This window comes from Tasmannia lanceolata, unplaced genomic scaffold (genome assembly GCF_043159265.1).
Source record: "Tasmannia lanceolata isolate RefF3 unplaced genomic scaffold, GAP_Taslan_0.1 ptg000018l, whole genome shotgun sequence".
In the NCBI taxonomy this organism is placed as follows: Eukaryota; Viridiplantae; Streptophyta; class Magnoliopsida; order Canellales; family Winteraceae; genus Tasmannia; species Tasmannia lanceolata.
The window spans coordinates 60,303,487-60,363,470 of record NW_027518695.1 but is presented as its reverse complement, the minus strand read 5'-3'; the positions used below and the strand labels follow the sequence as shown (position 1 = coordinate 60,363,470).

Here is a 59,984-nt window from a genome sequence, read left to right as displayed (position 1 = left end):
AAAGATTGCAACTTGATGCTACTAAATACCCCTCTTCAAGACTTATATGCATGAAGTGAAATTAAACGACCCTTGCAGCACACTTTTCCAACAATGAACAATCATCTCTAACCCAAAATCAAAAGTTGTCGAATTCACATAAGTCCCTTCCAAATTTGTTTGGCATAGGACACTTGTTTGTCAATGAAGCGGAATGAATTAGCCACATATATTGAAGAATTGAAGAAAATGTTAAGAGCACTGTATATTTCTTTACATAAAACCAAAGGCGGCCCCCAATGAATTTATAAATAGAAAATTTCTAAATCGATGAGAGAGAGAGAGAGAGAGAGAGAGAGAGAGAGAGAGTTTAGAAAAGATCTCCTGTGTAGCAAATACCATGGCATATGGGGGAAGCGAATTTGCCATTTTCGCCAGACCGTAGAACAATACCGAAACAAATTAGCAAAACTTAATGGGATAGGAAACAAATGGGTGAAAAGGGTAATAAATAACGAAAAACTCCTAGAAAAGGAAGGTGGTTTTGGGCAATTTAATTGGGCTGTTACACTGTCGTATGGGAAATTAAAAGAGTAACTAAAATATTTGTTTTTAAAGGCGTAAAAGAAGAGGAAAATCCCGTAATTATAGCAGTATTAGAATCCGCCGGATGTGGAAATGTTATCGTCAAGGAAACCCAAACGTTTACTCCTTCTAATGTGAGTTGGAGGGCGCTTGGGGAATGCAGCCACCTAAGAAATTTACTGATGGGCTACAAAAATTCAGCTTTTGCACAGCACAACCCTAGAGTCTCACAGTAATCTAATATAATCTCATCTAATAGTGCTAATGGTGGTTTGGAATACGAAGAGGAGTTGTAAGTGGGTCGTTTCGTTTTTTAGATAATATTACATACTGGTTTTAAGTCTTTTTTAAAAACGGTTATGTATAGATTTTATGAAACTTGTGGGACCAACTGTGTGATGCACAGTTAGCATGGTTCAAAATTTCGACCAAAATCCGAATTTTGGGACCGAAATTTCGGATTTCGGTGGAGACAGACACCGAAACGGTCATTTATTCAGGTCGAAATTTCAGAATTTCGGTTTTTCCAAAATTTGACCCAAAAAAACTTTTTTTTTTAATATTAATAATATTTTGCCAAAATTACGGAAATTTCGGCCGAAATTTAATATTAAATAAAATATTAGTTTCGGGTTTGGTACCAGATTTCGACCGAAATTTCAAATTTTCGACCAAATTTCGAAATTTCAAGGTCCGAAACCGGTACCGAAACCGAAATTTTAAACCTCGACAGTTATAAGAAACAAATATTAGTAGTAAATAGAAAGGAAACTACCTGATGGAACCAAAGCCTGTTTATTTCAATATAAAATGGGAGTAAAACAATTTTTTTGCCCATTTGGAAGGGAAAAACATTTCCAACAATGAATTTATGACTCTTAACTTATAGAAAAAATTCAAAGTAGGAAACAGATGAACATTAGAAGAAAGATATACTCTATCGTATAGACTTCTATTTTCCTCGAGAAAATCTTTATCCTACAAATAACTAATAGGGTTTTTCCTACATTAGCACAGTAGAATGTTGACAAAAAATATTACTCCAGAAAGAAAACAAATATTTAGTTGAAAGCATAGTGAAAATAAAATTGCTAGCCAATAATATAAGCTTATTTTCCCCATCAGAGATGTCAAGCTTATGTATCAAAATCTCAAGTAACAATCGTAAAACTTCATCTAGAATATCTTGTGAAAAGCAAAAACAGAAACATTGCAAATGAACATATAATAACAAAGCAACAAAATGTAATTCAACAAATCATGAGCCTATAGCTCAATAGCTGTCATAATCCCTGATTTACACAATTACTTAGAAGTAAAAAATGTTGATAGGTTGAAAATTTTATAGAAGTAAAAAAAAATGAAAGATGGACTAGAAAAATAAAGCAACCCTGTAAAAAATTGCAAGTATCCTTCCACAGCCTTGCGTGTTTCTGGCCTGTATTTTTAGGTCACGATCTTATTGGATGTGATGATTTCAAGTATTCAGTGAAACATGTCGATAGGTTGAAAATCTAATAGTGGTTTTAAAAAAAATGAAAGAAGGACTAAAAAATAAAGTAGCCATGTAAAAAATTGCAAGTATCCTTCCACAACCTTGCGGCCCTGCAAAAGAAGAAAAATAAATAATGATTAGATTGGTGAAAAAAAACCAGAAGATGGCACGAAGAAGATATCAGATATGGAGTTCGAACAATCGAACCCATTGATTGGGTTTCTCCATTTCAGAGAAAAAAATGGAACAAAAAGGAAAACAGCGTCATGTTTCAATCCTTATGACTATTGACCTCTAAGCCTCTAATTTACCTGTCTTTTTATACACATATACTCAACCATCTATACCCATTGATGGAGAGAGAGTAAGGTTTTGCTTTTAGATTGAGGAAATGAAGCCTGTGTCCTTTGAAGTCAGCAGTGGCAAATCCGAGGCCAGGGATCCACGACTCGAAAATCTCCGGCGAATCTGTTGAAAGGTGAGTATTTGGAGATGGGGCCGTTGAAAGAGAAGAAGAAAATGTCTAAATATGTAAAGAGACAGACAGCAAGTTTTGTGCAAATGGAAAATGAGAAGGGAAATTGGAATTCAAAAAAGGGGAAATGGAAGGAGTCTATGCAATACTGGCAAATAAGCAAAAAATGGAAGATTTGGAAACGTTATGCGGTTTTTGGAATCACCAAATTCACACCCCATTTACAAAATATTATGCCGTTACGACCGACTTTTATTTACTTCTGATTTGGGAGAAGGAACTGTGATTCTATAGTTGACGTTTAGGGAAGATCATCGTTGCCTAAAATATTGGAAAAACGTACTTGCAGTTAATTTTTATAAATAAATGATCTTTACATATATAGATGAAAAGTTAAACGGGATGGAGAGAGGCTGACATGTGGCACCACCACCGCTTAAGGATTCCGCTTTATATATATACTAATGGGACCAACCGTGCAATGCACGGGATTTATATCCAAAAGAAAATGTGAGAAATTGAAAGTTCACAAGTTTTCATTTAGTGTTAAGTATGTAAGGGTATAATTATAATCATTTTATAAAATATATTTAAAAATTGTATTAAAAAACTGTATGATAATTATAATTTTATTAAAGTTAAATTGACGAAAAATGGATTTATTTTCTTTTGAGTAAAATGGATTCTTTACATGGCCATTGATCCACCTAACCCAGTGAAATATAATTTCGAAGCACAAGCTCCTCTTATTCCAGAAAGGTAGCCATGATTTCTCACAACCAATGAAGGGCTTACATGAATCAGAGAAGGTAAATGGAAGAGGGAAATATCCCATTCTCGTTCTTTCTCTATTTGAATTGGAAATGTAATTAACATGAAATGGAGATCATAATTCCACCCTCTTTCATAGAAGGGAAGACCAAAGGAATGTAGCAGATATCACCTTTTCAAAAAAATGATGTGGTGGCTACTTGAAAAATGAAAATTTATATCATCTCCAAAAACTAAATCTTCAATTTCACTGCATAGAAAATAAACAAAATGGTTGTTCTCCTTCTAATCAAAGAGTAAGCTATTCTCGACAACATTCAATAGAAAATACTGCTGTTAATGAAAAAAATAAGGAAAAAAGAAAGTGACGAAAGAAAATAGAGAATTTCCAACAACCTTATGGAAATGGGAAATGACTCTTCTATTTAGCGAAAATGGCTGCTTTCCTTCTACAATTTCGGCGATAAATCAGCTCTGCTCTAAAATCCTTTTTTCCTCCAATTTTGGGCATCCGATTAAAGACATTCATAGCAATGTCAAAAAAAAAAAAAAAAAAAACAAATTGCTTGCCGGATTGTGTGAGCCTTTGTAGATTATGTTGTAGTAATTAGGTCAAGCAAGAGGTTGCTTGAAGCATTACACCCAAGGTATCTAATTTGGAATACCAAGTTTGTTGCCTCCAGCCCCTATATATAGAGATACACTAGGGTTATAAGAGGTTAATGGGCTCCAGCCCAAATGGGCCGACTACACCTGATCCATTACCTATTGGGCTTATATTAGAACATACATGGGTTATATTATATACCTAACAATCTCCTCCTATGTTCTACATATAGCACAATCCAATAGATAGATAATGTGATGTCCAAACAAAATTATTGAATCATCCATATCACCATATCAATAAAGATTTGTAATCCAACTGAAAACAAAATTACTTTAAAGAATAACCAAGAGTTTTAGAGATAATCTAAACTCAAACATAAGCAGTTTCATATGTAGGTGAACTATTTAATCAACGGAAAAGAAAATAATAGTTCCCACTGCGCTATAAGGATTCACTCATCAAGTGAGTCATCCTCATCAAGATCCAAATTTAGGCAATCTCCTCCAATTTCGCCAATTCCTGTAAATTATCAAATATGAATTTTATTAAAAAATGAATCCAATCATTTGTGTATTTTATTAAAAGTATCTAGTTCTACCAGAAGAACTTAGTACAATTTCATAATGGCTGAAAAACAAATATCAATATTAATAAGCATCAATGTCAAGTTTCAATCAAGAACAAGACCTAAATAATTTCTTTTACAAAGAATCATTCCATGTTTCCATTTGGAATGTTACAGGCATCATATCCAAATTGAGTTAAGCTGTATCATCAAATTTGGAATGAAACAACCTTTCCCAAGAAGGACATGTCATCAAATGTGGAATGACATAAAGATAACTGTTAACATCATTGAAACATATCAAGTGCTTATCTTGGCCAAGATAGGGAGATTCGAAAAATTCAAAATAATATAAATGTAGGTTAAGACACGTCTACACAGTCTTTAACCCCATCTCCCCCGCAGTTTTGAATATTCGATCTTTGTTCAATCCCTTCGTAAGAGCATCGGCCATATTATCCTTTGATCTCACATCAACCAAAGTGATAATACCCTGTTCTAGAAGATAATTCAGCGTGGCATGTTTCAGCCTAACATGTCTCCTCTTACCATTAAATAATGAGTTTTTCACAATCGTAATTGTAGCTTGATTATCACAGAACAAACTTAAAGAGTTAATCTTTAAATGGGTCAATGGAATGTCCAAGAGCAAATCTCTTATCCACTCTGCTTCATCTCCTGTAGAAGCTAAAGCATAAAGTTTCGATTCCATAGATGACAGAGCAATACAAGTCTGTCTCTTTGACTTCCATGCAACAGCGGCTCCACCCAGTGTAAAAACATAACCACTGGTAGATTTACTGTTTCCTAATTCTGAGCCTCATGATGCATCAGAATACCCTTCCAGGATAGGAGGATGGCCATTATAACATAGAGCATATCCTTGAGTACCCTTAAGGTATCTCATCAGCCTCATAAGGGCATCCCAGTGCTCATGGCCAGGATTACTAGTGAAACGACTCAGCATGCCAACTGTAAAGGCTATGTCTAGCCTAGTGCAACTCATAGCATACATGAGACTACCAATCAGTTTAGAATAATCTAACTGATTCACATTGTCTCCTTCATTAGAGATCAGCTTCTTGGTATAATCAAATGGTGTCTCAATCGGTTTACACTCACTGTATCCCCATGTAGAAAGTAGTTTTTCAATATAATGGGCTTGGCTAAGAGTAATCCCTTGCCTTTCAAAACTTACTTTCATACCAAGAATGGTGTCAACCACACTAAGATTTTTCATGTCGAATTCTTGAGCCAAAGTAGTTTTCACATCACTCACTACAGAGAGATCGGAACCAAGAATCAACATATCGTCTACATACAAGCAAATAATCGCAACCTTATTCGACACAGAACGAAAGTAAAGGCATTTATCTGAGTAACTGGTCTGAAAACCAAAGCTCTTGACTACCTTGTCAAATTTTTTATGCCACAATTTAGGTGCTTGTTTAAGACCATACAAAGATTTGTGTAACTTACAAACTTTGTTCTCGAAACCCTCTATGACAAACCCTTCAGGTTGGTTCATGTAGATTTCATCTGTGAGGTCTCCATTAAGGAAAGTCATTTTTACATCCATTTGATGCACAACATACTTCTCAATAGAAGCCAAAGCAAGAAGAATTCTTATCGTTGCCAAATGACAGACCGGTGAGTAAACATCAAAGTAGTCTATCCCACTGACTTGAGTATAGCCCTTAGCTACTAAACATGCTTTATACCGAGCTATGAATCCGTCAGGATTAAGTTTCTTCTTCAAAATCCACTTACAGCCCACAGTCTTAGCCCCTTTTGGCAAATCGACTAGCTGCCAAGTTTGATTTTGTAACAGAGAGCTCATTTCATCATCAATGGCTTCTGCCCACAATAAAGAGTCTCTAGATCTCATCGCTTCCTTATAGGTTGATGGATCATTCTCTACATGGTAGGTCACAAAGTCCTCACCAAAGTTCTTGGGTACTCTATCTCTTGTAGAAACTCTTAAAGATTCTGATGTAGAAATCAGTTTAGGACAGGTGTCAGAAATATTCTGTTCAAACTCTACATGCGATTCTGTAACCATCTCAGTATCGCCAGGTAGGTTCATACCATGATCTCTGAGAAATTTATTCTCAAAGAATACTGCATCTCTAGATTCGATAACCAAATTGGTAGAGAGATCCAAAAACCGATCAGCAGCAGTATCTTCTGCACCACCTAGATAAACACAAGTGTTGGTTCTAGGTCCTACCTTAGGTCTCCTAGGGTCTTGTATCCTCACATAAGCAATACAGCCCCAAGTCTTAAGAGTGTCATATCTACAAGGATGTTTATGCCATAACTCATAAGGAGTAGAGGTCAACTTAGAGTGTAGTACTCTATTCAGGATGTGATTTGCAGTTAAAGCTGCTTCTCCCCAATAGCTAGTAGGCATGCCAGTTGTCAATAACATAGAGTTTAACATTTCAGTTAACGTCCGGTTCTTACGTTTAGCTATGCCATTAGATTGAGGTGAGTAAGGAGCAGTAGTTTCAAGTATGATGCCCTGAGAGGCACAGAATTCCTTGAACTCTGTCAAAGTGTATTCTCCTCCTCTATCACTCCTAAATCGCTTAATTTTCAAGTTCAATTGATTTTCAACATGATTCTTGAAAATTTTAAATTTATCAAAAGCTTCATCTTTCGATTTTAAGAGATAAATATGACAATATCTAGAAAAATCGTCTATAAAAGTGATTAAATACTTCCGACCACCTCGAGTAGTGAAACTTTTAAAGTCACAGAGGTCAGAATGTATTAACTCAAGAAGTTGTGTGCTCTTAGAAACCGAACGGAAAGGTTTTCTAGTGATCTTGGTTTGTGCACACACTTCACATCTGTCAAATCTAATCGATGTATCTAAAGGTATATTATAAGTTGTAGCAAGTTTGACCATTTTTTTATAGTTCACATGTCCCAATCTAGTGTGTAACAACTTAGGATCAATCAAAGTGGAACTAACCTGACTAACAGTTTCATTTGCTAAACTCAATCTATACATACCATCGATTAAGAAAGCACAGCCAAAATAATAAGAGTTAACAGTTAAAGTTACTCTACCACCCAAAAAAGAGGAACACATGCTAGCATTGTCTAAAAGACTAATAGAAATTAAATTCTTTTGAATAGCAGGAACTACTTTAACATTTTTTAAAGTTAGTATTTTACCTGAAGAAAGGACCAGGTACGCAGTTCCAGTGTGAGTCACTTTTGCCTCAGCTCCACTAGCCACTGTAACAGTCTCTTTCACGCCAACAGCATCCGTAAGTAGTTTCTTCGAGTTTCAAACATGGCAGGTGGCTCCTGTATCTAACCACCAGGCTGAAGAAGTACTGGCCTTACCATTGCCTAACATGGCAATAAAGCTCTTAGGCGCAGCACCTCCTACCATCATATGAGCTTCCTTTTGTGGTGTGTCAGATTTAGCCTTCTTAGGTTGTTTACATTCTGCAGCAAAGTGACCCCATTTCCCACAGTTGTGGCACTTGCCCTTCTTTTTCAGAAAGATAGTCTTTTTGGCCTCCAACTTGAGATGTTCACTTTTAGGTGACTTGGATTTCTGAGGAAATTTCTTGGGATATGTTACCGCATTAGCAGCAGACTGTTGCTGTCTAACCATCTCTAAGTTATTCCTAGCTCGATTCTCACTAGCTCGATTCTCATCTTCGATTCGAATGAATCGTTTGAGATCATCCAGTCCCACTTGCACCTTTTTCCGATACATCTCAGTTTTGAAAGAATGCCATGCAGATGGTAATTTATATATAATTGCACCCACAAGAAACGAATCACAGACAACTATTTTTTCATTATTCAACTTAGATCTCAAATTCTCTAGATCAGTTACTTGAGGAGTGATTTCCTTGTTTTCTTGAAACTTGAAATTCATGAATTTGTCCACAAGATGGGTCTTGGACAATTCCTCCTCCTTCTTGAATTGAGCATCTAAGTTGTCCCATATGGCTTTAGCAGTGTTAAATTTACTATAGGTTTCTGCAAGACGATCTGAAAGACAATTCAACAAGTAGTCTTTGCAGAAATCCTCATCTCTAAGCCATTGAGATTCATCAACTTCTTCATCCGTCTCAGCAAAGGTACTCAAAACAGTGTAAAAACAATTCATGTATTTTAGACTGAATTAAGTCTTTCGCTTCCATGAGGTAAACTCAGATCCTCCAAATGATTGAAGTTTGACCATCTCAAACGGAAGAGAACTCTTTTCCATTGTAATTTTTGATAATAGTAAAAATTAGAAAGAGTGCACCTGATTTGCGAAACGCGAGAACCCAATCCAAGTCGAATCCAAGAATCAGATTCGAGAACCGAATCCAAAGAACCAGTCACAAAAACCGTGAGAACCGGTGAAATTGGCGAACAAGAACCGGTACGAAAAAACCGGTTGTGAGAACGAAACCCAATCTACTCCCAATAATCAGCAATATGGAACCCCAAAGGATTTGGCCAAAAAAGATTGTCGTCCACCAAGAGGACCCAACAAGAGTTCGGCAATGAAATCTCTGTATGAGTATTTCGATTACAATCGCCCAAATTTCAGAGATGAAATTTCAGAGATGAAAAATGAGCTTATTCCGATAAACTCGATCCAATCACTGATCTTAAAAAGGAGCACTATCGAGAGAGCAAGAGAGATGGTGGTCGAATCCAAACCTTCCTCTGCTACCACTGCCGTGAGAAACCCAAAAAAAGAAAAAAGAAAAAAACGAGATGGGTTACGACGAGGGTTTAGATCTTTTTCAACAAGTTGATCCCAAAGAGGGTTCGGCCAGCAAGGTTTTAAACCCCCACAATCGCCAAAAGAATCCTAGTAACAGCAACTTCGATCTTGTATTTGGAGAAGTGGGCAAAACACTTTCAGATCGTCTTTTTGTTGCAACCACTCAAGAACGTTTCCACCTCAGATTGAAAGAACGTGGGAAACTGAGGATCGCCTTGTCTTTCACCCAAGTGATTTCTGTGTTGGATGAAAACAAAGGATCGCCTTGACTTTCACCTCAGATTGAAGGAACGTGGGTTTAGAAACAGGAATCGGTCCTTTTTCCTCTGGTTGATTCCAACGATAGTCCAGATGTGAAAACCCACTTCAAAATTATCGATGGAATAAAACCAGTTCAAGAAATGACGATTCTGTGGGAGAATAATCCATGCCCAAAATCCCACGCCCAAAACCGATTGAGGTTTTGAAAACGAATTTGAAAAGCACGCCCAAATCGATTTTTCGAGATTTCTTTGTGAGAGGCAGACGATCCAAAGATAGCCACCACCGTTTTCTTCAAAGATAGCGACCACCGTTTTCTACCAATCAAGAGGGAGGCAGAACTATCCAAAATCAATTCCAAGAGAGGAGAACAAAAAACCAAAAACGAATTTAGGGTTTGATGCTTCAAGATTGTTGGAGTAATTAGGTCAAGCAAGAGGTTGCTTGAAGCATTACACCCAAGGTATCTAATTTGGAATACCAAGTTTGTTGCCTCCAGCCCCTATATATAGAGATACACTAGGGTTATAAGAGGTTAATGGGCTCCAGCCCAAATGGGCCCACTACACCTGATCCATTACCTATTGGGCTTATATTAGAACATACATGGGTTATATTATATACCCAACAAATTATTTGCAAAATTGTTTGCCGGATTTGGGCCAGAGAATGAAAGGGGGGGATGGGAAGAAGAAAGCAGGGTAAGATGGGGAAAATAAAGGAGAGTGAGATGGGAAGGGCTAGCGAATACTGCTCTTCGTTTGCCGTTGGATCTGGTTGGGGAGGTGGCGATGGGAAGACGTTCCAAAAACAGAGGTTGGTGGAGAGGGCTTGAAAGCTTCGTCAAGCTCAAGGAGACCCTTAATCATCCCCAGAGAAATGAAAGCTATACAGGACGGATGTGAGAGAGAGAGAGAGAGGTGCTTGGATATGAATATGTGTTCATTTTTTAAATTAAATGGGCGAGAAAAACTAAAACAAAATTATGTCATGCATAGCGGAAATTAAGTGCATTAGTGGAAACGTCCGTTACAATTGGAAACGTTTGAGTGTGGAATTGGTAAGGGCTAAGGTTTTTAATAAATGCCAATAAATTCTGGAATCGGGATACACGAATCACAATTCATAAGTTTTTGAAATAAGAGTAAGGGCGCGTTTGGAATAAATTGCCAAAATTTCCTTTCAATTTCTAACATGCAACCTAGGAAATTCTGATGCCACGTTGGAAATAGGGTGCCAAGTAGATTCGAGGGAGGAAGGGGAGGGCTGCCACATCAGCAGTGAATAGTAAACCCCCTTTCCTCTTTATTATATATATATATATATATATATATATATATATATATATATATATATATATATATGAGCATGCATTTACTGCGCTCGAGCACAGAAAAAGGGTGGGGCCACATTTTGGGTGGGATCCGAAGCATTCATTTGATGGGCCCTTTCATGAGTAGTGTGGCCACCAAAAATCAGCTCCATTGAATCACCTTAGGGTGTCCATTTGTGGGGTAAAAAATGGACAGATTTGTGGACAAACAGTATCTGTCCATTTTTTGCCCCACAAATCGACACCCTAAGGTGATCTAATGGAGCTGATTTTTGGTAGGCCCCCTCATCCATGATGAATGCCTACGATCACCCCCCCCCCCCCCCCCACCAAATAAAAGGAGAGCCACCTTTATTCTCGTCACTCAATGTTGCAAAAGGTCCAAGTAGAAATTTCAAGAGTTCTTACTTGCAAATTTGACAGGGGGGTTTCCGCGAAGTTAGCTTAGAGAAAAAAAATGAATACATGGAAGGTAAGGAATCAAAATAAGGAGAACGCATCCAAGATATTACTTTACCCACGTTGAATTGCCTCAATACTATCTGCAGTAGAAAACTAATAATTTTATCAGGCATTCATGATCCATCGCTTCAGCAAGAAACTAATGTTCTATAAACTGTAAAATAACTATCTAAATCAAATGCTCCATGAGAAAAGGTGAAAAATAAGATGAAAATAAAAAGAGAGTTAAAAAAAAAAGACCCGATGCCCATATGAAGGAACCTACCTCTTTTGGATGATGGTAAGAGCATGAGGGAGAAGGGTGTTGTTATGAGGAGAAAGATAAGGCGGGCAAAAAAATTATAAAGTTCGTATAGAGGAAAATAAGGGATTGGGTTGTCGTTGAGGAAGATTAAGTGGGAGATGGGAGGGAATAGGAAACGGTGTATGATGATGGACATTATGCAATTAATGGGAATCCTTCCAACGCTTCTAATTTGGTTTGGATTCAAGGGGTAATTAACAAATTTTACGAGGGATAAGTTTCTCAATTAAATTCTATTTAAAACCATTATTGAAAAAACGGAAAAAATCACCTAATTATAGCAGTATTAAAATCTGCCAGGGAATTCGGAACGTCGAGAAGGAAATCTACGTAGATATAGATTGCTTAATTTAAGGGATTGAAGGAAATCTACTTAATTTAAGGGATTTTGCAAATGGAAAGAGGGGGAAGAGAAAACGTAAATGGATGCTTAATTTATGGAAATAAATTAGGGATGAATCGTGATCTTTCGAAAAGGTGTTTTATAATATCCGGTGAAAATGCGTGCCACGTAGGAAAATAAGTTGACACGTAGATTTGAGGGAGGAAGGGGAGGGCTGCCACGTAAGCGGTGAACAGTATGGGGAAACATTTTATGCGCGATACCTCAGATAAGTTATCTGAGTGAGAGCTCAAAAAAACATATGGGCCCATATTGTTTGGATGATCCAAAGCATTCATTTGGATCGTCCAAAGATAGATAGAGTGTGCACAAAAAATTTGCTCCACAGGATTATCCTAACCCTTCAATTTGTGAAGGTTAAAGTGGATGGGTATAAACCTCCACAAATCTGTCCATTTTTAACCTCCAAAAATCGAAGGATTAGGATGATCCTATGGAGCTGATATTTTGGGCACACCCTATCTATGTAAGGGCCTATCAAATGAATGCTTTGGATCATCCAAACAATGTGGGCCCACATGATATTTTGAGCTCTTGCTCAGATAACTTATCTGAGGTATCGCGCAGAAAACGTTTCCCCTATATGTGTGTGTGTGTGCGTGTGTGAGTGTGTAGGACTAGTGGTACCATCCATGCGATGCTCGGTTTTTTAAATTGAATAAAAAGGGTGATATATAAATAAAACAACAAATTGAAGGAAAAAAGGAAAGATAATGTATATATATCATTTTCACAGAGTTGCCTTAATTGAAGGGGTGTGGATATTTCAACATATTTTTTGGGACTGATTTTAGGGAGTTTTTTTTGGGAAGAAAGAGAGAGAGGGGAGTGGATGGTTTCTACATATATTTTTGGGGCTGATTTTTAGGGGTGAAGTGATTTTTTAGGATCGATTTAGAAAATAGGGACGTGACTAAAAATCAATATGGTATCGAGAAGGGGCGAATTTATAATCTTCCTATTTTTATTGGTCGAATCTAAATGTAGAAAATGACATACAGAGGTAGTAAATTCAAAACCCAATTGGGAAAACAAAAAACATATATTAGATATGGTATAAAGTGCCCAAAAAAACATCAGTAATTTTGTGCCAGCAGATAATTATGACAAAATGGTGTAAATGACGTTGATTGTGCAGGAAGGAACTGAATGCAGAAAAAGTCCATCTAAAACACAGATGGATAAAATACAAAATAAACATAGCACAATAAAAGAGTACCTGTGTCTGATAATAATGGTGGATCCGAAGCGAAAGAAATGAGAAGGAGCAGATATGGGATTGACGAAGGGTAGAGGCAAGGAAGATGGTGTGGAGGACTCTAGATTTGAATATTGAAGTTGAAATAGAAAGATGCAATGCTGAAATGTATTTAATTTGGTGGAGGAGAGGAGGCATTTATGAAAAGACATGATGTTTGAGAGATAGAGATAGAAATGCAAAGAGAGGGAGAGAGTGATGAAGGAGTATGGATATTTCGAGGGTTTTTTTTTTTTTTTTTGAGAGTTATATATATATATATATATATATATATATATAGAGGGGTGTGTTTTTGGCTGATTTTTAGGGATTCAAACGATTTAGAAGGGCCTAACAAAGGGTGTGTTTTTGGTTGATTTGTAGGGATCTATAAAGGACCTAATTTTTAGGGGTGCGAACTGCGAACGCAATCTTTAAAAAAATTAACACATACGGAGAACGGGCGTATGGGAAAAATACAGAGAAGACATGATTGGAATGGTGTCCAGTTAAGGAGAGCTTTCAAAGATTAAGTGAAACGTAGAACCTAATTTTTAGGGGTGTATTTTTAGCGTTAAAGAAGGGCTGATTTGGCATCTCTTCAGGAGGATGGGTGCTTTTGGAAAACAAACTGTGAAACGGTACATTGTGACATCCATTATTATCCGTTGTTAAGGAGATTAGAGGCTGAGTTGGCACAAGATGAGATGTCCACATCAGCAAAAATGGTTGAAAGTCAATCATCTTTAATATAATAGATATATAACGTTTTCTGCGCGATACCTTAGATAAGTTATCTGATCAAGAGCTCAAAAAAACATATGTGCCCACATTGTTTGGATGATCCAAAGCATTCATTTGGATAGTCCAAAGATAGATAGAGAGTGCACAAAAAAATCTCCTCCACAGAATTATCCTAACCCTTCGATTTGTGGAGGTTAAAGTGGATGGGTATAAACCTCCACAAATCTGTCCATTTTTAACCTCAAAAAATCTAAGGGTTAGGATGGTCCTATGGAGCTGATTTTTTGGGCACACCCTATCTATGTAAGGGCCTATCAAATGAATGCTTTGGACCATCCAAACAATGTGGGCCCACATGATATTTTGAGCTCTTGCTCAGATAACTTATCTGAGGTATCGCGCAGAAAACGTTTCCCTATATATATATATATATATATATACGAGTGGGACAACCCACGGGATGCACAGAGGGAAAAGTTATTTTAGATCGAAAATAATGAAAATTGAATGAATGGAGAACAAAATATATGAGTTATGTATTTTGAAGTTTATAAGCAGGACATTTGGGAAAAGTCTTTCTTTTCATAACTTTCAAATAAATTCTTGTAATATAAACAGGGAATTAAGGATGCCTAAAATCTGATCAAGATCAAATGTGTCGCCGATGACATGGAATACTTCTGAAACTTGGGTTGCACCTTAAACGCAAAATGCATGTCCCCATCGGTAAGTTGGTTCCAATGATGTGGTCCCTAAGACCCGGACATCAATTCTTGCCAGAGAAGTTGGTTAGCACCATTGTATTAAGTCTTAAGTTGGTTCCAATGATGTGGTTCCTAAGACCCAGACATCAATTCTTGCCAGAGAAGTTGGTTAGCACCATTGTATTAAGCCTTAACACCGCCGCCCCAGAGGTTTCTTATTAAGTTCAACCGCTGCCAGAAACTCAGCTTCACTCTCCTCGTCTATCACTTTCTCCCGCAAATGTTAAAAAAAAAAAGAACCAAAGGACCAAATGATTTCTGGTCTAAAAGATCACCAAAATTCATGAAACATCACCTAACTTCAACAAAAACTGTGGTTGATGCCCCTAATCCCATCCCATCCCATCAGATGATTCCAGGTCCCCTATTAAACAACCAAAGCTATCTTACATAAGCTTAAAACATCAAACATAATGGTTGCATCCTTTTTTTTCTACGATAGTTTGAAGTTTACTTTTACTAAAATGCATGCTCAGCATGAATCACAGGAGAGAGAGAGAGAGAGAGAGAGAGAGAGAGAGAGAGAGAGAGAGAGTAGGGCTCTGTTTCTTTACTATCTTTTTGCGCTCATTCCTGCAAAAAAATGTCTTAAAATCTCAATTTATTATACCATTGAAGTAGGGCTTTACCTGTTCAATCATTAATTATCTGTTACTCATTACATTAGTATGAACCATTATCAGATGACGACGCAACTAAAACATAAGCCTTTTTGCTTGTACTTCGGTTGAAGGAGAGGAGGGAGATGAGAAGGCCACGACCACTATCGTTTCATTATATAAGGCCACACCCACTACACTCTTTACTCTCTCTAAGTAAAGAATTGGAAAACCAGCAAAACCCCAAAGAAAAACGGGAGAGTTCAAGTCTTGGAAATCTATTTGAAAAATTGCCTTCAACAAATTTACATTCAACAAACGATGATAATTTGGTAAGTTATAGGCTAGAAGAAACCGATCCAATTATATATTGGACAAATTTGCGGGCGCTGGTCTAGAAAGCAAAGCAATGGGCATTAAAAGAAGGAAAAATATACATTAACCATAAAAAGAAGGAGAAATATAAATAGGAAGCCCAATAGAGAGAGCAACCCAGACTAAACACCAAATACTTATCACAAATAATCATTGGATAAATAAAAGCATCAGTCTCTCGGGTCTTTTTGCTTGCCATTAAGAAACCATCTTCAACTCAAATAGTAACTCTGCATAGCGAATCAGCCGACAAATCAAAATCAGGGAAAAATCACAAAAAAAGGATTAAGAGCGAATCAGCCAACAAATCAAAATCAGGGGAAAAATCATAAAAAAAGGGATTGAGAGCAAGAGCTAGAGTTCAGCTTTGAAACCATAAAAAAAGTGATTGAGATCAAGAGAGAATACATAGGACTGTGAAATGGGTGTGTTTATCACCCATGTTCTGGTCGTTCTTGCGCGGCCGGTTTTCTAGCTGCCATAAAATGAAAGAAAGATGGACATAGTAATTGGGAATAGATATCAAATGGAAGAAAGATTAAGAAATTACCTTTTTGTGATGTTCTTCAAACCCGAAATGCTAAAGAAATGCTATCTTCTCCTAGAAAAATTCTTGGAATATTAATAGAAAGAAAAAGGAACATTTCTATCTCTGTTTGATGAAGAAAACGAAATTGAAAACCAAAATCAGAGTCTTAAATAAATACCTCAAATAGCTAGGGTTTCAAGCCATCTGGACAGGCTGATGACCGACGATTCGTAGATAGCAGAGAATACGTAAAACACTTTAACATGAGGGATATAAGAGAGGTTTCTGCTGGATCGTCACAAAAGATCAAAAACAAAGATTCTACTTTGATGTTGTAGATAAACAGAGACAAAAACAGATCTACCGAAATAAAAAGAACGAACTTAAAGAAACAGACCAAAGATGGGCAAGAAGATAGGAGTAAATCCGTTAATTCTAGCTTACTTAGAATTCTCAGGGAAAGTGGGAACGTTAGCGTCGAAAGTTGTGAAGAGAAATAATTATAGGCTTTTGGAAAACGAAAAGAGAGAATAGAAGGTGGGGACGCTGAGATGGGGATACCAACCGAAATCGAGAGAGAGAGAGAGAGAGAGAGAGAGAGAGAGAGAGAGAGAGAGAGAGAGAGACTCGTGAGAAAATATCCAAAATCTCGAGCCGAGATTTTAGGCCTATCGCGTGCAATATTTGTTTCGACTCTATTTTCTCTCACTCTCTACAGGGGAGGCTGACACGTAGGCATGAACAGTAACTTGACCTTTCCTCGTTATTATAATAGATTTCCTCCTTATTATATATATAGACACACACACACACACACTAGGGATCCCAACTTTGTATATATATTCTAGGGATCCCATATTCTATCTTCCTTATACGTGTCTCTCTTCCTCGCTTCTATATAAAAGGAAACGGAGAGAAACCATTCCTCGCTTCTATATTAAGGGAAACGGAGAGAAACCAGAGGCGATCTCTGCACCAAGGACCAGATCTGAAACCCACTCTGTCTCGAATAAGGCTTCCTTGGAGGGTAATTCTTTCTCTCTCTCTCTCTCTCTCTATTTCTTTAATGTTTCTCAATACATGTTTGTGGCCCACTTATTTGGGTTTTTATTGTGTATATTTAGGAATTTTGGTCATTTCATATAACTCGAGAAGTCGTTCTCCTTAGGTTGTAGGTCCTCTTCCTCTCCTTTCCTCTGTTTAGTTACTTTTATCTTCTTTCCCCCTCATTTTGCACAACTTTTCTCGGTTTGGTTTGCTTTCTTTTTTCTTCTTTTTTTTTTCCCAGGTTGCCAGAGTATTGGTCCCGTTGCCAATGGAAATTAGAAGGTGAAGAACACAAACATTACTCCATGCAGCCCTTTGCTCTTGCCAATCTGCTCTAGTCAAACTAATTCATGTTGATTCTCTTAGCCTTCATCCCAAAGTCCAATTTTCAGATCGAACTACCTCCATATATATATAGTTACAGAGCAATGAAATGGAAAACCAAACGTCCTGGTAGGCTCTCGGATCAGGGCCCACCGGCTGGCGACTCTGCTAGGGAGTTCTTGAAACATTGCCTAACTCTGTTAAAAATGCCATTATTATTAATTTTGAAGAAATTTGGGCCAAAATCAAGTTAAATGGGAACTTATCGTTAGAAAACCAGGGGCCCAAAATAAGTGCGTAAATAAAACAAGGGCTCACACACCACTTGCATCCCTGCATATATATTCCTGTTTTGTGGTTATTTCTGCTGTGGTTTGTTGTGGATGTGATATCAGATGACCTATTCAAGATGCTATGAGTAGGAGCCGTGAGGGCTATACCCGCCTTCTAGCGCTACCGCACTAGTAGTATACTCAACAGTTGGACACTTCGTGTGTAAAACGGACATAGTTTGTATGCTGGGCGACAGTCACGGCATACAAGTAACTATGCACCCGGCCAAGTGGACGTCAGCCTTACCCCCTTTATATATTGCATTGTTACTTTGTTTGCATATAAGGACAAACATGTGTTACTTACACATGTGAAACCTAGAGTTAGGAACCTTGTCTCATTTATAGACTAGGGTAGCTTACCTCGTGTGGCTACAACACGGTCTTAGTACACTCATTAGTCTATCATGAGTCAAGACTTCCCCGACTCTGTTAGATTAGACTAGGGATGGTGTCCCTGGTCAGGTTATATATATATATATATATATATATATATATATATATTGATTATTAGATTATGGTCTACTTATTTAGTGAGGTCCCCTTATCTAATCCAAATCAATTATATCATGTCATCTTTTTGGTCTAGACTTGGTCAGTGGTTTCTACCTGCCACCCTCATGGCCATGGTTTATCTTTTAATCCGTGATGGTAAATTTGATCCATATATTTGATTAGACTAGGACCTACTCATTTGGTGAGGTCTCCTGGTCTAACCTTATCTGTGATATCAGTCCATCCTTCAGATTTAGACCTGGTCAGTAGTTTCTACTTTCTACTCTTATGACCATGGTCTATCTCTTGAATCCATTGATGATAAATTCTACACCCATATTCCTTGATTATTAGATTAGAACCTACTTTTTAGCAGGGATTCCTTGTCTAAGTTGATCAGATATATTTATCCATCATTCTGATTTTAGATCTGGTCCATGACCTTACTTTGTTATTTTTATGACCTTGGTCTATCATCTGAGCCATTGATTATCAATTTGATCCATGTTCGCTTATCATCTACCTTTTTATCCTTGGATCATCTCGAAATCAAAGATGAAAAATCCGATCTTACTTGTATCCTTTGAGTACATGATTTATTACAAATATCATTCTTCTGTATCTTCATATTTAGGGTTGACATTATTCTCATCATATTTACCTTCCTTGATTATCAGGTGATCCATCATGTCTAATGCGAATTTGAAAAAATGGAAGGATGATGAAAGAGGGTACCGCCTTGTAGAAAACTGTGCCGGTCATATCCTTGGTGCATTTCAAAGTCTACCCTACATCAAAATAGACTGGAATTTCCTCAAAGCAGCTGTTGAATTTTGGCAACCCGATCTTCACGTCTTCCGCTTTGGCAAGCAAAAAATGTGTCCGATCTTTGAGGATTGGTGTCATTTATTGTCCTATGACTGTAAAGGTCCTCTTGTCAAGCTCGAATCTAAGTTGGGTTACCACACTAGTTTTAAGAAATTGTTTCCCACTTCACCTAAGCCTGTTGAGTTCTTAAATGAAAAGGGTTTATCGGTTCCTCAATTGGTCACAGTTTTTTCAAATTTGGGGAAATACACTCGCGAACACCAAACCAGTCGCATTCATGCCTTAGTCCTTTGTGTTTATGCTAGGTGGCTCCTTTCTCACCAAACTGACAATACTTCCCCTTCGCTCTTAGATTTTGTTGACCAAATTTCCCGGGGAAGTAATCCAGTACCAACTATCCTCGCGGAACCCCTTAATGGATTGGATGACATTGCCAATAAGGTCTGTACTTCTTTCAAGGGTTCTCCAGCCCTTCTATATGTTTGGCTTTGTTTAAAACTCTGAATCTTTATACCTCCAACTCATAAAGATCCTGTTTTATCCAAGCGTAAGTCATGGGAGCATAAAACTTTCAATTTCACCAAAGCAGATGGGTTAATTGGTTAAGCTCCTTTCAGGCTGACCAAATCACTTGGAGGTTCTTCCTCGGTCATTGGGGTCTAATTCAAACCCGAGATAGTAGGTGTATTCAATTCCTCGGTCTGGACAGGACTTCCTTCTATATCCCGGATCGAATTTTTCTTCAGTATGAAGGACTCCAGACCGAATGTCCAAATGGGGGCCTTCAAACTGAATTTTATCTCTCTACACCAGTCCGTCCTCTCGAAAAATCCAATCGTCTTATTGCCAAAAGTATCTGTGAAGACTGGGACCATAAATCTGAAGTAACCTTGGTTTCTTTGCGAGACAAGACTCCTAGAGGAAGCATTGGAGAAGCAGTACCTGGGGGAAGAGTACGTGCAGGAGTATCCCCAGGTTATTATCAATGGCTGCTGGAGGATATTGAAGGTCGTAAACCGAAGAAGGCGAGACTAGAAGAAATAGAGGATTGAGAGTCTCATTTATCATATGTCATAAACATCTTGATATTCAGAGTTCCATTGTTTTGACATAACATCTTTTCATTTTATCAGTTTTTATCTTTGTAATCAGATCAAATATTATCAATGAAGTGTGTTTGCGTTTCCTTTATCTCTATTTTGATCAGAATATTTTATCTCACTTATCATTCATCAAATCTAATGTGTTTACTTCCATTTTAGGATTCTGAAAGATAGCAACCATCGCTCCAGTAAAAGATAACCAATTCAAACCTACTTGGTCTAGACCCTCTTCGGTATCTAGACTTGTCCGTCATTTTGACTCTCATGTTACCTCAAGAGCATCTTTATCCCCTACACTTGAGTCACCCAACTCATCCGAGTCTGACCTAATGGCTGATTCAGTCGATTCCATGATGGTCATACAAGAAATGTTGAGAAACATGTCTCGAGATATTTCGGGATTGAAAGATGAAATGGCCCACATAAAATCCAAGAATCCTGACAAAGCCTCGACATCCAGAGGACCAATACCCCAGCAACCTCCTCGAGTTACATCCCCTGATCTAAATAGACCTCATATTCCTCTTGTAGAAATTTATCTAGATGAGGACCAATATGCTGATGAGTATTGTGCTCCAAGACCAAGTAAAGAGAAAGAGTTGTTCGATGTGTGAGAAGATAGCCCGCGAAATTGAAAACATGAAATTCTAGGGGCCCAAAAGGGTTGATATCTCTGAGTTCTTTGTGACCCCTAGTGTCACTCTACCACCCAAGTTTAAGGCACCAGACTATGACAGGTACGATGGGAGTGGGTGCCTGAGAAACCATGTAAGGTGGTTTATCACTTTATCCCAACAACACGGGTTGAGCCGTGAGCAAATGGCCCAGCTATTTCCCATGTCTCTCATAGGAATAGCTAAGAAGTGGTTCTTGAGGTTAAAGCCCGAGGAAACTAGAACTTTGGATGATATATCGAACCGATTTGTCGAACAATTCTCTATGGAGGAAGGGATAGAAGTGACCAAAAGGGACATGAAGCAGTTGAAGCAGGGTCCCCAAGAAACCTTCACATCATTTATCAGGCGATGAAGGGGTTAGCTCTAGCCCATTATTAGAGAGACCTACCCGGTCAGGGTAGTACCCTCTTTCCTTTTCTCCCATTTTCTTTAGATAGAGAGTGTGTAGTCCTTAGAGTTTTTTTAAGTCCTTTAGATACCCTTAAACCTTTGGTTCTCATTCATTGCATGGGCGATGAAGGCGTTAGCCCAAGCCCATCTTTTAGGAGGACTTGCTTAAATCCTGTGTAGTATCCCTTTCTTTTTCTTCATTTTAGGAGACTTTTTAAGTCTTTCAGATATTCCTCCCCTTGTCATGGGCGATGAAGGAGTTAGCCCAAGCCCATCTTTAGGGTATTTGGTCAGTCCTAGTAGCACTCTCCTCTTTATTTAGTAGGCTAGCCCAGTCTTTTAGACACCTATAGAAATTAGAGCCTTTTATTATTGCAAGGGCAATGAAAGAGTCATCTAGAGCCCCCACTAGGAGACATACTTTGTCTCGTTAGGCGGTTCTCCTTTGGAGACAAGCTTTATCGTTCTTCTACTTGCATACCAATGGCGGACAATACTCGTTCCCAATCCAAGATCGATGAACAGTTTAAGCTCCACCAACAACAACTCAACGAGTTGCGCCATCTTCAATCACAGCAGCATGAGGAGTTGGTCATGATGATCAAACAACTCCAAACCCGTCCTCCATCAACCTCTATGCAACGCTCCAATCCTGATGATCATTCATCAGGGAGCTCTGAAGAGGCACTTGTCCCTCTTAATCCACATTTCAGCAAATTCATCGTATGGATGTCCCAAAGTTTGATGGCACAAATCTGACAGGATGGGCCTTTAAAATCGAACAATTCTTCGATTATTATAGCACTCCAGGGGATATGCGACTCCAAATTACCTCATTTCACTTGGAGAGGCCTGCGCTCACCTGGTATCAATGGGCGAAATCCAATAACCTTATTCATTCCTGGCGAGGATTTCTGATTGCGACCCACTTACGATTCAGTCCATCTCTCTATCAAGATAACAAAGGTGAGTTATCCAAGCTCCATCAAACCTCGTCTGTGGAAGACTATCAAACTCAATTTGAAGAGTTATCAAACAAGGTTAGTGGCCTTTCTGAAGCATTCCTTGTAAGTTTTTCATCTCTGGACTTAAACCAGACCTGCAAAGAGAATTACGCGTTTTACAACCAACTTCCCTTCTGCAAACGTTTTCTCTAGCCAAGATTTATGAACAAAAGTATGATGACTTATGCAAATCATGGAAGTCTGCTTGGTCTAAACCCACATATAGCCCAGGATTACTTCCGACACCATCAACTCCGCCACTAAAACCTATCCCTGCCCCTCCTTCAAAGCAATTACCAGTTCGCACTCGGTCACTCACCAAAGAGGAAATGAAAATTAAAAGAGAAAAGGGCATTTGCTATTTTTGTGACGAAAAATATTCTCCGAGCCATGATTGCCAGCGACGGCTATATCATTTAGCAGCTATGGAAGATGAACCAGATGTTCCGATGGATGATTACCCTCTTGATCCTGAACCACCTCCGCTCATAGATCAAACTCCAGAGCAACCAGCAGAAATCAGTTTTCATGCCATGGTTGGTCAACAAAACCCTAGTACAATTCGATTGCAGGGATCAGTTCCAACACACCCATTCATGTCCTAATTGACAGTGGCTCAACTCATAATTTCGTGAAGGAAAAAGTTGTTTCATCCCTTAACTGGCCCATTTCACCTACCCAACCCTTTAAAGTTCTTATTGGCAATGGTGAATACCTTTTGTGCAATAAGAAATGTCTCTCCGTTCCCTTACATTACAATCACACCCCTTTTTCATTGATTTGTTCGTTCTTCCAATTAAGGGTACTGATATTGTATTGGGGTTCAATGGCTGGCAGAATTGGGACCCATTCTAACCGATTACAAGCTATCCACAATGGAATTCAATTGGCAGAGCAAATCTGTTAAGCTAATGGGGGAAGCTGATTTGAATCCTTGTCCTTTAAAACCAGCACAATTAAAATGTTTATCCAAATCCAATTCCATTGCTACATGTTTTCAATTGATCTGTCTCGATGCTAATTCCCCAATTATGCCTCAAGAAGACACTGCCCAGCTATCATTTCCGATGGGATTACCACTGGAAATCACTTCTCTCTTGCACCAATGTAAACAGGTTTTCCAATCCCCTACTGGTTTACCCCTCCCTCTTCCAATGGATCATCACATTCATTTAATACCAGGATCCCAACCTGTAAATGTGCGACCATACAGATACCCTCACTTTCAGAAATCCGAAATCCGAAATCGAACGATTGATTCGGGAGATGTTAACTTAAGGAATTATTGTCCCCAGTCACAGCCCCTACTCCTCCCCTTTACTTCTTGTGAAGAAAAAAGACCAAACCTTATGTGTCGATTATAGAGCTCTCAACGCCATTACGATCAAAGATCGATTTCCAATTCTCACCATCGATGAACTGATGGACGAATTACATGGGGCAGTACTCTTTTCCAAACTGGACCTCCGTTTAGGTTATCACCAAATTCGAATGAAAGCAGAGGATTGTGCTAAAACAGCATTTCGCACCCATGAGGGACACTACGAATTCTTAGTTATGCTGTTTGGGTTATCAAACGCACCATCCACCTTCCAGAGCACAATGAACATGGTCTTTAAACCATTTTTAAGAAGGTTTGTCATCGTTTTCTCCGACGATATTTTGGTTTACAGTCACTCTTTGCAGGACCATATTCAGCATCTAACCTCTGTTTTGCAATGTTTATTATCTAATCATCTTTTCGCTATGCTAAGCAAATGTCAATTCTGCCAATCTACAATCGATTACTTGGGCCACATTGTTTCTAGCAAAGGGGTGCAACCAGACCCAGAGAAGATTAAGGCAATGCAACAATGGCCAACACCTACAACACTGAAGCAGCTGCGAGGTTTCTTGGGTCTTACAGGGTATTACAGACGCTTTGTCCAACATTACGCCACCATTGCCTCTTCCCTTACAAGCTTATTTAAAAAAGATGCATTCCTTTGGTCCAAGGAGGCAGATTAAGCCTTTCAACAGCTCAAGCTATTGATGACTCAGCTCCCTGTTCTGGCACTTCCAGATTTTTCACAACCATTCACACCGGAGACTGACGCCTCCAGCATTGCCATAGGAGTAGTACTTATACAGAATAAACATCCATTCACTTATTTTAGCAGAAAGATGTCCCGACCCGACCCTGAGTCGGGGCCTAAAAAATTACCCTGTTCGGGCTCAAGGGGGGTCAGGGCTCACAGGGGCAAACTTGCACCCCTAGATCATCTAATAGGACAAGTAAAGATCAAAATCACAATAATGAAACGATCCTAACTGTTCAATCCATAAAAATCTCACCAATGAGATGACTCCTCATCTATAGTGATAGTATCCTCTATTAGATGCTCCATAGAATTTATATTTTTAAGGAAGAAATGTCATTGTTTTTGTTACATGTAGGTTTTCAAAGGAACAATGGACAGCATTATGGACACCGTATCTGCAATTCATCCGCTCTTTCCGTCGATCATCGAACTATTGAAGGCGCATGGAAAGCTGGTTATGGTGGGCGGGCCAGAGAGGTCGCTCGAGCTACCTGTTCATCCTCTACTTGAGGGTAAGAGAACATCATATCTATCTATCTATCTCTACCGCTGGATCCGATCATGTGATTGGCGTGACCCACATATGTGGGGTCCAAATTACGTAGATATTGGGTCCCTAGTCGTCTAAAAAAAATGGATCATGGGATCCACATGCATCTTTTGTTGCAACCAATGAAATTGCTTCTAATTTTTTTCTCACATAATTCTCCGTAAATTTTTTATTTTTTTTCAATTTTAGGCCCTGTTTCGATTGTGGGAATTTTCTTGAAAATTTTCCTTGTTTGATTTCATATGAAAAAAAAATGCAACACAATTTTGAAAAGGAAAATTATTTCTAAAATTTTCTATTTTTTTTACAGATGAAAAAAGATAACTTGAACGAAAGATTTTCAATTTTTATTTAGAGAGACATTCTTTATGTTGTATCCCACTAAATTAGCAAGAATTACTTATTTTTCCTCTAAATCGTGGTAAGTAAAAAATAACCCAAGAATTTTTTTTGTCACAAATGTTATTCTTGCAATCTTACAGGGCCTGAATTTACCATTCAAAAAGAAAAACAAAACCACAGGGCCTTAATTTATAATGACATCCGTCTATATTAACTATATGATCTCTCTCTCAATTATGGAAAAGAAAGTAAAAATTACTAGGAAATTTTTTCCACAAGAAATAGTTTTCCTGCAATTCAGGCAGGGCCTCTCTTTAATTAGGTTTAAGTCAAGATTAAAGAAATGAGATTACTTGATTTTGAATTCACAGGTGGGAAGATTGTGGCGGGAAGTCTTATAGGCGGAATGAAAGAGACCCAAGAGATGATTGATTTTGCCGGCAAGCATAATATAACAGTAGATATCGAGCTTGTTCCAATGAATTACGTGAACACGGCAATGGAGTGGCTCGCCAAAGCTGACGTTAGATATCGGCTCGTAATCGATGTCGGGAACACCTTGACGGCTTCATGAATAGCCCATTGAATCGGGGTCGACATGATAAAAAATTCACTGCTTTTCCTTTCAGTCAGTTCAGAAAGTCCAAAACTTGTTACAAATAATTCTTCCCTTATTTTCACCAACACCACCCTTTGTTGTTTATGATTGTGTTGAAAGAATAAGGCTTCTTTTCTTACTTCTATAAATTGTTTACATATATTCTTAGGGAAATGATATATTGGCCCGGGCCACCTCCGCCTCTCCTAGTGTATTTATGAGTTATGACTACTCTTTTTTACACTACAAAGGGTGGCTCAGGGAAGAAAATGGGGCAAATATATAACTTTCATATTCTTATGTAGCCCATCGGCGAAATGCCTTTTGCGATGGACGCTAACAAATCCCTATAATCTTATTTGCATAAAAATTTAGGAAATTTGGTCAAATGGTACCTCAAAATATCTAAAATAGTGAGATGGACCTCTTGAATTTCAAACTTGTCAGAGGGTTCCATTTTGCTTTTCCTGACAAGGTTTTTGACCGAAATACCCTTCCACCCTCAAAAAACACGTTAAGCCATAAAAAAGGGATAAAAAAGTGTTCCCTTCTTTTTCTACCAACCCTTCACCTTCCTCAATCCCAATAACGCCTGGAACAAAAAAAAGGAGGTTGGTTGCCGGGTTTTTTTTTCCTGGGATTTATGTGGGAGAAAAAAAATTCAAGGAGATTGGTGGGAAAAAAAAGTCATAGAACTATCCCGGTAAAATAAAAATCCCATGTTTGGTTGACCGGACTATCGGATTGTTTGGTTGCTTGAACTATTGGGAAGAAAAAAATTCTTCTGAAGCTTATTTTTGGTTCCTGGGAGTATTTTTTTTCCTTCCCGAGGTTTCGTGCAGGGTTATTTTGGTTCCCGGGATTATTTTGGGCCCACCAACCAAACGTGGGTTTCCTGAGGAAATCCCACAAAAGTCCCAAGAATCAAAAAATTCCGGCAACCAAACGGAGTCGGGTTTGTGCTTGTAACGCCTAATATCTCATTTAATGTGTTTGATAACTCTGTTTTTTTATGATGGTGTATAAGGGTGTATAAGGGTTTATAAGGGTTCATAAGTGTTATTAATGTTTGATGGCCCTACCATTGAGTTGAACCCTTGCTATGTATTTCATAACTCCCGTAATTAGGGTTGTTTAAGGGTTTATAAGGCTTCATAAGTGTTATTGATGTTTGATGGCCCTATCATTGAGTTGAACCCTTGCTAGGTATTTCATAACTACCGTGATTAGGGTTGTCTAAGGGATTATCCAAAAAATAATTCCTTGTTTTTTGTCTTTGCTAATCCCAGAGAAATTTTTCCAGGTGTGATAACCCCATTTCATCTCTTGGTCACCCAATTTTCATATGTGATACCCCCATTTTCCTTGAGCTGGTAATCCCTTCCAGGCCCAACAGATAAGAACCGAAATTTTTCCAGGTGTGATAACCCCAATTTTATATGTGAGAACCCCATTTTCATATGTGATACCCCCATTTTCCTTGACTTAGTAATCCCTTCCAGGCCCAACAAACATGAACCGAAGATTTTCCAGGTGTGATAACCCCATTTCATCACTTGGTCACCCAATTTTCATATGTGATACCCCCATTTTCCTTGAGCTGGTAACCCCTTCCAGGCCCAACAGATAAGAACCGAAATATTTCCATGTGTGATAACCCCAGTTTCATATGTGAGAACCCCATTTTCATATGTGATACCCTCATTTTCCCTGACCTCGTAACCCCTTCCAGGCCCAACAAACATGAACCCGAATTTTTCCAGGTGTGATAACCCCATTTCATCTCTTGGTCACCCGATTTTCATATGTGATACCCCCATTTTCCTTGACATGGTAACCCCTTCCAGGCTATGAAACTGGGGTTCTCACATATGAAACTGGGGTTATCATACCTGGAAAAATTTTGGTTCTTATCTGTTGGGCCTGGAAGGGGTGACCAGCTCAAGGAAAATGGGGGTATCACATATGAAAATGGGGTGACCAAGATATGAAATGGGGTTATCACACCTGGAAAATTTTGGTTCATGTCTGTTGGGCCTGAAAGGGGTTACCAGGTCAAGGAAAATGGGGGTATCACATATGAAACTGGGGTTCTCACATATGAAATTGGGGTTATCACACTTGGAAAAATTTCGGTTCTTATCTGTTGGGCCTGGAAGGGGTGACCGGCTCAAGGAAAATGGGGGTATCACATATGAAAATGGGGTGACCAAGATATGAAATGGGGTTATAACACCTGGAAAATTTTGGTTCATGTCTGTTGGGCCTGGAAGGGGTTATTAGGTGAAGGAAAATGGGGGTATCACTTATGCAAATGGGGTGCCAAGAGATGAAACTGGGGTTATCACACCTGGAAAAATTTCTTTCCCTTAAAACTCCCTGTTTACCCAGTTTTAATCCCTTTAGCCTCTGCCTTTTCGATAATAGTTCTGCGTGTTCTAAAATATCAGAGATCTGTAATTTATTTTTGTAGACCATGTTTTTAGAGGAAACTCTTCATTCTACACCTATATCAATAGATTGCGTTCTGAAATTGTTGAATCAGAATCTATCGAAAATCCTAAATTATCGAATCTGGTATTTCTAGACTTTTAGGGACAAATCCTGATCTGACATAAATTAAACTCTGAAATTTCCAAATTAACTTAATTAATCACGGGATTAATTATGAGCTTATGTATGTAGCATAACTACCAACCCCTTACACCGGATTGATATCAGAGCAAGTTTTCTTGTGAAAATCATTAACCTGACGTCTCTCAGGAAGGATACTCTCGAACAACAGGTTGACTGTATTGAAGAGATATTTCAAATGGTGATACAACAAATGGATCAGCTAGGCATAAGTACGAACCCCTTACACCAGATTGATTTATCTCATTATCTTTCACAGCATCCAATATCCATATGCTCTGGATTCAGTTTCTCCATGAGCTACAGACCTGGAAGGTTAAGATACAAGCCTCAATCATTGAGCTACAGACCAACCCCAAAACCACCTCCTCCCCTTGAACCTGTTGATGAAGAAGAGTCACTTCTGGAAATGGAGATATTTGAGTGTTATAGAGGCCAGCAACAAATCTCTTCTACTTGCTCAAAACTAGAAAAACACTAAGCGCATAGGCTCCTCCTCCTCCACCTCTGAGGGAGGATCTTGGCAACAAGTTTCTAAGAAAAAAGGAAATATCTTTCCTTTCCCCCAATCCATGCCAGGCATCCGATCCCCTAGGTATCTCAAAGAGCTTAACCGTGGGAATTTCAAGACAACCTCCTTCTGATGGTTGGATCTCTGAAGCTGATTTGTTGACCTTTTTGTTCTTTGTCTGTGGGGCATTTTTGCTCTTTTGTCTTTGTTGTTTCCCCTTAGTAGTTGGGGCTCTCTTTGCTCAAGTCTTGCTTTTATGTTCTGTGTCTGCCCCCTGTTTGTAAGGGCTGGTTTCTGTTTTAATTGTTGTATCTTTTTCTCTTATTAATATATCTGGTAGGGGTCCGCCTAACCCCAGCTTGCCCATAAAAAAAAAAAACAAAAAAAAATATGGAAACATTCTAACATTCTACCACTTGGCCGGCATGGGCTTTCACATTCTTATTCTTTTTTATCGGCATACTTTATGTGCAACGTTTTTTCTTACTATTCCATTCAGTGAAGATAAAAGCAACGGATAATGTAATCATTGGATTAATTCTATCCAATAACCTCCTCATGGTCACAGAGCTAGTATCCCCACCAACATGATTACAGTCAACCTTATGATCCACTTTATATCTTTTGTAGGCACTTGGCTTGTTTTATAACATCCATTTATGTGCACAAAACTAATAACAGAGCAACACATAGCTGAAAATATTAGAATCAATCTAAACATATTGTGATCACAACACAATTGTATGAACCTTTATATAAACTCCCACTATCCAACACCAGTATGCTTGTCCACCAACCTAATGCATGCAACACGCTCTTTACCGAGCTCCGATGGCAAGCCTTTGGTCATCTGCCAACACAAGTGCAATGCTTATGTGTTCCACAAAAATTTAAGATTTTGAACAATGTTCCTCACAACAAGTTAAACTACATTGACCCTTAATTTCTTGTTTTTGTAATGAAAAACCGCAGTGGAACTATCACAATAAATTCTCTTCAACTTATTGATATTTTAACAGCTTGATGTGTTGAGACTAAGTTCCTCCATCACAAGGCATAACACAAAGGCTTTGAAACAAACAATAAACTCTGTTTCTTTAGTGTAAGTAACTTTTTGTGCCAGGTTGAAATTATTCGTGTTAGTTGGGCAGAAAAAGGGATTTGGAGGCACAACAGAAGGCCTGGAAAAGGAACTATTTCAAAACTTTTAATCCCTTAATCCTTTTCCCAAGATCATAGTTATCATATTCACAATGGTTGTCAAAAGAAAATATAGGAGATTAAGAATCTATACTAAAGTGATTGTTCGACTAACAGTCTCTGCTGGATCCACACCTCGGCAGCTTGGCTCCTAATCTTCTCAAGATCAACGGGCCCAAAAGTTGGAATAGAGGTTTCCTCGATTGAACAAACCGAGAGGATTGAGAAGAATTTTTAGTCTTATAAGAAAGTTGGCCCCAAGTAAGGCAACCCAAGAGAGGGGTGAATTGGGTTTTAAAATTTTATTTTACTACTTATAGATAATTTAACAAATTAAAGTAAGAACAAAACTAAAACCAAACCACAAGGCAAGATAAAGATAAAGAGTTAGAGGGATTGCACCAAAAATTTTATAATGGTTCAACCCAACCCGGCCTACATCCACTCTTATGAGATATCCCCTCTCATGTTTCAACCAACCCGATCTTACAGGTGAAGACCAAACTATTACACCAAGCTATATCTCCAAGCTTTCTTTTCGAGGTTGATCCCATGCCTCTCCACCAACTCTAGCTTTATCCTAACCGAGGGTTGATATGGTGCCCACCCCCCCCCCCCCCCTCTCAATTTTCAATGAGCAAGAAACCAAAATAGCTTCTCAGATGTTACGTATACAATTGAGCTCACTATAAGTTCTCTTAAAAGAATACAAGTTAAAACCTAGCATAATCCCTCAATTGGTATGCAAATAATGTCTGAACGGTGTTTAATGCTTTTAATATGATTCAAGCTAAGCCCAAGTGTGTTAGATTTATGTTTAAGGACCTTAGAACCCTTTTATCGACTTTGGAACCCAAAACTAGCCGTTATAGGTGTTGGATGAACAAAATCTAGGTGTAATGGAAGAGGCCATGGAGATCTGGAAAACAAAATTTTCTCCGATTCTTTAACCTAAAAATCCTAGATGACTAGATTATCTTTGGTGATTGAATTGAAAAACGGCCAACGAATAGAAAGTATTACCAAATTGACTACTCGACTGGTAGTCTCTGCCAAGGTTTAAAATTTCGGTTTCGGACCCTGGAATTTCGAAATTTTGGTCGAAATCTGGTACATAACCCAAAACCAATATTTTATTCAATATTAAATTTCGGTAAAATATTAAATTAATATTTTTAAAAAACAGTTTTTTTGGGTCAAATTTTGGAAAAACCGAAATTTCGGCTGAAATAATTGAATTGAAAAACGGTCAACGAATAGAAAGTATTACCAAATTGACTACTTGACTGGTAGTCTCTGCCAAGGTTTAAAATTTCAGTTTCGGTACCGGTTTCGGACCCTGGAATTTCGAAATTTCGACCGAAATTTTGGTCGAAATCTGGTACATAACCCGAAACCAATATTTTATTCAATATTAAATTTCGGGCGAAATTACCGAAATTTCGGTAAAATATTAAATTAATATAAAAAAAAACAGTTTTTTTGGGTCAAATTTCGGAAAAACCGAAATTTTGGCCGAAATAAATGACTGTTTAGGTTTTGGTCGATTTCGGTGTAGGTCTCCACCGAAATTTCGGATTTTGGTCGAAATTTAAAACTATGGTCTCTGCTTGATCTACCACCCCCCCCCCCTGCGCGCGCTCTCGCCTTTGAAGTTTCTCAAACTCGAACGCCTAAAAAGTTGGAGTGATTGATCCGCAAAAATGCACAAACACATCTAGAATTCTTTCCTCCCCATCTTTGCAATATATATGAAACTGGGGAGTGAGGTTGGACGCCCATGGACTTTTGATGCCCAAGCCTTTCCAAAAACACCACTTTCCCTTTTTTATTATTAGAACACAATTAGTTTTAGAAAAAATGTTTTGTATCTTTTCTAATTTGTTTCCAAAAATCAAAATTTATAAATTAGAAACTCTCTCTCTCTCTCTCTCTCTCTCTCTCTCTGTGTGTGTTTTCCATAAAATTTTCCATTAATTTGAATTTCCAACTTTCCTCATATTAATTAATTATTAATTAATCACATAGATTAATTAATAAATATACACAGTATACGCACTGATGTGCATATACCATACATACGGTGTACATCCTCCATGTATCTTATATACACAATCTGATTCGTCAGTGCAATATAAAAATTCAGGACCCTGATCCTCTAAGGATCGTAATGGGTCGAGCCAGCTAAGAGTGGGTTCAATGTGGGGATCTAACGGCGGATCCTGCACAGCCCCAAGATGAGCAGGTACCCTGTATATTTTTCCATACATATATTAGTGTTTCTTTGTAACCTGTGAAAGGTTACATCCTGGGCAGTCAGTTGTTGGCAATGACTTCAGCACTGTCATGACTTCTGATGTTGAAGATGCCACAACTTCTGGTACGCAGAAATTATCAGTGAGCCATGCGAAAGCTGATGAAAAACTAATTGCTTTTGTATAGTTCGCTGAAAAGCACAGTAAACTGTTAAATGCTTTTATTCGGCAAAACCCTGGGTTGCTTAAGAAGTCATTCTCTCTTATGCTGAAAGTCCCACATTTCATTGAATTTGATAACAAACGGGCTCATTTCCGATCAAAAATAAAACACCAGTACGGTCAAAGAATTTTCAGTGAAAGAGCTTACATTCTCGAAGATTCATATAATCAACTGCGGTCTGCGGATGCATGCCACTCAAGATCTCAAGGGGCACCTAACCGTTCATTTCCAAGGAAAGGAAGGTATTGATGCAGGTGGACTTACAAGGGAATGGTATCAGTTGTTGTACTCCAGGGTCATTTTCGACAAGGGTGCTCTACTTTTTATGACTGTGGGCAATGAATCAAGATTTCAGCCAAATCCCAACCCTATTTATCAAACAGATCACCTTTCTTACTTCAAGTTCATTGGGAGAGTGGTATGTGCCTTCCTTGTTATATTCCAAGCCTTGATTATATTTATATCTAATTCTTTCATTTCCGTCTAGGTTGGGAAAGCTCTATTTGATTGGCAGCTTTTGGATGTTCATTTTACTCGATCTTTCTAGAAGCACATTCTCAGGGTTATGGTTACCTATCGATATGGTAGGGAATCAAACCGGGTAGAACTCGCCCCTAAAAGCTAGCCGTTAGAGGGAGGGTGCTCATTCCCTTATAACCCATCCACATCAATTTCACATGTCTGATGTGAGCTGTTAGAGGGAGGGTGCCCATTCCCTTATAACCCATCCACATCCATTTCACGTCTGATGTGGGACTATTGCTTTTGCGTGGAACCCCAACAGATATCTATCCTGAACAATAGGGAACTAGAAATAATTGATTAGTGGACTTCCAGACATTGATTGTGAGTTCTCATACTCATTTGGACTTTCCTTCAATCATTAATCAATACGTGATGAAATTTTGACGCCTGCATTGTTTCCTCTAAGGAGGTGCTAGAAAATAATGATACCATACTTCTATTTTGTTATTTATGTTCTTGTGTCTCATGCCATGCCGTGGATGATATGAGGACAAATACTGAGTATTCCGGCTACAGTGTTGCATCTCCTGTTGTCCAACAATGTTTTTAGGAGGTGGTTCTAGGTTTCAACAAGGAGGATAAAGCTCGTCTCTTGCACTTTGTCATTGGCACCTCAAAGGTACCGTAGTTCTGCTTCAATTCTTCATTTCTTTTTTTGCATTTTTGTACATCACAGTTTCCTTTAACAAACACGGGTAATTAGTTTTCCAGAGTAGAAAAACTTTTTTGTGTAAAGCATGCAATACGCTGCTACTACATATTTATGTTTGAACGTTGAACTCTTAATTGAAAGGATTTATTCATGTTTATGCATTCAATGTCCAATCATGAAGTCGCTTTCATTATTTGGGAAGACGCATGAATGTGCCCATTGAATTATCCTGAAGGACACATGAATGTGCCCCTTACTCCAATAACTTGTATACACTGTAGGATGCTCACCTGGGGTTTTAATTTTAAATTATCCAATTCCACTTGAAACTTGTTTCAATGCAGACCAAGATGACTCCGATGGGTAGAATCTTCGGTCAAGAGTGGACAAAGTTACGTAAATCACTATGTTTTCATGTGCTTATCCATAATTGTGGACTATGTATGAATCCTCTTCCATTTAGGTCTTTTCTCCCCTATTTTCCTCCTATGTGGAGTTTTCTCTCCATTTTTTAATATGATAGTTCACATCATATGGTCTTTATTTTATTTTTTTTGAATGGCGACATAAATTTTTTTAAACAGAAAAGGGAAGGGAAAGACCCAGGGACCAAGAATGTCAGAGTAGACCCCAAAATAAAGATAAAATAATATTAAACATAACTTTACCATTCAAAAAAATATGGGATTTGCTAGGGTCCATCGCAAAAAGGCATTTCGTGGCTGGTCTGTCGCATGTCAGACCAGCCACTTCATGAATAAAGACAACAGCTTTTGTCTCCATTGACGAGGTGGGTGTCTGACATGCGACAGACCATCCGCGAAATGCCTTCTGCAATGGACGCTAGCAATTCCCAAAAAATATATATTAAACATAACAGAGTGATGGGGAAGAAAATAAAAACTCTCTAGGCCCTGTTTGTTTCAGATTATACAACAAGTGATGGTGAGTTATGGCAACCGATTATGCGAAGCATCAATTATCAACATAATCAGTTGCAACAAAAGTGACTTCATCATCATTTCATAAGTGATCATGATACACTTATTGTAATGTTAAATGGCTAAATACCCTTCAATACGTAATAATTTGGTTATTTTACAATGCATTTAAAAGGATGACTATTTTAACAAGCGCACTTCTTACATGCAATAAACAGAAAGCAGACAATCATTCTTTGGGGATCATAAATCCACCCAATCAACAAAGAAATTCGATTATCAAGTGATTAAAATTTTGAACTCAAATTCATCAAACAAGCAGCCCTAAAAATCAAATGAAATCTAATCAAACAAACTGAAACCAATATCATCATCTGAGTCTCCGCAGGTTTTCTTTCTTCTCTTCCTCCTGGGGGGCAAGTCACCTACAGCAAAAAACTAGCTTGGATAAACAATTGATCAATGAGCTAAAGCAAATTAAATATCTAATCAAACAAATAGAACAGATCGTAAACCGTCCTGACCTTCAACTCTGTATCTCTGCTCAGTATCTCCGTGGCAGACGAAAACTCTAATATTCTTCAAGGCCCTTTCCACTTCTTTCTTTTCTTCTCCAACCAAATCTCTGGTTTTCCTCTGAGAAAGTCTCACAGGAAGTCACAGCACATCTGCAGATTGAGGATTATGCCAATACTTTCATGGAAAGTTGTCACAGTGAAATCAAAGTTCAGCGTTCGGCCCTATTGGGTTGGTTTAAGGCTCTAAAAGAACCCTCTAAGGCCAACTGCACCTTCACCAATATCATTGATCCCTCCCATAAAGCTTGAATAAAGAGACTTTCCCACGGGGATGCATTTCTCTGTTGGGCACTCTCACAGGATGAGACAGATTTCTAGTAGCATCAGCAGGACTCTAGGAGTGTACGTCTGCAAACAAGTAAAGCCAATGGCTGATGAGAAAACAATGTATTTAGATAAGTTCATAATAGAAATTCAATTATTAGAGGCCTGAAAATGCGTGTTAAAGAACAACCAATCCCAACTCCTCACCGGCAGAACCTTCTCCCATCCAGCAGGCAATTCACCAAATGAGTGACTTCAACTCTGCCACTTCCTCTTTATACTTCTTCTCATGTTCTGAGAATTTAGCATTCCATTCTGCTTCAAGACCAACACCTTCTTGGACTTGGCGTCTCCAATGACTGTAAACGAAGTGTGAGACACAATAATCAGCAGCAAAAAAGTTCATTCACTTGAGAGAGCACCACAAGTCCTTCCAAGTTGACATACCTCTTCACCTCTTTCACCCATTCACTTGATTCCAATTCATTTTTTTAGCAAAACCTCAACTCGACTCAACCCAAGTTTCACCCTTAAACTCAATGGGAGAATTACAAAATGATGGGAGGAATGTTATTATTGGAAAAAAAGAGTACCATTCAATTTCCTTTGAAAATACCTGTCAATTACTCCAACGAACAGAACACAAGGACAACTTTCCAAGCTTTGGAAACACAGCTTCTATTTTATTAAACACCCAAAGCAGTTCATCACAATATCTCCAACAGCAATAACCAAGAGGTGGGCCCCAATGACCTATCTCCCTTGAATAGAGATTGGTGGAGAAGTCAAGCAATAGTTGCACTTGGATGGATGCTGTTTAGCACAACTGGCTTTTCAAGTCATACACAACACCTAAGAGTTTTAGGGAGCAGAATCCGAACCTCGAATCCGTGTCAGATCTCGAGTCCGACTTTTTGGGATTTGCCGAATCCGAACCTCGAATCCATGTCTGATCTTGACACGTGAATCCGAATCCATGCAACATAGGTGCCCACTGAATTTTTTAACCTGAAATGGAAAGATTAACATGTAAGTTGAATTTATATTCGTTGAATTTTAGCTCAAATTGATACATCCCTGATTTGCTCCATAGATATATTACATGAACATAGAATTTCCAGAGGAATAACCTCATGGAATATAAATTTGGAGAAAAAACTACAGTACGACAAATTCTTTATGCAGTCATGTTCCACTGAAGCAACATCTAAACAACACATTCAAACAGTAATGAGTATTTAAGGTAAACCACTGTATTTAAGAAAGTACCCAATAAAGACATTAAAATGAATTTAATCACCACCGATCTCTATTCAAAATAAGTTTTGCAATAGTACACTAAGAGGCAGTTAGGCAGCTGATAAGAAAATTATTTAGCCCCACTATTAATTAGCAAAGATTAAAACGATATACGGCCTTCTTTACTTTTTCTTGATGTCCTTGATAATATCTAGCAAAAAGGCTGAGCAAATCTATCCAACCAGATATTAGACTTTGGCTAGTGTATAAGCAAGATGACGTATTTTCTTGTAATATTGAGAATTATAATAAAAGGACAGAATATTTTGAATCTGGTGGACGTACTGTTTAATCGCCATGGACATGCGCATTTCTGAGAGATTTAATCTCCCAAAGATAGATGCAAATTTTGCAAGATTGTTCATTTTTTCCAGTCTCAGACGAGGAAAGAACTAAATTCTGAATGGGTGGTTTTTTCTACGGAAGACAAACACCTAGAAGTCATCAGTTTTCTTAGTATTTGTAGACATTTCCAAGACATCATCGTTAATAAGTTTGATCAGACATAACTTTTAACATTTTTTGAACCTTCTCGTATACCTCTCCTTCCATAGCTCAAAGGATGTGGAGCAAATCCTTCCATAATATAACTTTGCATCCAAAGATGAAATACTTGGCTCAAGCCATCAAATTTGTTAAAGTATAAAAAGATTAAATACTGCCTTCTCCAACAACATAAGCTTTTGGAGTAACTGGTAGTTTCACATGGTATCATAGCAAATGCCTGGGTTCAAACTTCATGGATAGCAAAATCCACATGCAATGGCAAAACCCAAAAGAGGGGCCACATGTGCCACGTGTAGGCCAACCCTAAAACAGGGGTCACAAGTGAGGGGGAGTGTTAAAGTATAAAAAGATTAAATACTGCCTCCTCCAACAGCTTAAGCTTTTGGAGTAACTGGTAGTTTCACAAGATTGTAACTTGAGGGGTCCAAACAAGGTGGAGAGATAGAAAAAATGAACAGAAGTCCTTCAAATTGAAATTGGGCAGCTAATGGTATATGCCTTCAAGATTCACAACTTTTCAGAAAGGCCATCTGGATACAACTTGTCTAGATTTTTTAACAGTCCTTCATCTATATTGAATTTTTTGAAACGGAATACGAGAATGGATCACTATCTATGTGTGTGTGTGTGTGGGTGGGTGGGTTGGGGGTGGGGGATGGCGGTTGAGGCTGTCAGGGAAAAAGAGTTTCATCATGTGCAAGTGATTTTGTTCTCTTAGCTATGGAATCTGATTTCCTTGCAACTATCTTCCCATTTTTTCCGGGTTCGCAGCACTATTTCTAGCTATGGATCCTACAATTCCTTACAAATCTCCATGACAACCCCTTCATCCATCTTGACCCTGGCTAGCAACTTAGATTGAGCCCTGGGACTGATCTTCCCATTGGCTTCGATACAGTAGTACTCATAATGTAAGGTTAGTGGGTGGCATAGCTAAATTCCTCATCAAGATGGCTGGAGAACCATCGACCAGATTGTCCAAGCACAATGATTAAAAGTGTCTTTGGAGCTTATTCCATTGAAGTAGTTAGGGCACTAATTGAGTGAGCCGTGGATCATAAACGATGATCATATCTTAATTTAGCTAATCCCGCGACTCAAGAATTTGGATAGAGTTAAGAGAAATGCTTAACTTATAAGAGGAGGTAGAGACCAAGTACTCCCATTTCAAATCGTAAATTAAGCGATTTTCAGGGTACAACAAAGTATTGTCATTTCTCTTATTACTTGAGAGCATAGTTGTAAATTCCGTTTCGGTCGCCATTTCGTTTTGGCCACCGAAACGGAATTTCGGTGGGATTTCGGTCATTTCGGTCGAAACTTTTCGTTCACATAAAAAATATATTAAAAAATATGAGAAAAATCCAAAAAAATAAAAAATCAATAGAAAAAGATGAAAAACTAATAAATAGTCCAAAATATGTGTTCCAAAAGGCATATTCATTACTTAAACACATAAAGTCTTGCACAAGTGCAACTGATAGTCTGATACATAGAAAAACATTAAAAAAAAAAGATACATGAAAGTGAAACATAGACAATAGCTAGTAGCAACAACTCTCAGTCATCATAACCCGGATGATCATACTCAATGTCTTCTTCGTCGTCGTCGTCGTCGTCGCCGCCGTCATCACCACCTGGACCACCAGTATGGACATCTTCTTCAAGAGGCATGAGAAAGTCGTCGTTGTCGTCCCCGACCCCAACTACAACAGTAGGTGCTTCAAGATTTTCCCACCCAATGTCTTCCGGCGTGAATATGCCATCTTCTTCTTCTGCAACCCAATCCATCATGACATCCAAATGGTCTATGCTCAAAGGGTCACTAGTGGTAGATGATTTCCTCAACAAGTCCCTGAAAAGGAAAACATTAAGTTTAATCAATGTCAAAGGTTAAACTTAAAAGCTTAAAGTGATGAGGTGAGAGTTGAAAACATTATATTACGTTGTATACCTTTCTCGAAACTTAAGATTGTAATGGACAAACACCAAGTCATCTTATCTCTGGTGCTCCAACCTATTTCTCTTTGCAGAGTGAATGTGTTCGAAGGTGCTCCAATTCCTTTCACACCCAGTCGCACTGCAGGTCTGACTGAGAATTCTGATCGCAAATGTCTGTAATTCTTCCACGTCACCTCTGAATTGATTCCACCATGCAACTGTAAAGTAACAAATAGTAAATCATTATTTGTTGAGAAACTGAAATTTAAAATGAATTATACTTAATTAAACAAAAAACTCAAATATACCTGGTCCCAACTTCGTTCGGTTGCGGATTGCAAGCTTCATTCCAAACATACCCTTAGCCTCTCGATAATCCTCAATCTGATTGGTGATGAGGTCTTGTGTACCTTCATCAGGTACCAGTCGAGTGATGCATGCCAACAAGCCTCTGGTTACTTCACTGTGCTTAGAGAAGGTAGGAGTGAAAAAGAGAGCAGGGTTAAGAAAATATCCTGCTGCATGGAGGGGACTGTGGAGTTGCCTATCCCATCTTTGGTCGATGATCCTCCAGATGGGATTGTAATATGATTTTCTCTTCAACCTCTCCTTGATGTTCTCTTTGGCCTTATCCATAGCCTCATATAGGTAACCCATCGCCGGTTTGTCCTGCCGATCTACCAAGAGCAGCACTCTCACTAAAGGCTCGCTGATGTTTAGAATGTACTTGCATTGGTCCCAAAAAGATTTATCCAACACAGTACTAACTACCCCTTCACTCAGTGGGTGTTGGACAAACCTACTAGTACTATACTCATCAGACACAAACATCTGCTGAAGTGCTTTCCGATTCAACACCAGACTTTGTATGCTAATGAAATTTGTAGCAAATCTGGTTGCAGCAGGGCGGCACAACTCCTTCCCTCCTGTGAACTTCTTCCTCATCAAATTCAAGAGGCTTCCATGGTTGTAGATGAACTTTGTAATCGTTCGAGCCCTCTCAATTGTGGTTGCTATGTGAGGAAATACAGTCGGTTTGCACAGATGCTCCAAGATGAGATCTAAGCAATGAGTTGCGCACGGAGTCCAGAAGAATGTACCAAACGCGGCTTCTAGTCTTTTCCCAGCAGCTTTGTAACTTGGCTCACTGTCAGTTACAAATTGCACCACATATTCCGGATTCACCTCTCCGACAATCTTTGCAAAGATATTGTATAATTCATCGGCATTCTTCACTATGCCAGATGCATCAACGGATTTGAGGAATATGACTCCTTTAGGGCAGTACACCAAAAAGTTGATTAGGGAACGTTGTTTGGTGTCTGTCCATCCATCTGCCATAATGCTACAACCAGTGTATCTCCACGACATCTTAATTTCCTCCAAGTAGTTGTTTACCTCATCCACTGTATTCTTCAAAATGGGACCCCTTAAAGCATGATAAGTAGGTGCCTTATAACCCGAACCCATGGCATTCACAGCGTCAAACATAGGTTGCCAGAAAGGTGAATTGGCAACGTTGAAAGGGAGATTGGCATCGTAGCAAAGCATGCCAACCGCCATGTCTGCTCTATCCACTGTTTCTTTAGTAGCCAAAGCACTTTTAATGCTTGGCTGGGCTCCAGGGGTTGTTCGTGCTGCAAAGAAATTCCTGATCCCTCCTGCGATTCCCTTCTTCTTCCTTTTTGTACCACTCGGTTCTACAAGAACTTCCTTACCTCTTCGTTGAGGGACTTGAGGCAATTGTGTGCCAAGGTCTTCTTCATCCTGCTCTTCTTCTTCGTCTGGTGTGCCATAAAAACCTCCAACCTCTGCTCTGGATATGCTCATCCTAGCCCTTTCTTTTCTCTTTGCATCTAAAAGGTGCTTCATTCGATATTTTACATCTTCAGTCACTTTTTTGCATGATGCTACTTCACCAAGAACAGCCGCTAAATGTTCTTTCAAGCGGGTTATACCTCCACCCGATATGACTTTGCCACAGAATATGCAAGTTATTTTATTTCTTTGACCCGGAACCAATGTACCGTAAGACCATGCCGGGTCATCCGATCTAGCGGGTGCCGAACCAATAGAGGATGCTCCTGCAGAAGGTCCCGAACCCGACCCACTCATTCTGAAATGAAGTAGAAGAAGGGGAAAAATGAATTAGAAGAAAGAAAATTGAAACAAATTACAAAAAAATGAAGTAGAAGGGGACAAATGAAGTAAGAAATAAAAGAAAGGAAATGGAAAGAAATAAAGAGAACCTTGGGGTTGAACTTGAGTTGAAGAGAAGAAGAAAAAATTAGCCTTCACTCACTTGAAATAAGCCTTTGGAAATAGTTCTTGACTTCTTGTAGTGGTAAGTTGAATGTATGCCTTCCCTTTGCTCCAAAATAGACTTGGATTGAGTTGAAGAAGAGGGTAGACTTGTAGGAAATTTAGTAGAATAGATAGTGTAAGTGAAAGTAGAGAAGAGAAGGAGAATCACTTATGTGAAGGTGGAGGAAAAGAAGGTAGGGAAAATGCTATTTATAGAGTTTTTTATTGATTGTGCATTTAAAAATAACTAAAATACCCTTCCCAACATTTTAATATATTGCTCTGCTCTCATATACAAGAATATGAGATTGTCAATACATTTCAGTGTTACATTGCAGGTAATATAATCAAAGTGTTTCGCTACTTATGATGTTATTCCGTGGTAGGTTAACAATTATATGAATGTCACTAAATTATTCTGGTATTTTCTAAAATTTGCAGCCTCTCACTATTATGCATTTTGTTTTAGTATATTCATACAGATTCTCTGCTTCTGTTAGTATTAATGCAGAAAAGTCTTATTTAAAGTAATGTTTCCTTGAAAGTAAAGTCAATATCGAATATTAGAAATTACAAAGTGAATGCCAGCTCCATTCACCCATACTGCCAAACACCCATATGCCCGAGTATTGGAACAATTGGGATCCATATTGCCTAACAAGGTTGTGAAGAGTGGTCCTAACACCTTTGTCAGTTGTCCTAGACCGTGTCCTGTTTGAGGTTTGGAGAACATGGAGTTACTAGCCCTCAAGTTTCCAAACTAACTTCAAAAAATAATTTATGTAGTATCTAATTTATTGTCCTATTTTACGCAAAATTAGTTTTATCCATAGTTGTAAATTCTGTTTCGGTCGCCATTTCGTTTTGGCCACCGAAACGGAATTTCGGTGGGATTTCGGTCATTTCGGTGCATTTCGGTCGAAACTTTTCATTCACACAAAAAATATATTAAAAACTATGAGAAAAATCCAAAAAAATAAAAAATCAATAGAAAAAGATGAAAAACTAATAAATAGTCCAAAATATGTGTCCCAAAAGGCATATTCATTACTTAAACACATAAAGTCTTGCACAAGTCCAACTGATAGTCTGATACATAAAAAAACATAAAAAGAGATACATGAAAGTGAAACATAGACAATAGCTAGTAGCAACAACTCTCAGTCATCATAACCCGGATGATCATACTCAATGTCTTCTTCGTCGTCGTCGTCGTCATCGTCGCCGCCGTCATCACCACCTGGACCACCAGTAGGGACATCTTCTTCAAGAGGCATGAGAAAGTCGTCGTCGTCGTCCCTGGCCTCAACCACAGCAGTAGGTGCTTCAAGATTTTCCCACCCAATGTCTTCCGGCGTGAATATGACATCTTCTTCTTCTGCAACCCAATCCATCATGACATCCAGATGGTCTATGCTTAAAGGGTCACTAGTGGTAGATGATTTCCTCAACAAGTCCCTGAAAAGGAAAACATTAAGTTTAATGTTAAAGGTTAAACTTAAAAGCTTAAAGTGATGAGGTGAGAGTTGAAAATATTATATTACGTTGTATACCTTTCTTAAAACTTAAGATTGTAATGGACAAACACCAAGTCATCTAATCTCTGGTGCTTCAACCTATTTCTCTTTGTAGAGTGAATGTGTTCGAAGGTGCTCCAATTCCTTTCACACCCAATCGCACTACAAGTCTGACTGAGGATTCTGATCGCAAAGGTCTGTAATTCTTCCACGTCACCTCCGAATTGATTCCACCATGCAACTGTAAAGTAACAAATAGTAAAGCATTATTTGTTGAGAAACTGAAAGTTAAAATGAATTATACTTAATTAAACAAACAACTCAAATATACCTGGTCCCAACTTCGTTCGGTTGCGGATTGCAAGCTTCATTCCAAACACACCCTTAGCCTCTCGATAATCCTCAATCTGATTGGTGATGAGGTCTTGTGTACCTTCATCAGGTACCAGTCGAGTGATGCATGCCAACAAGCCTCTGGTTACTTCACTGTGCCTAGAGAAGGTAGGAGTGAAAAAGAGAGCAGGGTTAAGAAAATATCCTGCTGCATGGAGGGGACTGTGAAGTTACCTATCCCATCTTTGGTCGATGATCCTCCAGATGGGATTGTAATCTGATTTTCTCTTCAACCTCTCCTTGATGTTCTCTTTGGCCTTATCCATGGCCTCATATAGGTAACCCATCGCCGGTTTGTCCTGCCGATCTACCAAACACAGCACTCTCACTAAAGGCTCGCTGATGTTTAGAATGTACTTGCATTGGTCCCAAAAAGATTTATCCAACACAGTACTAACTACCCCTTCACTCAGTGGGTGGTGGACAAACCTACTAGTACTATACTCATCAGACACAAACATCTGCTGAAGTGCTTTCTGATTCAACACCAGACTTTGTATGCTAATGAAATTTGTAGCAAATCTGGTTGCAGCAGGGCGGTACAACTCCTTCCCACCTGTGAACTTCTTCCTCATCAAATTCAAGAGGCTTCCATGGTTGTAGATGAACTTTGTAATCGTCCGAGCCCTCTCAATTGTGGTTGCTATGTGAGGAAATACAGTCGGTTTGCACAGATGCTCCAAGATGAGATCTAAGCAATGAGCTGCGCACGGAGTCCAGAAGAATGTACAAAACGCGGCTTCTAGTCGTTTCCCAGCAGCTTTGTAACTTGGCTCACTGTCAGTTACAAATTATACCACATATTCCGGATTCACCTCTCCGACAATCTTTTCAAAGATATTGTATAATTCATCGGCATTCTTCACTATGCCAGATGCATCAACGGATTTGAGGAATATGACTCCTTTAGGGCAGTACACCAAAAAGTTGATTAGGGAACGTTGTTTGGTGTCTGTCCATCCATCTGCCATAATGCTACAGCCACTGTATCTCCATGACATCTTAATCTCCTCCAAGTAGTTGGTTTACCTCATCCGCTGTATTCTTCAAAATGGGACCTTAAAGCATGATAAGTAGGTGCCTTATAACCCGAACCCATGGCATTCACAGCATCAAACAGAGGTTGCCAGAAAGGTGAATTGGCAACGTTGAAAGGGAGATTGGTATCGTAGCAAAGCATGTCAACCGCCATGTCTGCTCTATCCATTGTTTCTTTAGTAGCCAAAGCACTTTTAATGCTTGGCTAGGCTCCAGGGGTTGTTCGTCCTGCAAAGAAATTCCTGATCCCTCCTGTGAGTCCCTTCTTCCTGTTTTTTGTACCACTCGGTTCTACAAGAACTTCCTTACCTATTCGTTGAGGAAATAGTGTGCCAATGTCTTCTTCATCCTGCTCTTCTTCTTCATCTGGTGTGCCATAAAAACCTCCAACCTCTGCTCTGGATAGGCTCATCCTAGCCCTTTCTTTTCTCTTTGCATCTAAAAGTTGCTTCATTCGATATTTTACATCTCCAGTCACTTTTTTGCGTGATGCTACTTCACCAGGAACAGCCGCTAAATGTTCTTTCAAGCGGGTTATACCTCCACCCGATATAACTTTGCCACAGAATATGCAAGTTACTTTATTTTTTTTGACCTGGAACCAATGTACCGTAAGCCCATGCCGGGTCATCCGATCTAGCGGGTGCCGAACCAATAGAGGATGCTCCTGCAAAAGGTCCCGAGCCCGACCCACTCATTATGAAATGAAGTAGAAGAAGGGGAAAATTGAATTAGAAGAAAGAAAATTGAAACAAATTACAAAAAAATGAAGTAGAAGGGGACAAATGAAGTAAGAAATAAAAGAAAGGAAATGGAAAGAAATAAAGAGAACCTTGAGGTTGAACTTGAGTTGAAGATAAGAAGAAAAAATTAGCCTTCACTCACTTGAAATAAGCCTTTGGAAATAGTTCTTGACTTCTTGTAGTGGTAAGTTGAATGTATGCCTTCCCTTTGCTCCAAAATAGACTTGGATTGAGTTGTAGGAAATTTAGTAGAAATGTAGAATAGATAATGTCAGTGAAAGTAGAGAAAGAAGGAGAGAAAGAAAGAGAATCACTTATGTGAAGGTGGAAGATAAGAAGATAGGGAAATGGCTATTTATAGAGTTTTTAATTGATTGTGCATTTAAAAATGACTAAAATACCTTTCCCAACAGCTATAAACGTTCACATTTTGAGGTTAAAATGGTCAAAAACCAAAAAGAACCGTTCCAAGGGCATTGTCGTAAATTCTGCAAAATCCAGTCAAACTAGCAGTTATTTTGAATTTCGGACGAAATTCAAAATTTCGTCCATTTCGTCCGAAATCCGAAATTTCTGTCAATTTCGAACCAAATGACCGAAATTGACCGAAATTTCGGATGAAACAAAATTTTGCAGATTTCGTTTTGTTTTCGTTCCGAAAACGAAATGTTTCGTCCATTTCGGACGAAACGAAACGAAATTTATAAGTATGGTTTTATCCAATACTTAAGAATGTGTTGTAACCGTTGTATTCAGTAGGGTGACTAGCCATGTCAACTCAACTCAAGATCATGACTCATACCTTGAAATCTTTCTGAATGCAACCACCTGCCTACACGGTATTATTCTTTTTAAAGATAACAATATAACATATGAAAATAAAACCTTGAGTTATAGCAAAATGGAACAAGATGTCCCACGGTAACAGAAAAAGCTTCCCATCCACCAAGAAGATGGCTACAAAGTATTAACCACTCTATAATTCGCTATGCCTAAGTCCCTGTTCGTTTTAGATTGCGAAAACCGATTGTGAACCCCAAACCGATTCTTGGACTCAAAATTAAATTTGATTTTGAGTCCAATAATTGGTTTGAGGTTCACAATCTGTTGTCGCAATCTAAAACGAATAGGACCTAAGAAAAAACTAAATCTCTAAGAACCTGCCATCAGGAAAATAGTGCTTGAAGCGACACAACAGCACAGAATGGCTAAAGCTTTCACTACTTTGATAGATGTAGCGGATGGGGATAGAAAAAACATCCCCCCTGAAGTGTCCCACAAACTACTGGAAGAGGAGGGTGTTCTCAATGCTCAGTGAAGAGCGCACTCCATGGTCTCTCTTTTTATGCCTATTTGCAATATCTTTAGTAGATGTACAAATGTGGTTGAAGGATGTTGAAATGAATTTGTTATAGATAGATTAAGTGTAGATAGAATAATTCTAACACCCATCTTACTTATCTCCATGGTTCATAGGACGTTCTTTTAGCCCATCTTATCATGTTGCTTGGATCACCTTCAACTATAAGATTTCCGAATAGTTCTTCCTTGGAGATACGAAGACCCACCAATAGTTCTACTTCATTAATCCATTTTTTTGAAATATGACAATTTCATTGATACTTTGAACAGCATTGGGGACCAGGAGTCCCGCCCTGCAATACATATATATCAATGATACTGGATCAGGCATACCTGGAACCAGAAAGCATAGGCCTAAGCAAAAGATTTTCGCCGTTAAAACAAAAGCCAGAGTTAGGTAACAACAAAAGCAAAAAACACCCACAAAATTGCCGAAAACATAAGAACATTCTGCCTTACCCAGAACACTTCTCCAAATCTTCTAGAATGGTGATGAATTCATCATAGAGCAATTCCTCATTGACAGATTGGTCTTCTTCATTCAAGTTTGATTTTTCCGAGGCCTCTTCTCTTAGAATCCAATCCTCCAGCCTATGAAGCCCATCCTTTTTCTTTGCCGCCCAATCTACTTCATTAATTTATTGTAATCTTTGTTTATCTGTTTCTCACATAATAGAACATCGTGGTTTCTCCCATGGATGTAGGCACCATTTTCAAACCACATAAAACACTTGTGTCATCATTATACTTGTTTTAATGTTACTTTTGGACGCAAGATCGAATTAGGTCCGTCAGATTTCTACACCGAGTAATCATCGAGGGAGGGGGGGAGGGGCAGAGCCTCCCAATCAAATGATTCAAGCTGTTAAATTCATAGCATGTAATACGTACAATCGAGGATAAATCAACGGTAGTGTCAAGAGACGAATAGTCCAAAGGGCCCAGCCAGTAAGATTGCTAAGACAGGAAACAACATGGTTTTAGTGTTGAAAAATTTATTACAGTTGCTTTGTTGCATCTGAAGCATCAGTCTTTCAATGATTTTAAGACTTAAGGATTGATCCGGTGGCCTTGCACTGCAATCCCTGCCCACTGACCCAGAAGAAATACTTACTAGCATGCAAGCTATAGTAGAAACTTACCCACACTTACCCAGAAGAAAGAAAAAGATTAATATAGTTACTAGCATGGAAGCTATAGTAGAAAGTTACCCACAATGCACTCTAGCGAAGAAAAAGAAAAAATATTAACAAAGATGGAGCTTCAAAAATCAGCTTGGGTTGTACATCTAGAGGCATTCTAAATAGAATTGCTAACGATTTCATTGTTGGCTCTTTGAATTTATGGCAGCTATTAAGAATATTGTAATCCAACTCTCTAGACTTGTTTCTGTGCTAAAAAAGGAACCACATATGCTTTCATTTCATATATTCAGTCATAGGCCAGTCCCTGAGACTCCTTTAGGAAGTTCCGAAGCTTAAAACCAATATAACCTTATCTTTGTTGTTGATACAAGTGCAATCATGATTTGCATACTAACCAACCATAGGTATGTTTGTGCGAAGGTACCTATTGGATATTACATTCTGGACTTCATGATGTTCAATATCCATTCAAGGCTGCAAATATAGATATTCTGCAGCATGTAAGTTGGCATGCTGCAGAATATCTATATTTTGCTTAACCTGAAATGGTGCCCACCAATTTTGCTTAACCTGAAATAAAAAGATTAGCATGTAAGTTGGCATTTAAATTACTTGAAGTTTAGGTAAATTAGGTACATCTTAGATTTATTTCTTAGCTTGAGTACATAAACATAAACATTTCCAGAGAAATAAAGTCATGGAAGGTAAAGTTGTAAAAAACTACAAGTTGAAAATTCTTTTCACTGTCATGTTCAATTGAAGTAATATCTAAACAAGTAAATAATTCAAACAATAATGGGCATTCAAAAAAAGGAACTAAATAATAAAGAATTGAATGACCTTGTACTCATAGTAACGATTTATTGGCAAAGTCTACTGTCAGACAACAACAAAACTTTAGAGTAAAACTTTTAAAGAGGAGAGTAGCGTTTGTGTGGGATTGCCATTTTTGGAGACTGAGAGGGATTGGGGTTTTGAAAAGAAGATGGAATTGAGAACTATATAGGACAGGTAGAAGAACCAATGGCTTCGATGGGTGTAAAAAGAAAGGAAATATGTATATCTAGTAGGAATTTAAACTCAATCCCTTATTAAGGGTTGTTGATCCCTAAGATTTGGTATGGTGTAATTTCTTCTTTAATCATGTAAGAGAGAGAGAGGGGGTGCGTGGGGAGGGGGTGGGGGTGGGGGTGGGGGTGGGGGTGGAGAGGAGAGGAGAGAAATCATGTAACGGGGAGAATAATCTATTTTTCTTTGTTCTATTAATGAGCATGACAAAGTATTTTCTACAGTAGAAATTACCAAAAAACTAAAATATTCCAATAAAGGGTAATAAAAAAGCATGTAGAGACATAGTTAGATGACATGCTTGAAATGCTCACTAGTGCACAATGTTCTACAAAATCAAACTACGAAGTGGCTAGATCAAATCCAAATCAAGTCGGGTGATGAATGGAAGGAGACATTCAAGGCAAAAGATAGTCTCATTGGATGGCTTGTGATGCAAGCTACTTTTGTTTTTTGGGAAGTTATTCACTTGCGTGGAGTTCCATGGTGGCGAGTGGAATAAATTATCAAGGGCGAATTTCTTTCCAACTGGGGGGTGATGTCATCCAAAGAATAGAAGTCATATGGTTAACAGGGGGGCATATTTTCCATTTACCATGATAAAAGAGGACAAGATTGAAAAGAATGAAAGAAAGAGAGGAAGGTAACATAAAATGGAGGCATTTTCAATAGAGAAAAGAATAATGGTCAATCTTCTTTGATGACATATTGGGGACCTAAATGGGTAGTTATGATAGTTGCATTTTCCAAAAGTTGACTACATTGAATTCTCTATGCATTGAAGATTGTTTCTTGGTTGAATGCGGTCAATGTTTGAATTTTCCATGCATTGTAGGTTGTTCCTAGGTTGCATGACCTTACGTATCATATTTTGTTATGCCTTGTAAGTTGTTCGAAGTCTTTAATTCTAGCATGTATGAGATAAGGTAGTAGGTTCATGCAAGGAACTTTTGATTGATATGACATTTTATATTTATAAGCTTCAAAACTGGTAATTTTGAGAAATATAGAATGGAAGACAAGCCTATCTTCCCTTCAACTTTTAGGGAGTGATAAATGCTATATATTTTACCGTTAACATTGTTATTAAATTTATCTCCTTCACATCCTACTTTATGTTTTCTACCAATGTTGTAGCGATTCGTATTTGGATCGCTACAACAATTGTAGTTTTAGGAGAAATAGTCATCAATTGTTTTCCGAAAGTCGGTAAATCAAAATTTAGTAGTTTTTTTATTTTAGCAATTTCTTTTTTTCTTTTTTCTTTTTTGAGTTTTTCTAGGTAAAGAATATTATTAATTACTTATGTTTCAACAGATATAGAGTACAAAGGAGATTTTTTTGGGTTCATTTAGAAAGGACTATCAGTCTGGGACTAGAAAGTTATGCTTTAGAAATTAGAAGATGCTTTTTGTACAAGTACTATCTACGTACTTCATTGTAAGGTTTCAGTGGAAAGTTCATAATTACTCTTTTTGATGGAACAGTTCTATTACTGCTATGGGAAAGAAGTTCATTATTTTGGAACCTTTTATATACGAACAATTCATGATTACTTATTTTAGTGGATCTTCTTTAGTGCTTCCATGAAAAAAAAAAGTTCATGATTTTGGAATTTTTTATTTAGTGGGCAATTTCTAAAAAAATTTCTAAGATTTTCAATCTCTCTACTTCATTCTTCCAATTGATGTTGTGTTTACTTCGGATTTGCATCAGTTCTGCATCAATCTTGAGTTCTAGATAGGTAGGTTCCTATTAGCTATTTGAAGTTGTAGCAATCCTATTCTCATGTTGGGCTCTTAAGGATTGACTGTTTCAAATGGGATTTATAAAAGTATGATATGTGCCAAGAAAGATAAAAGGGAACCTTATCTACCTCAAAAGGAAGTCAAGGAGGAAACTGAGAAGTGTTGGAAGGCCCATATTCTAAACCGTTTCGTCAACTGGAGGACTCTTGATCAGTAGGAAGCTGAACTCAATCTTGTTATGGAGGAAATAATTTGAGGAAAGAGCTACTAAAGAAAGAGGGAAGATGAGTTGGAATCTGATACTAAAAAAAGTATGAGAAGCAATGCTGCTAAGAGGTGTTTAGGCCAGAGTCTTTCCATGAAATAAGAAGAAGAAAAGAACAAAAAGGACTAAGAAATATAGTAGATGAAACAAATACATTGACCTATCAAGTATCTACACTAAAGCTGAAATCAGTGGACAAATGTGGAAAAAGAACGATAGGTACCTTCCAATGAAGCTTAATTTTTATATGTTGTTATGTTAGATAAATTCGTTTTTGAATATGTAGGGATCATCCTATAATCCTCCTTCCAAAAGGAAAACTAGAGACTTAAAACCCAAGGTTCTGATTCTAATAGTATACGAAATATCAAAATGCAACAAGGATATTATTGTTGAGTAAGATAGAAAGTCATCGCTGTGAACCAAAAATGATAAGATGGTCTGGGAATTTGAAGGTTTGAGTAAAGGAATACTTCCTTCTTTATGAAAAGTTTGTTATCACAGCTTCAAGGAAATTTTATCTAGACTGAATATGAAAGAACAATGAGAAGAACAACAATATTCCTCATATGTTGCAAGATGAGTTGATATTTCCGGATAGGGTAGATGATAGTTTCGACTCAAGCAAAATCCAAAACAAGCTTGAGATTTGGCAAAAGTAAATTGGTCATTGGATTGAAATCCAAATATAGAACCGATATGAATGCCAAGATGAAATAAACTTTTCTCAACAAAATTGGCTTGAGAACATGTTCAGTCTGTAGAAACTATCTAATATAGGTTTGAGTATAGATGAAAGGAAATAATAAGCTCATTCTAGCATAATATTATTTCATAAATGGGCCCCCAAAAGGAAATTCTATACAATGAAGAGGTAAAAGCTTAACTTTTTGTTGTCTACTGTATTGTATTCTAAATCCGAAAACCACAGTCCCACATTTATCCTTTTTTCACAAGAAATCGTGGATACAGTCTTTCGAATTACATTTGGTCCCAACTGAGACTTTTGACTAACCTCGGTGAATGGATAAAGGCATCCAAAAATGATGGAGAAGTGGAAACAAATGGAAATAGGCTGGGATTATTCTTTTTTTTTGGGTAGGTAAGCTAGGATATAACCTCCAACCTCTTTATCATTCTTTATTTGGAAGGCCCAAACTAAAAGAGTAGATGAGATTTTGAAATAAATTGGAGAAAGTTTAGGGCGATAATAACTTGCAACTAAGAAAGATCCAATGAAGCATTTTATGTTAACATGTGTGTGTGTGTGTGTGTGTTTAACAAAAAAGAAGTCAATATGCCAGTGTGTTTGCATGTCTGTGTTTTTAATTTTTCTTTTGTAGTAAAAAAATGCAATATGTGTGTGAGAGAGAAAGAGGGAGAGATAGAAACAAAGGTACAAGCAAATTGGAAAATTATTTCAATGTTGATGCTAATTTCTAATAGAAGTTGGTGTGATAAATTGAAAAGAGAATCCTTGTAATAAATGCAAAAGAAAATTCTTTAGACACCACTCCATCTTCTTATACAATGAATGATGACAAGGAACGACCAATGAATAGAAAGCTCAATAAAAATCCATGTTGGCTTGTTTGACTTAGTTAAAGTTAACTGTGCATAGATTGTAGTTACACACAATGATCAAATTCTTAATATAGACACTTCTTTTCTTTTGGATAAGCTGAAACTAATTGAAAAAGGAGAACAGAGAAAAATAATACAAAAAACTACACCAAGGCACAAAGCCACTAAAGGAAAAGAAAAGGAAATCACATAAGAACCAAAGCAGCCTGAACAGTGCTTAAATTCCACAATGTGTACGTGGTAAATTCATCCCAGTTGAATTCTTTTTGTTACAAAAAAAGGTAACAATTTATTGTAAACTAATAGGTAACTAAATTTGAAAATAAATGAAGAAAAATGTAAAACCCACTCTACTAGCATCATATCAAGTAATGTCAGATTTGATTTTAGAGAAGAAAAATTCAATCCAGACATACAACAAAGAAAAACATTTAACCTACTTCGAACCATGTAAGACAGAATTTTGTATGGGCATCTAAAATTTGTTTGAGTAGATGTCTTTTCCAGCATCATGGTGTTCCATCCTAATCCATAGAACTAGAACAAAGAGCTCTACTAGCATCGACATCAACTAATTTTCAATTTGATTTTAGATTAAAATATCTCAACCTAGACATACCAACAAACCAAGCATTTAAACCTGCTTTGTCTTCTCGTTTTCATTTTTCATGGATAAGTGCACTTTCTTTATGAACTTGAAATTCCAATAAAAATTAACGGAGTTTATTTTTAAAGCAAGATGAAAAATTAACTGAGTTTTGATGCTCAGTTCTAGCAGAAGTTTAGGGAATGTAATCAATTGCAAATGAAATCATCAATCAAATAACATTTAAAGCAAACCAACACCAAATAAAAAAGGAAGAAGAATTGAAGAGTTGCTACAAGATCAATTAATATGAATGATACCAAAGAGTTCAAAACAGAGCATAAATTCAATGAATCATATAAGGTAAATTCATCCTAGTTAGGGTTCCTTTTGTCTTAACTAAGTCATAATCTACTGTATGGCAAGACTAAGACAAGATATTTTGAGCTATGATGAAAAATTAAAGAACCTGAAAAAAAATCTTATATGAGTGTCCTTTCTTTATGAACATGGAATTCCAGTAAAATTAATTATTTGTTTTGTTTTGTAAGAAAGTGAAAGAGAGAAAATGAGGAAATGAAAAGAGATAGAGAGAAATCCATTTAAAATAAATAATGGATTGAAATCTATTCATATGATTAATAAAATCCAAGAGCCCTAATTTGGGATTGAACCTCTAGCTCAATGGTTAAGGCTTTTTCATCAACCTGGAGGTCGGAGGTTCAATCCCATCTTACATACCAAAAAAAATATAAACAAAAGCCAAGAGGAGAGACAGTCGTGTACCTTCTCCAGGGTAGTCTTCAAACCCTCGAGTTATTTATCTCTATTTTGGGGATGTGTGAGATATTGGGCCAATATTGGCCTCCGTCCTTTTGACACTGTTTCTCTACTTCCGGACAGCCATCAATATGTAATCTCTGAAGCGTGGTGGGCAGCCCTTCCTCCGGCAAGGAAAGGAGTTGAGGACACCAACCAATCCTGAATGTTTCGAGGGAGGTGAGGTTCTTCAACATCCCCTTGGGCAGGGATTTCAGATTATGACAATAATAGATACCGAGGATTTTAAGCGTGGGGGGCAGTAGCATGCTTGGAGAGAATTCGAGTTGTGAACATTCAGAAATATTCAAGGTTTGGAGGGATGTAAGGTTTTTAGAAAAGATCTCAATATTTTCAATTGAGAGATATGTAAGCATGTCGAGCATTCCCTCTGGAAACTGCGGCATTAGAGGGCACTTTCTAATTGTCATTCTACGGAGGCTGATGATGTTTGGCAATGACTCTAGTTGTGGACAGTTATAAATATATAATACTTCGAGGGAGGTGAGGTTATAATTCTTGGATAAGGACTTGAGATTAGGACAGTTGTAGATCCAGAGAGATGTAAGCGCGGTGGGTAACTCCTCCTCACCTGCCAATGACTCCAATTGCGGACAATTTTTAATTCTCAATTCTTTGAGGGATGTAAGGTTGTTGAAAATCCCCTTGGACATGGATTTGAGATTAGAACATGAGAATATCGTAAGGGATTGAAGAGTGATGGGCAGTTCCTCTGCTGGCAAGAATGGGCATTGAGTAACCAAGTCCAGACGTTGGAGGGAACTCAGTTTTCCTAGCCCCCTTGTAGGTATACACTTGAGGCTATCACAACCTTTGGATATAAAGAGAGATCTAAGCGTGATGGGAAGGCCCTCCTCGTCGTCTCCTAATGACTCGAGTTTATGACAATCCCAAATGTCTAAATATTGGAGAGAAGGTAGGTCATGCAACCCGACCTCCTTTGGCCAAGACACCAACTCATTACATTGAATGACCACCAATTCCTCAAGTGCGGTTAAGGGTTGAAGAAATCCAGGGGGTAAGGATATCAAGCCTTTAATAGAGCTAATTTGTAATGACTTTAGAGTAGTGAGGCAAGGAACCGAGGCCAATACCATCTCATTACAGTCTCCTAATTTCAAATTATTAATGGATGGGAGGTGGGGAAATCTCTGCAGCTTAGGACAATTTGATATTTTTAGTGTACCAAGGCATGGCATGTCCCCTTCCCTTGCTCCACACCATTCCTCCAAATTCGGCATGTCTACAAGCTCTAACTCCTCCAATGAGGGAAAACCCTTAATAACCTTATTGGACCGACCAATATACTCACCTTCAATATGTTTCAATCCATCCATTCCATTAATCTCGAGCTTCTTGAGGAAAGGTAGCTGTCCAAGGGGTGGAAGTTGTTGGCAATTCAAACATTGAACGAGTCTAACAGTGTTCAGATTCGTCAAATTACCGCTCATCATCCACCTTGGGAAACTAACACCACCATATGATAAAATCTTTAGGGTTTTGACGTTGGTGTGAGGTTGGAGGCTTTCAAGTACCTCCTCATCAACTGCAGCATCTCGTGGATTATCATTGCTCCATTCCAACGTCAACTCATCAAGGTGCTCTTTCTTCTTCAAATTGGCTTCTTTGCCTTCCTTCTCATCTATCACATTCTCCAAATTTGAAATGCGAATACTTCCCCTCAACTCTGTCAAGTTCTTTAACTCCCTTATTCCACATCCACTTTCTTTGCCCACAACAAATATAGTCAGTGTTTGAAGACATATTAATTTCCCAAGTTCTGGCGGCGTACGAATCTTACAACCCCAAAATGCAAGATGCCGTAAATTAATTAGGTTGCTGGTGGACTTTGGTAACTCAATAAGTACTATGCAATCACCGAGTTTTAGTGTTTGCAGATTATAGAGGCTTGCTATTGATTCCGGCAAGGTTGCAATATTTGTATGAGAGAGATCAAGGTACCTCAAATATTTTAATTCGCCAATAGAATCCGGCAATTATCTGATATTAGTACCATCCAAATCTAACACCCGTAAGCATCTCAATTTTAGGAAGAAATCATGAGCAACTTGCTTAGTGAGTGTTTCGTATCTTGGCGGTAACAGAAATGTGCGCAACCTCTCAGATTCATGAAAGGACTCGAAAATTCGTGAGTGTTCATTGCATTGCCATGCTGATGCATGACGAGCCTTTGCAGCGACATTCCAAGAGTCAACGCTATTTTTTATTCTGAAGTATTCATCACCAGAAACGGAATGTGCAAGGTCATGATTTAAGTCATGCATCTTGTAGCGTGATCCATGGAACCGTTCAAAATATTGAAAGAAGGACCTTGACATCAACTCATCAAAATACTCGAAACCTATGTCTTCCAATCGCTTCCTTCCTTCAGGTTGGATAAATCCTTCTGCAATCCAAACTTGGATTAGAGTGTCCTTGTCAAATTCATAATCCTTTGGAAACAGGGAGCAATACACAAAGCATTGTTTCAGACACGCAGGCAAGTGATCGTAGCTAAATTTTAGTATTGGAATAATATCATTTCTCATCTTTGATATTTCCCACATTTCACTTTCAAGGATATTCTTCCACTTCTTCTCATCGGTATTTGAACGTAAGAGACCTCCAAGAGCTTCTATTGCCAAAGGCAACCCATTGCACCTTTTCACGATCTTCTTTCCAATTGCTACTAAGTTTGGAGGTACATCTGAGCTTCCCACTATGAATGCCTGTCGTGTAAACAAGGACCAGCTGTAATCCTCATCTAAACAACCCAAATTATAGGCGGGAATAGTGCCCACGATTCTTGAAACTTCTGAATTTCGAGTAGTTATTATAATTCTACTTCCGTTTGCCCCAGAACTGAATGGGGACTGTAGCCTATCCCAGTCACTATGATTCTCATTCCATACATCATCTAGGACGAGTAAATATCTCTTTTCACTCAATTCTTCCTCGAGGCTAACTTGAAGTGGATCGATTTCGTTCAGAGCACAAGGTTTCTTTGTCACTGATTCCATAATTGCTTTTGTTAGTCTACACATATCAAAATCTTCAGAGACGCAGACCCATCCTCGAACTGGAAAATGATCTCCCACCCTTTTATCATTGTAAATAAACTGGGCAAGAGTTGTCTTTCCGAGGCCCCCAATGCCGACGATCGGAATAACAGATATATCCTTGGACGAAGATGATGATGATGCGGATTCATCCAGTAGCAATTTTAGTATCTTCTCTTTATCGTTATCCCGGCCGAATATATTTGATTCGTTTATTAAGGAGCTAGTCAGCGATTGCCTTTTTATTTCATGCCGCCTCCCTCCATCTCCTTGTTTGAGATGAAGGTCATGCCTCTCCTTTGCAATTTTATCCAGTCTCTCCTGAATCTCCTTTATCTTCTGTACGATCGTCTTATCTCGAGGCAAAATTGAGATGGAATTTAAAAGAGAAGAAAAGAAGTTGTATACCTGATGCTTCCTCTTTCTGAATTGATTTCCACCTTCCAATTCTAATCGGAGCACGTCCGTTGCAAACTCTTCCACTACATCATCAGCGTCGTATGCAACATCCTTAAGCTTTCGAAGCCAATCTTTCACTTCATTACTCGTTACTTGCTGTTCTTCAGCATCTTGAAGCACAGCTTGAATTGTGGATAATGTGCTGGAAAGGTTTTTGATCTCCTCATCAATACCCCACAGTAATTTAATCTCTTTTATGGATTCCTCCAATTTGCCAACGATTGCATCAACAAGAGGGGATAGTAAGTAATCTGCCATACCTTGTTCTAGTATTGGAGAGACAAACTAACAAATTGTGCTTCAAAAAAAGCAAGATTAGAACAGTAAGATAAGAACTCAAAACGCCTCTGGTTTTTTTTTAGAACAGAGAGCCTCTTGCAGTGGGGGAAAACAAGTAATGAATCATTATTTTACACGGAAAGACGGGCAGTGATAAATTCACCCTCTGTTATGTATGAATTCACCCCGTAATTTTCAAAATGGACGGTGCAGCAGGCACCATAGGATGATCCAAACCGTCCATTTGATGGGCCAAAAGGTAAATAGATTGTGCCAAAAAAAAATCATTACCGTAGGATGATTCTAACCCTCCGATCTAAAGAGGGACTCAAATTGTGAAAAATTCTATAGATCGGACAGTTGGGATCATACTATGGAAATGATTTTTGGGGCACAACCTATTTACGTGTGGCCCATCAAATGGACGGTTTGGATCATCCTATGGTATGGGCTGTACCTTCCATTTTGAAAAATTGGGGTGAATTCCTACATAGAAGGGGGTGAATTTATCACCGCCCGGAAAGAAAAGTAAGTTGATTGTGAGGCAAGACCAAAAAGAAAAAGATGCAATAATTCATCTGTGAGATGATCTGAAACGTTGGCTTGATTGACCTTGCTCTGGATCTCCTATATATATGCCCCAAAAATCATACAAATCTTTCCATCTTGACATCACATAGCATGGCCCATCAAATGGATGGATCAGATTAGTTAATGATGGGACACATATGTAATTCATGGGATCATACTAGTGGTCCATCTCAAATCGTTAGCATAGCACCAGTGGGGAGATTTTTACTAATCAAATGAGGCCCATTTAAGCACTAGTTAATGTTATCAAACAATAGTTAAGAAAAGCAAAATTTAATTGTGCCATTAATAGTCAAAGATGCAATAATTCATCTATCCCATTCACGTGCTCAAGCCAATGAGCACCGTACATTAGAAACAAGCTAAGGTGGAGGGCTCAGTTGAAGAAAGATAAAAAAATCTTAGTACGAGTTTCATACGGGGCAACAAGAAATAACTAGGCAAAACTTGGATCACTACTGGAATCAAATGGAGAAGCTCCAAAAACAAGATTAAAACTCTAAGATTATAGCTTCTCTACAACATGATAAAGTTTATACTCGTTTTTTTTTCTTCAAATCAATCATGTTTAGAGCTTTCCAAGAAAAACTAAGTCGTTGATTTTTTAGGCCTTAATCTTACTCTATGGCATGAGACCATGGCCTCGTGGCCCTTCAGATAATAGAAGCAAGTCCTCATCTGTGACCTGATTTTGATTATAATATTAATCTTGATAGTTTATGTATCCAAAGTCGGCAGTTGGGACATACGAAAAAGCTTTTAATATCAGAAAAAACCAAAAAAAATTCAATGCTTACCAAACATGTCCTAAATTTCCATGCCTACCAAACATGTCCTAAATTTTCAACAAAAGCAAAGAAGATTTCAAATTTTACAAAACAAAATCATGGAAAATGAGTATCCAAAGTCTACAAGGGCAGTTGGGACATACGGAAAAGCTTTTAATGTAATATCTTGTATGATTGAATCCATCAATTTGGCAACGATTGTATCAACAAGAGAAGACAGTAATAGATCTGCCATACCTTCTTCCTGTATTGGAGAGAAAAACTAAAGAAAGCAGCAATGAACTAACAAATTGTGCTTCAAAAAAAGCAAGATTAGATCACTATGAACTCAAAACACCTCTGTTTTTTAGCACAGAGAGCCTCATCACTATGAACTCAAAACACCTCTGTTTTTTAGCACAGAGAGCCTCTCGCAGTGGGGAAAAACCAGTAATGGATCATTCTTTTGACGTAAAATGGGTGTAAAACAAATTTTACAATGGAAGAAAAGTAAGTTTGATTGTGAGTGCCGGACCAAAAAGAAAAAGATGCAATAACTCATCTTTGAGATTTATGAGGCCTTGCTTTGGATCTCCATGCTCTGATGGGATCATACTAGTCGTCCATCTCAAATCGATAGTATAGCACCAGTGGGGAGATTTTTACTAATCAAATGGGGCCCATTTAAGCA

At 38.2% G+C, this 59,984-nt stretch overlaps 1 long non-coding RNA gene and 2 pseudogenes across 2 annotated transcripts; 1 reads left to right on the top strand and 2 right to left on the bottom strand.

The window, feature by feature from the left end:
* The first annotated feature begins 24,297 nt into the window (after positions 1–24,297).
* LOC143850563 (putative mannitol dehydrogenase pseudogene) lies at positions 24,298–25,991 on the top strand (annotated as a pseudogene).
* A 9,068-nt stretch (positions 25,992–35,059) lies between these two features.
* Positions 35,060–48,542, bottom strand: LOC143851506 (uncharacterized). Of its 2 annotated transcripts, none has more exons than XR_013236366.1 (5): positions 48,472–48,542; positions 36,246–36,806; positions 36,006–36,157; positions 35,481–35,882; positions 35,060–35,381 (listed from the first exon to the last, which is right to left on the bottom strand). It is a non-coding gene; the product is annotated as an uncharacterized LOC143851506 (long non-coding RNA). The 2 variants fall into 2 exon arrangements; XR_013236365.1 differs by having other exon boundaries at positions 36,415–36,806.
* Positions 48,543–54,101: 5,559 nt separating this feature from the next.
* LOC143850562 (putative disease resistance protein RGA3) lies at positions 54,102–57,914 on the bottom strand (annotated as a pseudogene).
* Between the last annotated feature and the right edge of the window lie 2,070 nt (positions 57,915–59,984).